Below are 72,089 nucleotides of genomic sequence, written 5' to 3' on the forward strand. Positions count from 1 at the left end.
AGAATCACAGACTATTCTGAGTTGGAAGGGACCCACAGTTGTACTGCAAAAGCAGCTATGGCAGGAATGTGACTTGTTTCCCTGAACATTTGGGTGAGCAATAATTAGGTTCAGGTGAGAAGCTGGACTCCACCCTTCTCCCAGTTGCTCATTGTGCTGTGATAGACCAGACACTCCAGGAACAGAAGTGGGTATGGTTGATTCACTTTGTTACACCTCTGCAGAAAGAAGCAAAGACCAGATGGGGATTTTGTGCCTAGATTACAGTAAGTGTTGTGAAAGCAGAGGGGTTAGAGATTCCCAAGGCTGATCTTCATTTAGCTATTTGGGACTGCAGAAACATTGATCCTGAGGCAGCCTGGGCTTGGGTGTGAGCAACAGAAGTCTTCCTGGAAGGTAAGATGTCTTGGTTTAAGCTGGCAAAATGTCAACTGCTCAATACCAAGTCAGAGCCTCTCTCTCTCCTCACTGAGAAAAGGGACAAAGGGAAAAAAACCTCTCAAACTACGTTTATGCTTAAACTAACTACATATATTTATACAGAAAAAACTACAATATAACATACACAAGCTAGGAATAACAAAAAATAACTTCCCCACTCCCCAGTGAAACCAGATTCTATCACTGTAGTTCTATAAGCACCCCAAAAGACACCCAGCAAAGAACAGAAAGAGTAACAACAAAATATTTCTACTTCCCTGAACTCAAACAAAAGTCAAGTAGCGGCAGCAGGAGCAGCAGGGCCTAGCACAGCAAAACAACTTTAGCACGTCCTGTCTGTACTTCAGCCATGATGGAACTGACTAAGCCACTCTCACACACCGGCTCGCTCTTCTTTTGAGATGATGTTGTAATATGGTATGGAATACAATGCTACTGGCTAGAAGAAGTCAGCTGTTAGCTAGCCCAGCACAGCTCAAGTCAGCTGACAATTCCAGGCCTAGTCTGCACTTTAAAACCCAAATTTTAGGCCTACCTGGCTAAACCCATAACACTGTTATTCCATGCTCTGCTGTGTGCTCACAATAATTAGATGTAAACTGGCTTTGCCTCTACATGTGGAAATCACATCCTTGATGGTAGTGGAGATCCCAGCAACACGCTGTAAGCTGTATGTTGCTCATGGCTTGTGGCAAAGTCATAAATAAGTGTTCAGAGATTTCTCGGGGTGAAGTGTCAATACTGGTGCGATGTTTATATTCCAAATTCTTTAATACATCTCTTCCGAGTTCCTGACATTATTTGGACCAACTTAATGACAAATGAGCAAGCATTTAAAAAAGCCTTCATATCTGCAAGAATAACCAAGGAGCTAGATGTCAAACTGCTCTCAGCTAAAGTCACAATTAAGTGCAACCCACAGATTCTATAGCAGGCACAATTAATTGCAGGCACAAAACAAGTGGTTATTAAACAAAGAAGATTGAGGCAAGACATTCTGCGCATTCATGCTATTATTTAAATTAACAACAAATAGTAATCTTTTGCTTTGCAGGATCTTTCACATTCAGTCTTTAAAATCCCTTACAAACCACATTTGCCTGGTGTCATAATATCCAGTGAAAAAGAAAATGCTAGGACTCATGGGAAAGTTTAAAATCAAATTAACTTGTTTTAGCCCTGCTATCACACATTCTTCTCAGGCCAGATCTTTTCTCAGTGAGGAGAGCAGTCTTCTGACAAAATTAGAAGACTGTTTTACTAATTCTTCACCACTAATGATATTCACATTTCCCAACTTTTACGATTTGGTTTCAAGGTACTGCTGTAAAAGTGATCCACAGTGCACAGGTTTTCTGGGTGTCCCTTTACTAGTGTGGCAGGTTTACAATGGTGCTGAGAAAGATCTGCAGGATCACATTTTCCTGAAGGAGTTGGGTCCTGGCTGGAACTTCCTTTCCAAAAGCAATTTTCTGTGTCCCCTGCAAACAGTGACCAGAAATTGCCTTTCTCAAAGGCAAAATGTTAAGGTCTGTGCACACAAGAAACAGATGGTCTTTGTTCAGCCAGAGATGGAGGGCTGAAAGTGATGCTTTTTTTCAGTGACTTATGAATACATTTCACCAGCCATGGCTCCACCTCTGCATGGAAAATATTAGACCCTGGTTTTTTGTCGGCCGGATTTCACTGCCTGTCAGGCTTCAGGATCAGAAGCACAGTGGCAGAAACCCAAGAAATGCTCACAGCACAGCATACCTGCCTTCTTCTGGTCTCTCTACAGGCTGTCTTCTCACCTCATGAATATCCTGCTAGGGGGGGTGGGGTTGGGGGGAAGGGTAGATGGAGAAGGTGAGGGAGCAGAAGATGCTGTGAATCAAACAAAGTGCAGGAGGGAGCGGGGAGATCTTGCCCGATCCATGACATGCAGATACAGGCAAGTGAGCTGCTTTAGCTACTGACAGCAACTGGGCTGCATCCTCTGCCTGAAACTGGCACACTTCCTCTGCAAAGCAATGGAGAATTATGGCTGTGTATTTTATTCCCATGCTCGATTTCTGTAGACTGAGGCACACGAGCTCTCTGCCAGTGCAAACTGGAGCCAATGCACCCAGGGCTGGAAGTTGAACTAGGAGAAGGGGTACCGTGACTGCTCTGTGCAGGTGAACCTCTGAGTCACTCCCACAGCACTGCCTGTGCTGCCGTTCAGCTTTATGCCTGCATCTGGTGACCAGTTTTCCCCCTCTTCAATCTGTTTCATTGTGGTGCTTAGGTAGGAAAGGCTTCTCAGAGTCCAAGTTCTCTGTGGTTAAAGTAGGACATCTGCCTAAGATGGGACGGTTTTCGAAAAATCTTAATTTAAAAAAATTAAACCCATACATTGTTCCTTATTTTGCATGACATCATCAGCCCCATCTGTTTTACTGTTTCATGGGATTGCACTGGAATTAATATCGTGTGGCAGAAACTGGTGATTAGTCCTCTTTACTAATGAATCAAAAGAAGGAAGGAGTAAACTGGAAGAGCCTTTTCTTTGTGTAGGACTGCTGCAAATTCTAGGCATGAGTGTTTGCACTGAGCACCTTCAGCTCCTGTCAAACACTGGCGTGGTGAAGGATACATACAACTGAAGCCTTATGACTCTTAATGTCAAAAAGCTTTAGATACTGCTATTAGGACCACACCTGAAAGAAGGTCTTGCTATGGCTCACATCCTATTACATTGCATTTCTTTCATATTGAGATGCAAAAATTACGTTGCCAAGTTATAAGCAGTTTACATAATCCCAGAATGCAACATGGGAAAGCTTTCAAAATAAAAATGAATAATAAGATCAGCATTTATTGGTTTTTTCCTTCTATATTGCCACTGAAAATTCTCATTGGTGTGGCTTTATATGAATAGTTCTCCAGAAGTAAATTATGAGCAAAATTCAAAGCCATCATAAATTAAATGTGCTTTTTTCCCTGCTTTGGTGTACAAGACTTTCCATTAAGCTAGCCCCATATAATATACCTTGGATGTGTTCAAGAAAGCCCAGTAAATTATAGTAAGTATTTAAAATGGTAAGTAGACATTGAAAAAGGCCACATTAGGATTAATGAATGAAAGGGTTGATACTGAAAATGCACTTGTAAATAAATAACACAAAAAGTAAAGATGACACACTGTTAGGTTAGAGTTACAAGTGGGACTATGATGATAAATCACACGACTGTTTGTCAGAGCTTCACATGTGGGTGCACGTACTCCTTAGATCCTTTCTTCCCTTCCCCCCAGGCAAAACCTCTCTCTTCCCTTGTCCCACTCACTATGCCTCCAGGAGAGTGGTGGGACTTGTCTGCTTTCAGCACTGACTTGCTGCTAGAGATCTGTTGAGATACTGAGTTCTCTACCTGTTATGAGCATGGTATGCTTCTCAGGGCTTTGGCTGGGCAAGGCCAGTGCTGCAGGCCTGCTCTATCTATTGTAGTAATAAAAACCATGTTGCTGACAGTGGGTGTCTGCCAGGTTGCAGCTGAGCCTGGATTCGCTGCTGCCATTCACAAGTGCATTGAGTTCTTGGGTGTTTCACTCCCCTAGCAGCTCTTGTTGGCAGTGAGCTGTCTTGGGATGGGAGCTGGTAGCAAGAGGCATTAAGGGGAGAGCTGAGGATGATGTGCAATCCAGTGCAGGGGATGCAGGACTTGTAGCAGGTGGAGGAGAAAGCATCTTCCCCTCTCCCACCCCTCTGCTAGTCCTGTATTTAATTTCCTCCTGATTGTGACATAGTGCAGCTGGGATTGAAGCAGCAGTGCCATGATCATAGTCTGAGGTCTGGTCACAGTGTAAAGTTTAATTGAAGCTCTCTGCCTTGGGATGATCAAATTCTCAGAATTTGCACCATAACCCCAAAACCCACATGGAAAAAAATAGGCAAAAATTTGTTGTGTTTTCATTGTGGCAGCTGTAAAGCCCATATATACTGATACAGATATGGGCGTCATCACATCTTGTATCTCATATCATGTCATCATCTGTGGGAGCAGTTCTGTGCAGCATGTTCTGGCTTACCACTGAAATAGCTCACAGACTGTGATTCAAAAGCATGGAGCAGAAATGAAGCAGGGGATGGGGAGGGCTGTGAGACCAGAAAACATGTGCGTCAGCACTTGCAGATCACCTGGGCGAAGGAAAGCATCTGCCCAATTACATTAGGGCTTGCATGTCTGAGAGAGCATGTGTAAGGTAAGTGGGCCTTATGCAGCTGGGATTGGAAAGTCCATGTTAAGGTTTTGTCTGCTTAGAAATGATATGTTGTGGCTACATGCAGTCAGGTTCTGCCTCCTAATGACATGGGGTGAGTCCAAAATGTAATGTCCTTAATGGAGTTATTCTGGATGCAGAGTGGCACAAGACAGGATCAGGCTGTGGCATGTGTGCTACATCAAGTGATGGGTGGGTACAATTTTATAACCTGATTTTACTTCCCTCCATAGTATTCAATTTTATCCACATAGGCCCATTGAGAAAACAAGGTTCTGCTCTCAGTGAAGTGTTTATGGGCCCGTACAGCCAAAGGAATACCTTTTATGTGCCTGTGGCACTTTGAATATCTTTGAATGGGAAGGAATCTTTGTGGGCAAGAATAAATCCACATACTTTTTGGTCTGCCATGTGAGGAAGGGCAGAGCAGCAGTCAGTGCCATCTAAATCTTTGCTGGACCCCAGGGAAGGATTTAAGTTCAGGTTCCCTATTTGAGTAAGCACTAGGAACAAATGGTAACATAAAGGTTAGTAGAAGATTATAAATAGGATAATAAATGGCAAAGGAAGGATTATACTACCACATTAGAAATCATTTGAAGGGAAGGTAGAAACTCTCATGCTTTGCAATAATTTTTGAGTGTCCAGATTGATGGTAATCTATCTGTGTTATTATAAAGATATATATTTTGAAATAATTTTTTAAAAGAGCTTTTTTAAATTCTTAGAGCTACAAATAGAGTGCAGCACCAAAACTCTAACAGGTTGAACTAGAATGTTAATGGTGTAGATATAAATATTTGATGTGGACATGTGTCTGAGTACACCCAATCAGCTGAGAGAGGAAAAGAACACATTTCTCATGTGGCCAATATTATCTAAGTAATTTAGCTTATATTTTTGAATAGTTTTGATTAACTGTTTAATGAAAAACGCTCTGTCAGATAAACTCTGATAACTGGTAAAAGGAAAGAAACCACAGTCCATCCATAGAATGATTGTTAACAGAAAGAGGTAAATTAGCCCATCTGCTTTGAACTCGTCATTCAGCTCAATGCAGTTCATAAAACTGAAATGCCAAATAGTGTGTAGTAAAAGGAGGGCTTGGAGTTAAGATGGTGGAAAGGGAGTAACAATCTCTGTTCTTTATTGATCTTTGTAACTAGAGTTTGCAAGTGCCTCTCAGCCTTCATTTCTGCACTCTGCAGCATAGATACAGTGGCATCTAACTAGCAGATGCAAGAGGAAAATTATCAGCCTCTGCCAAAGCTGAGTAGCATAGCTCAGCATTGGCCTGATTGGAGTCACTTCTCATGTGAAAAAAAAAAATCCAGTTTTCAAGTAGAGTTGTATTTTTTCAACCATGCCATGTTAACTCAGTTGCTCAAGGCCAGCTTAGCCATCTGCAGATGCCACTGCAGTTGAACTATGCAGAGGTGATCTGTCACAAGCTCAGCTCCACATCAATTTATAAACACGAATCTGAGGAACTACATGATTTCCACGTCTTTGTAAGTCAAACCTGTGGTGGAGCAAGGAACATCTCCTGCCCCTGCATCTCTACCGTTCCTCTTTAGATATATGTAGTTAGAAACTTGAAGGTGCACGTTCTCTGTGAGAGTACACACATACTATTGCCTTCTAGCTGATATATATGTCTACTACCAAGCAAAGTGTAACAACAGAGTGTCAAATGTGTTTTTCATAGACAAACTAATGGGAGGTTTGAACTGCAGCTTCTCTACCAGTGTCACTCATTTTCATCCGCCCAAGTGAGTGACCATAGGTGTGCTGTCATTGCAACCCTTCCTTCTGCTGTGCAGGTGTATGTGTGGTGAGCTTTCAAATGAGGTGTCAGTGAGTGTTGTGGCATTGGCAAAGTTGGCCTTGAGTGGCGAATTGACAGCAGCAAATGAGAGCAAGCAGAATAGAGATAATGAGAAAAATGGTCATGGGATAGTCCAGAAGGAGGGTGCAAACCATGATCATGATTCAGCCACTGTTCATAATCATGAACAGAATAGGAAAGGGTAGAAGTGCTAATGCCTATGCCACTGAAGGCAGAAGATGATGTGAACAACAGAAGCCCATGTTTTCATTAATGAACATGTCATAATGCTCCTGGGAAGGGATTGGAGCAGAAGGCAAATGAGAAGGAAAACAAGGGCAGCAATGGTGAGAGAGTAGAGAGGACACTGAAGATTTTCAAAGGATAATTTTCATTAGGCAAACTTCCATGCTCCTTACTCCCTTAGTCTGGTTGAGAAATTCTGCAAGGAATATTTCATTTCAACCTGTCACATGTTTAGGCTGGGCATCCAGACTACTCACTGCTTTGAAAACACACCTGAAATGCTGAGAAGCCTGGGGGAACTCCCAGGTTGTGCTCATGAGAAAGGAGTCTGAGAAGAAGGCTTGGCTCTTGGCTCTCGGCTCTCAGGGCATGGGTGCCTCACAGTGGTGAGGATGGCCACTTTCTGCTGCCTCATGCACTCTAGTGTTCTTGGCAGAGGATACTTCCAACCTTGGTTATGCTGGTAGCACTTCAGTGGTTTTGTATGTCCCTAAGCAATGTTCATGAAGCTGAGCTGAGCTCTGTATCTGTGCTTTAGAGAAGTTTCATTGTATTTTAAGGATCTGGTTTTGCTTTTTTTTTTCCCTTTTTTTGAGCCTGAAAGCTTTTTCGCTGTGTCTGCCACTCTCAGGTTTCAGACTATGAGATTAGTTTAACAATAAGAAAATTACTAGCATCATGCTAATTTCAGTATTGTTCATGCATTGCAAAGTGACTTGCTACACAAGAAAAAACAACACACCACATTTAAGCAATATTGGTGCAATATGTCAGACATGTAGCAATATTCTCTGTGATTATCACCCCATACAATTTTCAAAGCAGTGATGAATTGTGACAGATCGTCCTCTGAAATAACCCATCATAGTTTATGAAATCAGTGAAAGTGTATCAGCTTACATCAGCTGAAGATCTGGGCTACATTTCTAGATTTCTGCTAATACTTTTTTCTGATGGAAGCAAAACTTGAGACAAACTGAGGCTTAACCTCTCTAGCTGCATTTATTATTCTTCCTCTGAGAAACACTAGACCTGTTTCAAATTTACTTAAACAAAGATTCAGCCACTGAGTATTGAAAATTAATAACATCCCTGGCAAAGTCTGGCACAAATATGGTAGAAACTTCCTCTATTTGTAGCAGGGATTAGGGAATCTAGGCAAAGCTGTTGAATTTCTGAACCATGAAACAAAGAAACCTCTAGAAATTATGACAACAGAAAACAGACTGTACTTGCTAATTTTTTTCTTCTTTTAATATAGCAATTTAGTTTTACCTATGCACAAAACTGATTTAAAATAGATATTTATAATTTCAGTGAAATTGCACTAACATGAGATCTATTACAATGCCATCAGTGCAGTTTTAAGCTTTACCATGTGTGTGAGTAGTGGAGCATGGGGATTAGCAAAGTGTGACTTAGTACAGTTCTACTGACTGGCTAAAAGGACACATATCCCTTTTTTTTGTCATTTAGAGGTGAAGAGTAGTTAATTCTGAAAAGGCCAAGTTATTGAGACTTTTAGTAATAAAGTAACACTTCAGAACAGTGGCGTTAGACATACAATTTGTAATGATCAGTATAAAAATGTGAGAGAGACATGGCATGAGTTTCTCCCTTAGTTAACATGTCTGAGACTGTTCAGTACCTACCATCATTTAGGAGCTTTCCTAGTAACTTCTTTGTATTTATATATGTGTCTTTTTCTCCAAATCTGCCATAAATGCTATTTTAAAAGACCACACGAAGAAATGATCTACCTTATACAAATGTCTGGTGGGAAATAGTAATGTAAATTTTGATTTACTGAATGCACGAAGGGAGGCCATCACCGAAGAAATGGATGACAGCATCTGAAAGTGGTCCCAGCATTTTAAAAGCAATTATGGGGGTTAGATTTACGTATGAAACCTGCTCTGTACATTAACTAAATTTGTGGATTTAATCACTGGAAGGAGAAAACCAGCTATGAAATACTCAGAGTAACAGGTCATTGTAGATATTCCCCTGAGGAAATAGTTTGTGTTGGTGTGCGTAGACAGGACTATGCTTATGTGTTCCAGAAGTGACAAAGGAAAAAGTCAGTGAACATCTTCAAAAAGCAAGTACAGGAGAATGCTGGAATATATGGTTTCCTGAATAAAGAAAATAAAGCTGTGACTAGGTGAGGATTTCTTAGTATGGGAATGGCAAAGGAGTAATGCATTCTTCACTCCAATGGAAATTAATGGAGCATGCATTCCTCATTCTCAGTCTATTTGAGGCTGCAACAGGGGATATCACATCTGGCAAAACTACTTTGAGTCATGTTATACCACTTATAACATCATCTGGACTTTAGGAAGCAGCTTTCTGAAAATAAGGAATGCTGTACGGTACCTGACATTAGCCCTGTTGAAAGGTACTGATAAGTTGCAGAGGCCTAAGAAATTAAGGGCCACATTTGCATGGAATTTCCCTGCACTTTATTATAGGAAATTCCCTGGTTTTGCAATTTTAACTGCCCTTTTTCCTTAAGCATCTTCCCCAGGGTGAGTAGGGGGTACTTGTTTGTGAAAGGGAGACGAATCAGTCAGAAAGGAAAACCACTGGGACAACAGAACACTATGTACCCAGAAACATTACAAAATCTGGTATAAATTGAGAGCATTCATTATTAATAGAAATACTATTTTGCACTTTCGTCTTTCAGGATTTCACATGATATTGTCCTGATCTTGTGTTTATATTTCTAACTCCCACAGTTAGCTGGATCAGATTTGATAGAATTAATGGTACGAGGAGGATGCACACTTTATAAAGCTTTGCAGAACTTGGCCATAGATACAAACAACTTCATAAAAACTTTACTGCTGGGGTGGAGGCCACTGTCCTCTGCAATTACGTCACAGAAGCAGAGGCTGTTTTGGCAGTGGATGGTGGGGTTTTTTTGAAAGCACTTAGGACTCGGACAGCATTCACAAAGCAGAACAGAGCCATGGTCTGTTGTTACCTGCCAGTGAGAGAGGCCCACACACAGCACTGTGTTGCTTGTGCATGGTTTGCATTTACCCCTTTATTACTGCACTAGAGCAAGTGTGAAATGTCAACATTTTGATGTTCAGGAATATCTGAAATAAAAGGAACAGAGACTCATAGTCCAGCAGGTGGTCAGAGCTGGCTGGTGTTCATAAACCAAGCTGATAGGAGATTTAGAAATGCAAAAGGAAGAAGGAAAGTCTGAATGTGGAATGGAATACACTTCCAATGGAATACATTGACTATGGATAAGTTTAGTGTGTGCCTTCAAACCAGAAAGTGAGTCTGAATAGAAATACTGGATCTGTGCACCCCTGTGGATGGTGACCCTTAAAACCAGCATCTCCATCCAAATATGTTCACTTGGCATCGTCACCTGGCATCAGCTGTCTTAATCATCTCAGGGACGTGATCATAAACTAATGCAGAAACTTGTATTTTGGTGGGGAAGGTGGGTGAGACACAGGTGACTGTGTGTGAATGAGTAAAAGGTTACCAAGTGCTTTGTTCAGGTGTCAATAAATTAGAAGCTGAGATACTTATAAACAGTAGCAAGAGCTTCACCACGCAAAATAAGCTTACACCCCTATTACAAATGTACAGATGCTCATTTTTGCTATAGGATTGTAACATGCAGACTTTGTAATTATTTCCTTTTTTAAGGTTTATTTGTTTCCAACATTGGTTATAGAAAGTCCCCAGTGTCCTGTGCTGCACCCATGATTATTAAAATATTTAAAGTCACAGAATGGATATATGGCTAGGCAGACACATATTTTGATTTATGTTATACTATGGTTGAGGCACACATTTGAAGGCAAGGTTTTTGGCTGACAACAGCATCACAATAGCAGTCTTCCAGCCATATATCACAGTGATGACCCCTGGAAGTTATCAGGGTTTAATACAAGGCTATAATATAGGGTTTCTAAAAAGTCTACATAAGCAATAGACAGCATAAAAAGTCATATTACTATTTATGTGCCATCAAATCACATTAGGGGGGATTTGACCACATAAATAGTAAAATGACTTTTTGGGAATATGGAAATTAAAGAAAAATGTTTCAAATAGAAACCATAATTTACAGAAAAATCACAAATATACAACCATGTTTAGAAACCAGGAAAGTAAGAGGCAAAAAGAGAAAGGAAGACTTCTTAGAATCTTTTCCATATACTGTAAGATTTTACTTTTTTAACACACACACACACAATCAAAGATGCATCCTGTCATGTCATATCATTATTACCTATATTTTTTTGGTATTATATTGTTAGTTACATGGGATTTGACTGATATGTATGTTGTCAGCTGTTTGCCAGTTGTTTGCTCCTGGGATGAGCGGGGTGAATGTAAGCTTCTCAGAGCCATCAAAATAAACAACATCATTTCTCTTTGTTCTTTCTCTGCTGCACAAAAATGTTCTGTGGATAGAAAAAACTTCCCAGTCCCAAAATCTTACCCTGTTTTCTTGAATCAGTTATAAATACATATCAGTATTTATCTGGTTCTCATTGTTTAGCGATGCCAATAAAAACTGTAGAGTAAGCAAGAATAATATTTGTGGCGGCTATGGGATATCCAGAGTGTAATGAGTGCTGTAAAGACAAGCATGAAACTATGGGGCTACTCCAAGTAAGTCTGTTACCCAAAGAACAGTAGTTGAAGTTGATGAAATTTTTGCCATTGATGTCATTGCAAAGTGATATTGACCTTTGGCAGTGCAAATATGGTAGCAGACGAGCAGTGGCATTGCCTCAGGTTCTCTCTGTGGAAGAGCATGGCAGTGTGCAGCAGCAGGCCCAGCCCATGGTGCACAGCACCCATGTAACCCTTCATTCCTCCTCTATGGGAAGAACACAGGGTAGACTCACGTTTGCCTCCAATGACCATAATGCACAAAACAAACATATTCAGAATGCCAGCAATTATTGCCCCAGGTTTTTGGAATGTGTGTGTGAAGAAGGAGTTGTTATACTTCCTGTGACCTGGTTTCTCTGATGAAGATTTTCTCTTCTATGATTCTGCTCTGGTAAGTGGTTAACACATGCCTAGTGTCAAATGTAAGCAGTACTACTGTCAGAAAAGTGAATTTATCTTATGATATGTGAATATCATTTGCCTAACTTTACCATGTGCCTAAATGCTTTGCTGGAGAGATGGTCAATATTCTTGGATTATTTTTAAGAAAAAATGCTTTTATAAAAGCCTTTTGATATAGTAATAAATATTAAATTCCTGGAAGACTAAAGCATTGAGGAGACTTGTCCTAGTTCAGCTGGAGGGACCAGCTAACCCTGTGTGGTGGTGATCAAACCTGTGTATTCCACCCCCTCTATTCATTCCCCAAGGACAATGGGCCATTAGCAGCAGCTGCCCAGGGAGCCATTATCTCCTTCACACCCAGCCTGAGGGGGGCGGAGCTGCTAATGGGCCATCAACAGCTCAACACCCCCTGGCTCCCAGAGTTATCACCCATTGTGTGAGTCCCCGCCCAGGGGGAGGGACTGAGTGCTCCCTGAGGGTACATAAGTGGTGGGTAAGAAGACCTCGGGAGCCTTCTCGTCGGATCCAGAGCAGCAGCAGGACCTCGACAGCAGGAGATCACCGCTCTCGCCCAGACCACAGCCCTCGCCTGCACCAACAGGTTTTTCTTTTCCTTTTGCTCTAGACTTGGGGGAGCCACAGGGGTCTCAGCACAAGGGCAAACAAACCCCCTTGGGTTTGTGCCCCAGGACACTGGGCTATACAGCTGGGGTATTGTGAGTTGAAAGCAATTTCCCTTGTGTGTCAGTGTTGTTATAGTAATATTATTATTAAATTTTAGCTCTGACTTATAATCTCTCTCGTGGTGAGTTCATTTTCCCTTGCTGGTTCATCTTCAAACCAGCACATCTTTTGGCGCCCAACGTGGGGCTCGAGAGAGAAGTCAGAACTACAATTTCATTTTGTGTATTTGGGTACAGAAACTCCCTGACTACCATGTTGCTTGATGTATTCATGTGGATGGTGTATCTGGGCCTGTTCATATTTCGACACATGGGGAACCATGTACCTGTTTTGATGCTCTCTTTAATACCAGGGAGAAGGATCAAAATTGCTTTATTAATATACTATGTTTATGTTGTCATAACATCAGAAGCAATGAATTTCATTGTGAATGTATATTCAGTCTGGTGTGCCTGTCCTGGTTTGGGTTGTTACCTCTGGGGTCTCATTAAAAATAGCACCCAGACTGTGGGGAAAACAGGCGGAGATGGTTACTTCCACCTTTTCACCTCTGCTACAACAATCATTGAAAATATTGAGCTTCCTTTTGATGTTAGGGACAGCATAATCTTGCTGTTAGTGTTGCTTTGTCTCCTCTGTACTGTATACACCATGTTTAGGGTCAGAACTGGGCTCTCTAAGGAGACTTGCTGGAGGCCTGCCCTGGGAGCAGATGATGTTGAGTGGCACGGGAAGTGGGAAGATATGGGCCAGTATTTGGAGACCTTCTCTCCTCAAATGATCTGGAAATTCACCCCGGAACAACTGCAGGACCCTGCCAAAATGCTAAGCTATGTGAAAGGAAGATGCTCTGGTAGTCCCAGAGATGTGCAGCTCACAGCAACCTGCTGGGCCCTGGCCACTGCCTACCGCACACTGCTTGGTGTGGTACAACATCATCAGGAGGAGGAGAAAAGGAGCAAATCCACAGGCACCATGTCCACCCAGACCATGACTGAGCCAGAGAGGAAGAGAGATACATCAACTAGCGCCATGTCCACCCAAACCATGACTGAGCCAGAGAGGAAGAGAGATACATCAACTAGTGCCATGTCCACGCAGACCATGACTGAGCCAGAGAGGAAGAGAGATACATCAACCAGCACCATGTCCACACAAACCATGGAGGAGCCAGAAGGACAACAGAAACCGATAGCAGTTGCCCCTGTCCAGAAAAGAAAATCAAAGACCAAATCAGTTCGTATAGTACATGACGAGGAAGAGTCAGGACCTTCATCTCAAGCAGAAGAAATGGAGCCAGAAATAATCACCCGGTCCCTATCCCTGGGAGAGCTGCGTGAGCTCCGGAGAGAGTTCACACGACAGGCAAATGAGTCCATCTTGACCTGGCTACTTCGAATCTGGGATGCTGCAGCCAATGATACCATTCTAGATGGGAGTGAGGCAAGGCAGCTGGGATCCCTGTCTCGAGATGTTGTCATTGATCAGGGCATTGGAAAGAGACAGGAAACTCTCAGCCTCTGGCGGCGACTGTTGTCAAGTGTGAGGGAGAGATATCTTTGTAAGGAGGACCTCCACGTACAGCAAGGACAGTGGAACACGATGGAACAAGGTATCCGGTGCTTAAGGGAATTAGCCGTACTGGAGATAATCTTTTCAGAGGATGAGAGATTCCCTAAAAGTCCAGATGGTGTCCAGTGCACATCCCAGATGTGGTTAAAATTTGCACGACTTGGGCCAGAAATGTATTCTCGCTACCTTGCAACATTGCAGTGGAGAGAGGGAGAAGACAAGGTGGGTGCACTGGTCAGCAAACTCAGGATTTATGAAGACACTGTCACTGCTCCATTACGAGCCCATGTCTCAGCTGTGGAAACAAAACTGGCTGAACTGGAAGAGAAGATTAAGGAAGGACTCTTCCATATCTCTCCAGAACAAACAAGAGTCTCCGCCATCAGAAGCAGGCGTCTTCCAGCTAAGGAGAAAGGGTACACTCCACGCGGCAATCTGTGGTTTTACCTCCATGAGCATGGAGAAGATATGAGAAAGTGGGATGGGAAACCCACCTCTTCCTTAGCAGCTCGGGTACGTGAATTGCAAAGAGGCACAACTAACACAGGGAATTCTTCAAGGTTGAAGGCTGCTCCGGTCTCTCGTAGGCAAGGCTCCAGACAGTATAGGAATGATGATGTTATGCCCGATCCTCTTGAAGGAACCTCCCGGTCATATTCACAGGGAGAGCGCAGTGAATACCATGACCAGAACTAGGGGGGCCCTGCCTCTAGCCAGGTAGAGGAGAGGGACAATCGGGTTTATTGGACTGTGTGGATTCGGTGGCCTGGCTCATCAGACCCACAGAAATACAAAGCTTTAGTGGACACTGGCGCACAATGTACGTTGATGCCATCAGGATACGTCGGGGCAGAATCCATCTCTATTTCTGGGGTAACAGGGGGATCCCAACAGCTGACTGTACTGGAAGCTGAAGTCAGCTTGACTGGCAAGGAATGGCATAGACACCCCATTGTGACTGGTCCAGAAGCCCCGTGTATCCTTGGCATAGACTACCTGAGGAATGGATATTTCAAAGACCCAAAGGGACTGCGTTGGGCCTTTGGCATAGCTGCTGTGGAGACAGAGGAAATCAGACAGCTGAGCACCTTGCCTGGCCTCTCAGAGGACCCTTCTGCTGTAGGACTGCTGAAAGTTGAAGAACAATTGGTACCGCTGGCCACAGCCACAGTGCACCGTCGGCAATACCGCACTGACCGAGACTCTGTGACCCCCATACACAAGATGATTCGTGAGCTGGAGAGCCAAGGGGTGGTCAGCAAGACTCACTCACCCTTTAATAGCCCCATATGGCCAGTACGAAAGTCCAGTGGAGAGTGGAGGCTGACGGTGGATTACCGTGGTCTCAATGAGGTCACACCCCCCCTGAGTGCCGCTGTGCCGGACATGCTGGAGCTTCAGTATGAGCTGGAGTCCAAGGCAGCCAAGTGGTATGCCACCATCGACATTGCCAATGCCTTTTTCTCCATTCCGTTGGCAGCAGAGTGCAGGCCGCAGTTCGCTTTCACCTGGAAGGGGGTGCAGTACACCTGGAATCGACTGCCCCAGGGGTGGAAACACAGTCCCACCATTTGCCATGGACTGATCCAGACTGCATTGGAAAAGGGTGAGGCTCCAGAACATCTACAGTACATCGATGACATCATTGTATGGGGGAACACAGCAGGGGAGGTTTTTGAGAAAGGAAAGAAGATAATCCAGATTCTCCTAAGAGCTGGTTTTGCCATTAAACGAAGTAAGGTCAAGGGACCTGCTCAGGAAATTCAGTTCCTAGGAGTGAAGTGGCAAGACGGGCGTCGTCAGATTCCAACAGAGGTGATCAACAAAATAGCAGCTATGTCCCCACCGACCAGCAAGAAGGAAACTCAGGCTTTCCTAGGCGCCGTGGGCTTTTGGAGGATGCATATCCCTGAGTACAGTCAGATTGTAAGCCCTCTCTACCTTGTGACACGGAAGAAAAATGATTTCCAGTGGGGCCCTGAACAACAACAAGCCTTTGAGCAGATTAAACAGGAGATTACCCATGCAGTAGCCCTTGGGCCAGTCAGGACAGGACAGGATGTGAAGAATGTGCTCTACACTGCAGCCGGGGAGAATGGCCCATCCTGGAGCCTCTGGCAGAAAGTACCTGGGGAGACTCGAGGACGACCGCTGGGATTCTGGAGTCGGGGATACAAGGGATCTGAGGCCAGCTACACCTCAACTGAGAAAGAGATCCTGGCAGCTTATGAAGGAGTTCGAGCTGCCTCAGAAGTGATTGGCACTGAGGCACAGCTCATCCTGGCACCCCGACTACCAGTGTTGGGCTGGATGTTCAAAGGAAAAGCTCCTTCTACCCATCACGCCACTGATGCCACGTGGAGTAAGTGGATCGCTCTGATCACGCAGCGAACCCGGATAGGGAATCCTAATCGCCCTGGGATTTTGGAAATCATCACCAACTGGCCGGAAGGTGAGAGTTTCGGATTGTCCTCTGAAGAAGAAGAGGAGCAGGTGACACGAGCTGAGGAGGCCCCACCATATAACCAGCTACCAGAAGAGGAGAAGCGATATGCTCTCTTCACAGATGGCTCTTGCCGCATTGTAGGGACAAGCCGGAAATGGAAAGCAGCTGTATGGAGTCCTACACGTCGAGTTGCAGAAGCGACTGAAGGACAAGGTGGATCAAGTCAGGTCGCAGAGCTGAAAGCTGTTCAGCTGGCTTTGGATATCGCTGAACGAGAGAAGTGGCCAAGACTCTACCTTTACACTGACTCGTGGATGGTGGCCAATGCTCTGTGGGGATGGCTGGAGCGTTGGAGAAAGGCCGGCTGGCAGCGCAAAGGGAAACCCATCTGGGCGGCTGAGATGTGGCAGGACATCGCTGCCCGGGTAGAGAAGCTGAGTGTGAAGGTCCGTCACGTAGATGCTCATGTACCCAAGAGCCGGGCTAATGAGGAGCATCGTAACAACGAGCAGGTGGATCGAGCTGCCAAGATTGAAGTCTCTCAGGTAGATCTGGATTGGCAGCATAAAGGTGAATTGTTTCTAGCCCGATGGGCCCATGATGCCTCTGGTCATCAAGGCAGAGATGCAACATACAGATGGGCTCGTGACCGAGGGGTGGATCTAACCATGGACAGTGTCTCACAGGTTATCCATGACTGTGACACATGTGCCGCCATCAAGCAGGCCAAGCGGGTGAAGCCTCTATGGTATGGTGGACGGTGGTCGAAATACAGGTATGGGGAAGCCTGGCAAGTTGACTACATCACACTTCCCCAAACACGCCAAGGCAAGCGCTACGTGCTGACCATGGTAGAGGCAACCACTGGATGGCTGGAGACATACCCCGTATCTCACGCCACTGCCCGGAATACCATCCTGGGCCTTGAGAAACAAGTCCTGTGGAGACACGGCACCCCAGAGAGAATAGAGTCTGACAACGGCACCCACTTCAAGAACAGCCTCATAGACACCTGGGCCAGAGAGCACGGCATTGAGTGGGTGTATCATATCCCCTACCATGCTCCAGCTGCCGGGAAAGTTGAGCGATGTAATGGACTGCTGAAAACAACCTTGAAGGCATTGGGTGGGGGAACTTTCAAACACTGGGAGATGCATTTGGCAAAGGCCACCTGGTTGGTCAACACCCGGGGCTCCATCAATCGAGCTGGCCCTGCCCAATCAGAACTCTTGAATACTGTAGATGGAGATAAAGTCCCTGTGGTCCATATGAGAGGTATGTTAGGAAAGACTGTTTGGGTTAGTCCCACCTCAAACAAAGGCAAACCCATCCGAGGGATTGTCTTTGCTCAAGGACCTGGCTGCACTTGGTGGGTAATGCAAAAAGATGGAGAAACACGTTGTGTACCACAAGGGGACCTAATTTTGAGCGAGAAGAGTTTGTAATGTTTCATTGTATATATGTGTATATATATATGTATAGGTAAAAAGGGGATTAATTTGGGAATGACTAGATGGAGTGGAATAAGGGGTGGATAATGTCCTAGTTCAGCTGGAGGGACCAGCTAACCCTGTGTGGTGGTGATCAAACCTGTGTATTCCACCCCCTCTATTCATTCCCCAAGGACAATGGGCCATTAGCAGCAGCTGCCCAGGGAGCCATTATCTCCTTCACACCCAGCCTGAGGGGGGCGGAGCTGCTAATGGGCCATCAACAGCTCAACACCCCCTGGCTCCCAGAGTTATCACCCATTGTGTGAGTCCCCGCCCAGGGGGAGGGACTGAGTGCTCCCTGAGGGTACATAAGTGGTGGGTAAGAAGACCTCGGGAGCCTTCTCGTCGGATCCAGAGCAGCAGCAGGACCTCGACAGCAGGAGATCACCGCTCTCGCCCAGACCACAGCCCTCGCCTGCACCAACAGGTTTTTCTTTTCCTTTTGCTCTAGACTTGGGGGAGCCACAGGGGTCTCAGCACAAGGGCAAACAAACCCCCTTGGGTTTGTGCCCCAGGACACTGGGCTATACAGCTGGGGTATTGTGAGTTGAAAGCAATTTCCCTTGTGTGTCAGTGTTGTTATAGTAATATTATTATTAAATTTTAGCTCTGACTTATAATCTCTCTCGTGGTGAGTTCATTTTCCCTTGCTGGTTCATCTTCAAACCAGCACAAGACTTTACTTGTCCCTGTTGTGCAGGTATATATCCCTCCAAAGTCAATGGAACCTGTGTGTGCCAAAGGGTAGAAATATAGGATGGCAGAATTTCACAATATTGTGACTTAGGAGCCAAAAACATCAGGGGATATTGGGAATATAAACTTTTAAATGGTTTTGTACTCTGAAGTGCTCTTTCTTCTTTCTTTTTCTTGTTTTATTTTTTGGGGGATTGTTTTCTTTTTGTTGGGGGGTTGTTTTGTTTTTAGTTTTTTGGGGGCTTTTTTGAGGGAAACAACCTGGAACTTTCTATTTTACCTAGGATGTAACAGTTAACATCTACTTGAAGGCAAATTTGTGGTTCAGGCTGCTTCCCTGATAGTAAAATAGAACAGCAGAGGTTGTTTAGAAAAGCTGATGAGAACCTTGTGCATATACAAAAGAGATGGGGAGCAGTCTAGAGGCAGGAGGAGATGTTGCTGGAAATAGGAAGGTGAGCTCTTGAGCATAAAACAGAGATATCCAGGAAGCAGCATGATTGTAAACCAAGGGAAGGTGTATAAACAGTACAGAAAAACAGCACATCAGAATCTACCTCTGGGAAATCTGTTGAATCAGGGAGGCTGTGACTGTTTTGCACCTTGGATTATTTGTGTGTGCTCAAGCAAGAAAACTATATAGCTATTTACTTGCTTGCTGAAAGAAAACAATTAGATGGTGTTCTTACTGATGCTCTTAAATGAGAATATTAGTTTTGTTTTACAAAACATTGCTCTTATTTATTGACTTTATTTTGGAAGCCTGCAAATGTTGGATTTCTCCTTACGTTAGGGGAAGGCTTAGAGTTCTTCATGATTCTTTGTTGCTGCATGAGCTCTATCTAGGAAAGTGCTGAGGAATGAATGAAGGGTGCTTTGCACTCTCCTGCACTGCCTAACATAGTTATAAAACTGTACCTTTCAAGAGCTGGGATAGAGACTGTGAGGCTGAATTGTTCAACTGCTGGTAACAATAGCATAATATTAATCACTTATTAACAGTCTTGGTCATTTGGCTTAATTCCTCATTTTCTACCGACCTTTTGAAAATCCTGTTTTGCTTTTGCTGGTCTCTCTCTTACAAATGGCATCAGCAGCTGTATCTTGGTTTGAAAGGATGTGTGTGTGTAAAGGAAAAGGAAGAGGGATGACAGGCTCTAGCCAACATACTTTTGCAAAACGACTGCTAGCTTACCACATTGCACTCTTCTTTTTTCCTGCTAATTACAGGAAAAGTGATTTATTAGTATTTGTGCAATGGTAACTTCTCAGCTCACCCACAGCCTTTTCTAATCCAGCCAATTATTTTTAGTATTACTTTTAAGCTCTGACTTTAATTAATGGGCTGCAGAAGTTTAAAGCATATGGGGTTGCTTTTCTTAAGACTGAGAACAAGCAGAGTTTAAAAACCCTGCAGATACACTTCTCAATATTGCACTTAAACTCTGCTTCTGAAAATACTACATGTAAGTTGTCAAATTTTCTTCAGCTTGACAAAAAGTGCTGTGACGTGTCACATCAAATAGCAACAATCATGAAATTTTTAGGGATGTGTCAGTTTTGAGACACACACTTTCTTTCTTTGATCCACCATGGTTCAATTGGAAGATAAAATAATCACTTCCATTCCTTACTACTTCTTTATGAAAACATATAATAAAATATATATATTTAAAAATTTTCAAAGTATTTGTTCTGAAGCCCCTTTAAACACAAAACTCTTGTTGCTGCTAAAATCTGCTGCAAAACCAGCATTTGAGTTTCAGTGATGTTTTTTGCCTGCTCCAAAGGAAAGCTTGAAAGGTACCATCATTTATGGGATCCCATGGTCATGGATAGGCAGTCCAGTCTTCCCACATCTGGAGCATGTCCCCAGACCCATGAAGTCAGGAGTGGTGGGAGATACTCGTACTTTGTGATCCAGGTCTGTCTGAATAAAACTTCAGCTGCCTTTTTAAATGACCAGAGAGATAACACTCCATAAAATCCTTTGTTGCACACTGTGCTTTGTTCAACAATAGGTGGAATCAGGAGTGTGCAAACTTTGCTGGGATTTCACAAGGAAGCCACATTAACTACAACATCGCCTCTTCCTACTGGGTGAGCTTTGTTGAATGAAGCAGCAAACAAACCCAGTTTCCCTGGGTTCCCCCCATGCCATCCTCCTGATTCCTCTCGAGGGGTCATTTGTCTTGGGCACCTGTCATGGCCATAGTGGGTGGCAGCACACATCTGTCAGGGGGCTGGAGCACAGCTGCGTGAGAGGAGAGCACACTGACCAGCAGCCCCATCCATGGGGTGATTCATCAGCAGGATGGCTACTGCTGGGAAGAATTCCTCCCCGGCAGGATGAACCTCCAGTGACTCTTCTCAAGACCTGAGTACTCCCCCTCCTATGCAGGCAGGGCCATCGCTCAGCTCAGGATTGAACTCTCCCTCACCTCCTGACCACCTCTTCAACTCTTACACTTGCACCAAGGCGTGGGGCCCAGAGGCCTCCTAACCCACCTCAGCTTCATTTCCAGTCTCACATAGAACACTGGGGGCTGGGCAATGGCTGTCCTCAGCCCTATCTCTGTCTCCCCTCACATACTGCACCAAGCCAAAGAGACTTGCCTGCTGAATCCTGACGGGAATGCTGTCCCATGCTGAAGAGTGCAGACATCTTTTAACAATCTAGTCTTAATCCCCTTATTGCCTGGACCCTCTGGACCTTCCCAGAGGCTCTGTCCTGCAGACCCCATTGACACTGATTTTCTCTGGATGTACAAACCAAAGGAAATCTCTGGAGTCCCTTCGGGGCCTTGGCTGGTGTCAGATGGGGATGTCCCTTCCATTTTGAAGGAGTGAGTGGTGGCTTTTGCTTGATGGCTCTGAAAGCCATTGTCAGGCTGGGGAATTGTGCTGACATCCCAGGGATGTATGACAAAGGGTGCAGAGGGTGCCAGTTCCTGTTTCTAAATCATCTGGTCTGACTATATTGTGCTGGGGGAAGCAATAAGGAAACAGAAGCACAAGGATAGCAGCTGAACCTTTGTGCTTTTCTGTACCTTTTTTATTTTTTTACATTTTTTTTTCTCCCGAGGAAGCTTTCAATGTGCTCACCTGCTGGGTCCTCAGGGAATAACATGCTCCGGCAATTTATTACACTGTCTCAAGGCAGAGCCTACCACTTCTATATCAGGGAATTACTTAAGGAGTTGCTCAGGTCCAGGTGGCTGTTTCAGAACATATCAAGAACTTACATCACCTGCTTTCTCTTGTAGTTAAATTTAGGTTCCTTCTCTTTGGCTCATTTCTCCTTTTATCAGAGCATAATTTAACCACTGGTCACTGGAGACAAAGAGAAGGCTAAATAAGCCTCAGAGTATACCAGAACTCCACTGTTTTCTTCCAAAAATCAGTGTCCTTTCTCAGTGACTCTTGTAGCTTCTGCCCTCCATGTTGGATGAGGGAAGTAGCAGACAGGAGAAAAGAAGGAAAAAATAGCATGACAAGAGATATCAGGAAGATCAAGGGAAAGGTGGAGTAAAGGTATTTGCTCACATCAGAGAAGGCAAAACTTAACATTTCTTTACATTTAAATTCCCTGGCTAAGTTCACTACCACATTCATATACAGGTACAGGAACTAAAGAGAGAGTGGCATGAGTGACAGCATCCTGTGTCCCAGACTAGCAAGATGAGTGCTTGGGTGCTACGACACTGTCATTGTAGGCCAGGGGAGCTGATTAGGGTCCAGAAAGGAAGATGTGCAGGGACAGAGTTTTTCTTAGGATGGCAGAATGTTCAATTCCAGAGTCTGAATCCAGAAACTCTATGAAAAAGCAGCTTGAGCATGCTTCATGTTTGTATTGTAATGAAATGCATGTTTGAGGGCCTTGGACATTTTTGTAAAAGCACAATGGTGAATATAAATGTACATTTAAGTACATTTGGACTCTAACTACTGGAGACTGCCTGTATGGGGACAGGTGGCAGAGATACCTCTTTCTATTCTGTGTCATTCTCCATAGAAATCAGCTAGCAATTATAGTGAAGCCTTTTAAGGCAAACCAACACCAGTGACTACTGCAGCGCAAAGTTTGCCCTGTAAACTGCAGTCATTTTGAAGCTGATTGACAAGCAGCTTAGACATCTGGACATCAGGAGCAGGGTAGACAGCTGGAGCTGCCAACCTTTTCAGCTTGTCCCCAGGTAACACTGTCCCAGCTCATCAGTCAGCATCCTTACATTTCTTAGGCCTTCAGATTTTAAAGAGGCCATACTGACCCATAAAACTAGTAAGATGAATGGTTGTGATTTTTGATTCTTTTCTGAATAATAATAACTCAATGGTTTGAAATGTTTGGAGTTTTCTTTGCTCACACCTTCCAGTGTGTAGAATGGGATGTTTCATAGCATTTTTTCTTTTTCCTTTCATTCTGGTGAAATAAAAAACAATGAGTGTTGCAATTTTTGCCTGGAAGTAATTTAATTATGCTTTTTTATTTTTTTAATAAAGGAACCTGTAATCATTGTTTAAACTTGACAGCTATGGCTGTGTGATGCTGTATGCCAGTAGTCTTTCAACTCAGAAAATCTATGGTCACATTTAGTTATGAGATGTTCATAACACTGTACTAGATGTGCTTCTCCTTAAGAATCTTTGTGTCCAGTACAAAATGCATTACACATTTTGTGCAAACTGCAGTGTCTTCTCAACAGAAGAGAGAGGAAATATTACAAGTGTACCTGGACAGATTGAGAAGTAATGAAAGTCTTACCAAGAATTCAATGTGTCAAAGACTTCATAACCTATTTCTGAAATTTATCCAAGCTAGCAGCATAGGCTGTGTGATATACCCAAAAACTCAAAGTAAAGACTGCGTCATGACAGTCCCTTCCTGGTGCAAAACACCAGTCACACCCCTCCATGCCTGGGTAAAGTAGTTTCATCATTAGGCAGAGTTTTTGCTCCTGAGCAGAAGTAATTCCTTTCAGTGATCACCTGCTTCATTATAGATGATTAAAAAAGAAGGATCATGAACAGAGAATAGACTGCAAGGTTGCCTCTATAACTGAGAGATAAACTACAACTTTCTTTCTCAGACATAAGGTAAAAGTGGTGGCTACATACCATGTCCATCATCCTAGCCCTAATCACTCTCTGATCAGCAATTTCTGCTTAGTTGCCTGTGTGCAATAGTCTTTCCTTCTGTGTCTCCTGAGCCAACCTGATGCAAGCATAACCTAGAGCATCTCTAGTCTTGCTTACATTTATAGACATCCATGTATTGATTTGACTCGAGATGTACCAGAGCTCATTCTCATCAATCTGTTTTGAAAGCTGTCTTCCATTTCATTTATTTAGTCATGAGATTCAATAAATGGTTATTGGTGATCCTGACCAACGTCAGTTAGATTAGTCTCATTTTCATGGTGGACATTTGCAAAGACACCTTCATGTATCATGACCACAGCATTTCATCAGTGTGATACTGAGATGTGAGATGTCTGCAGTAAAGTGGGCACCAATTCCAGAAATGTCTGGGGTGACATGGGACTGATCATGAGGTGCTGCCTCAGAAATATATTAATAATATACCATAAGCGTTGGTCATTTGTCAATCCAGTGTCCTGAAAAATACTGTACCTAAACTACCTTACATTAATCCTTTGGAGATAGAGCTTGAAAAAATGATGTATAATTCTGTTGACCAACACTGCTTAAATTCCTTTCCATTTCTGGGCCCTCTTGGAGAAGTTAGATTAAAAGAGCCAAAATATTTTGTTTTGTAATGATTATCATGGAGTAACGAATTGAAAGATAGTGCACAAGTTATGGTGTATCGATCACATCAGTGAAATAACATTTGACAGATTTAATAAAACTTACCTTCCTTGCTCCTCTTTTTCCTGGAAATATCTCTCTGTTTCCATACGTAACTCTGCAGCTCCTTTATGATCTTCTGTAACCAATGCTTCCTTATTATCAGGTAAAGAGCAAACCAAGTGATACTGCCTTTTTCCTTCTTCAGCTACTATCAAAACAGTGCAACAACCCCAGTCACAAACTCAAGAGTCTTTTGACAGCAGCAATTAAGCAACTTAATTAATGAGTGAATAAAAATGATAATATTTACTGAATGGGAGCATCCTGTTTTGCATTTTTATTCAAACTGTGCACCTGAAGAATACCACTGAGTATACTACCTCCTCCCCTTCTGCTTGCAAGCTGTCTTCATTTTTTTCCTCACACTATTTTGACTTTGCAAACACTCAGAAACTATTGCATGCCTAAACACAGGCATGATGGTGAGGCTTCAAAAGACTCCTTCAGGCAGATGAGTGGAAAATGCTGCTGTCTTTTCTGTGGTTCTGCTGACCCTTAAAACTTGGCTTATATTTAAGGGACAATTTCCGTGGTGTATTTGTAAGCTTGAACTTATATCAAAGAAGGTGATTAATTACTGATAAATGGCTAATAAAACTAATGCATTTTGTAATTAACAAACCTCTGAATGACAGTTCTCTCCACCTGCCTTCTAGACATGTTTCACATGCATGTATACAGACTTCTGCTCCCCCATATTCTTTATTTGACTGTTAATCTAAGCAACCTTCATATACTACATGCATACATATAAATATATAATTTGGTCTACATTGGTTTTCTCAATGAAATATATAACCCATCTCAAGTGCAAGTAAAGCCCCATACATAATTATTTTGGAATGACAGACAGTGAATTCCTTAGCTATTATTTTTGACGACCCTGTCATGGATGCCAAGCATATATTGTGGTAAGAGCCTGAGAAACTTGGGAAAACCCACCTGGGGAGCAAACTCCTTTTTTCTTTATGGAAAGGTTCCCCAAGTGACAGGCCTGCAATTCTGGGTGAGCTTAATTAAAGTCAATAGAGAAAACTAAAGCGTTCAAAATTGCTGCCTTTGGGGCTTCCCCACTCTTCTTTTTCTTCATTTGCTGACACTTTTAAGGGGAAGGTGCATTTTAAATTCCTTATTTGGGGCTTGGGGCTCAGTACATCACATTCCCCTTCTATTCTGTATCCCACATTAAATCTCTCTGACACTTCAAAGTGTTGTTTCCCATGATTTATGGCTAACTAATGCAGGTGCACTGGGCCTCCTGTGAAGTGCTGAATGTCCTCTTTGACATCAGTATTAATGAATGAAGTTTTGGCATACAAAGCCAGGTAAGGCATGTTACCTAAAAGTACAGAAAGGTAAACTGAGGCACTCAACAAGACAGCAACAAAGCCAAAAGGAATTTAACCTTACTGGCTCCCAGAGTTCTGCAGTATTTACTAAGCCTCTTGTAGTGTGAGGCCTGCTAAGATTATCTCCTTGAGTTTTTTCCAAAATCTGCCTAACCAGACTTTGTGTCTCCAGTCCTACCTCATTCTTTTTCTTCTGCCACAGTTGCCCATCACAGGCCAGAGACACGCAGAAGATGCAGAGATGGGGGTTCATCGATTGAAAAAATGTGCCTTTGTGTAATAGGACCTTGACCATCTGCTGCACCTGTCATTTCAATCCCTTGTCTGTTTTCAATCATATATTGTCAAATGTTACAGTCATGAGCAGGCCTGAAGCTTGGGTTAGTTCTTTAGCTTGCAATCCTTACTTTTGAAATGAATGACAAAATGCATAGTGACTTCAGCACAAGAAGGGCTCATCAAACAGCAACTACAATCATCTTAGTTTGGACCTCACTGGCAGAACTCGATGAAAGTTTTGTCAGTAACTGTAGTGAGACTTGGATTGGGGCATTTGTGACAAACTGCCTTTGAGATTTGCTTTTGGAATAAAATTCTTCTTTACCAGCCACTCATAATGAGGTGGCCACACCATTTAAGAATGAAGGCATTTTTATTAGTGCCTAATGATAGATATCCTAAATGAGGTTTGTGGATTAGGAAAACACTTTAAACATTCAAGCAATCAAAATCCCTGATCATAAAAAGGGGTGTTAGAAATTTCCCAGTTCCAGTTGTTAGTCCTATAGCACTTATATTATTCACTACATGTTAATCTAGGCTATTTTATTGTAGAGGTAGGATGTAGTAATTATTTATTGTGCCCTCCACAGCACTCAGAAATGTGAGAGATATACTATGTCAAGATCAGGGGTAAGTCAAAGTCTAGTAAGTATACTTCTCTGCATTTAAAAACAGAGCTGCTTGTCTTGCTCAAGAGGCTGAGGTGAGATCCACTCAGATTCATAGCAATAAGAATTCTGTGCAAAATGCTATCTGGAATCACAATTCTGAAATAACCCCTTTCCATTCTGTTATGGCCTTGTGGGATATCTAAATCCAGTAGATCCAGTTGTGATCTGTTTGTATTTTAAAGTGTGGTAGACCAAGTATCTTTTCCTTTCCTTATTCCTCCTTACCATGCTCCCTTGGCATACAGTTCACTTCTTTACTTCCCTGCTGGAGGAAGGTTATCAATGATGAAAAGGTTAAGTGTGCTGCTTTATGAGTTGGGATGTTGTGAAATTTACACTCATTAGCTTCTCTGGGTGGCCATCAGGAATTTAATTAATATCCTTGACATGGGTAACTGATATTGTGGCTTCCAGATGCCCATTGCAGAGAGAGACAGAGATTGCACTTGTGAAGAGTGACAGCTTTCAGGAGTACACAGAGGCTTTGTACTCTGTCTTGCAAGAAGAAAGACAGCTCTGGTTGCCACCTTCTTCCTGTGGGAAAAAAGAGAAAAAAAAACTGGCAGCCTTTTTGCAGGTAGCCTCACTCATGACAGTAACATCACGTCTGTTTCTGCCCTTGTCAACACATCTCACTGTCCACAATCACTCATCATCTCCAGACAGACAGGACTGGAGGAGATCATCAATTGCCAATGCAATTCAGCAGATACACTTCATAAATTTTAATTACATTCCCACTGAAAATGAATGGTCAGAAAATATAAAACATCTGCCATCCAGATCATTTACATTTTTCATGCAATAAATCATTGGCAACATCCAAAACAATGGATTAAATCATGTGGAGTGTGATAGGTCAAGAAAGAAGAAATGGCACCCATTGTGTGATTACTGTTTGGACCAAAGCCATTACATGGTGTACAGTATCAAGGAAAATAAAACCATTAAAAAATAGTAACCGTTTGGACTTGTCCTCATAAATAAAAGATCCCTGGTCTCAGATAGACCCTGCTAATAGATCTATTACTGCGCCTATGGAAAAATGAGGGACTGTTTAAGTAAAAGAATATTTAGTTAATTATGATGGAGGGAAATGAGGTTTTATCAATTGAGTGTCTGGGCTATTTAGCTTGTAAATAGAAGAAAGAAGTGATGTCAGTGGAAAATAATCTGTTAATCAGGTTTAACTAACAAGTGTGTGTGGCTCGGCTTCGCGAACGAAGATTTGGGAAGGGCTTTCCCCATGTGGGTGTGCCCTTCCAGCCTGCGCAGTGGATTTTAGGTGAGGCACAGCGTGCGCAGAACTGGCCCCACCTTTTAAGTCCTGAGGTTCATCTGCCACGGCCGAGCGAGCTTGGATCTTCACTGTTAAAATAATTCCATCAACCTTTTCTTCGATAGAGTGGTGTGAAATTCTACTGTGAGATTAACAAACAGTGTGTGCAATTGTGTATTTTACCTGGAAAAGCATCAGAATATAGGCTTAGCAAGCCAGGTATGGCATTCAGAGAGGATCTAGTACATCTGTTTGGCTGTCTTTGGTAAGGGAGCCAGCCTGATGGTGCAGTGATGCTTGATGAGCCCTGCCCAAGGAGGTGAGAGAGCTGTGCTCAGCTTCTGTTCTCTTTCAGCTACTGAACTGCTGGAGAAACATTCAAGACAGCAGGATCATGTTTCCCTCCACAGAGGGTTCAAGGCAATGCAGCTGGAACCACAAATGAGAAACACTTTCTGGTCTAGGTACCACAGATTTCCTCAGAACTGATGAGATTTAGGTGCCTCAGACTCTTGGATGTCTTTAGCTCTGAACCATATGTGCTTTGTATAATTCAATATCATATGTAATTTTTTATCCTGAGCAATGATATGTCACTTTGTGTCATATTTTTATGACTTTGTGTCACCTTGTGTTGCATTTTCATCCAAATGATGCTTTCTTCAGCAATCCTCATCACTGTGTGTGCTGTTACCTAACCTGGAATATTGTCTTCTCTTCCTTGAGCCATTCTTATTTTATAAAAACTGAAAGTAATTTTGGCTGGATCCAACTCAAGCCTTGTTTTTTTCTCTTTTAAATAGTACCAATGAAAGGCATGAACAAGCATGGAAACAGAAAACTACGAACACCCACAGTCACAAGTTGGTGGATGCAGCACATCTTCATTCCTATAGCAGATGAGAGATTGGTGTGTTTGTTAACCTCAGTATCTTTCCTGTTGAATGAAATGGGTGAAAATCAGGTATACATGGAGCAAATGTTTATTTTGACTGGAAGCCCTGTCACTTTGTATATTTATATGAAATAGAGAGATATATGCTTAGCCTGAGGAGATAACTGCACTCTTCAAAAAAGGCCATTGATGAATGGCTGTAAAAGCTATACTTTTATCTATTTTATGTTCTTCTAATGCTGCTAAATTATTGTATATTAGGTTAAAAAATAGTTCATTCTGATGTTACAACATGAGCACGTCTTGCAATGGTATGTGCAATATAAGCCTCTTTCATTTGACGATTTACTGCTGTTAAAAGGAAATAAAAATCCTCATAACATATGAGATAACAATGTAGCTGAGAGATTTTTTAAGTTGTTCAGCTTGAATTCCTTGAACTAGGAATAATGTTTTTGACTCGATGTATCTGCATATTTTTAATTCAGTTACACAAATATCAGAGGGAAAGAGGTAGCAATTTTTTCCCTCATAGAGATGTTTTACTTCATACTAAACTCCTTTACAACAACAGTAATTATTGAAAAATATCACAGAAGTGCTACAGCACATGTTGTTATTATTAGTTACTATTTATACAGTGACACATATTGCTCTACAGACAAATAAAAACAATGTGGCTTTTCCTCTCTTACAATGATTGTTTATGGGCTTTTTATTACAAATTTGGACAGCTGGTTTAGATATAACAAGCAATTCTCCCCAAATCTATTCCTTTTGCCCTAAGTCCCACCTGAAGCGGAAGAGTTCTCTAAATTCACAAAGTGTTTGTGCCATTCAATGTCTGCTCTTCCTACCTTGTGCCCCATCCCCACGCTTGTCCCATCTCCTAGCCTCTCCTGATTTTTTTGCCTTACTGTCATTTGCACCTCTGCTCAATCCAAGTCTGGAAGCAAACACACCAAGCCATAGTGCAAAGTTTCTGCTGTCTCTCCCCAGCCTGAAAATAAAAGGTATCAGTAGGACAGTTTTCCTACTACTTCCAGTCCTTGGCCTCAACAGTGATCATCTGCATATGGGAGGATATAGGATAGTCCATTGGACAACTGCTTCCTTATAGCTTTACCCTACACTAAAGCATAGTCCCCACATTATCCACTGTCCATTGCTTCCTCCTAGACTTTCACAGGAGTGCCTAGGGAAGCCAAATTATGCTCCCAATGCACTGGCTGGGCCAGCATGTAGAAGAGGATATATGCTATGTATTCTTAAAGGAAATAACAACTATACTTATGCTGTTCAGGGAGTGCTATGGTCTGCTAAGTGTAATTCTATTAAGCCTTCCTTACACCACAGATTTACAGATTTCAGAGGGCCAGTTGAAGGCATACATTCGCAAGAACTCATTCAACAAAACACAAACAAGAAGTTTAGGAAGTTTGTCCAATCCTTTACATGCCTTCAGCATTCCTTTTGCAGTGTACCTTCACCATTACACAATTCCTGCAAAAATTACAGAGTTTGAGGAGAACAAAAAGGCATGTAGGCACCCAACATGCTACTCGGGCAGAACTCCATTGCCTAAATTGAAGTCATCCATCTAACTTCTTATGCACCTGAAGAGTAGCTCAGGTAGTGTAGCTAGAAGTTTCTAATACAGCTTTAGCCTTGGTGACTTATTTTGGATCAAGTGCATGCTGTTGATGTGTGCCTCCAGACCATGCCCACCAGCTGAGCTTTGATATGCATCCAGGAGCAAGGTCAGAATGCACCAGGTGGGTTCCTCTTAGGTAAAATCCATCTGGAAAAAGCACTCCAGGAGCTTCCTGAGCATGCCTAAGGCACAAATGGGTGTTTCAGCCGATGGGCCCAGGCTGCAGCTAATCCAGGAAGAGTGCCCTGAAGAATGGATGCTGTGGACATGTAGTGCTTACTCCCAGCTCTTTCGCTGAACACATCTGCTCCTATTGGTCTGCATGACTAGTGCAGGCACAGCCACTGTAGCTGTGCAGCTTGTCTCAGGACTGACTGCATGTGTACATACGTATGTGGGTCCATGCCACCTAAATGCGTGTGCGTGTGTGTGCATGCACATGTGTGCACACATGTAATTTATCATTTTTTTGTGTGTAATTCACCAAAAATAATGTATGAGCTCCCTCTGCTGCTTTATACAAAGAAATTAATCAAGAAAATTGCTTGCAAAGCTGAGAGCATTTTATTCATATCTTGCTGATAATGCTGCAAGCACCAGTAGTACTAAAATGCATATTATTCACTGTCCAAACATTAAATAATTAAATTGAACAAAAAAGAACTGTATTGGCTTCCTTGTCTCATAAAATATTTCAAATCTATCTGGTTTTATTGAATGAAACATGACAACATTTTGGGCAAGAGAGTACTTTCTGACTTCCAAGAAGTTATAATTAAAAACAGTGAAAGCTTTTTTGAGAGGTAAGATACATTAAATATAGCTAGGCCTTTTTCTCTTCTCAAAGAGAATAAATAATTTTTAAATGTTGAACAGTGATATACTATTGTGTTAGTAGTTTTTGGATGCCTTTTGCATTTAGTTAAACAAGCTATATAAACAACATGATAGAAGCTATTTCTTGAAGTTTATCTGAACTTTTAAGACCCATAGAAATAAGTATTTGATTACTTTAGTGAAGAAAATAGAACCATGCTGAAGAATGTTGTTCTAAAGGCTTAAAAAACCTCTAAAATACATTTTTATCTTTTCTTTCTTTTCTCCGCTCCCTAATTCTTCTGCTTTAAAAGTGCTGTAAGAGCAGTATCTGAAATATATTATTATTTTATGTATTTGAAAGGTAATTTTGATATAGACTTGCAAACAGATTATTTCCTGAAGGGGCAAAATCAAAAGTCCTATGAATATTTTCAGGGAAAAACTTAGATCTGGATGAAAATTTTGAGTCAATTTTTCACCCTGAAAAGTGCAGATATAGTTAAGCAGGAAAAATGGTTGTGTTTCTGTCAATTTCTGTATCAGTTCACAGGATCAGTTTGAATGACTTTTAAAAGATTTTTTTTGACATTTAGAATTGCAGAATAATGGACTGAAGGTACTCTTGCTGTCATGTGATCTCTACCCACATTAAAGTGTCTCAATATTCCTTAAGTTGATGATTTTTTCTGAAAATGTACTTTTGAAAAAAAAAAAAGCAGAAAAAACTCACAAAGTAGATGAACATTTTGAGGTATACTAGACAACGAATGTAACATAAAGCAGTGCTTGACTTTGCCTTTCACCTTACTGAGGATTCAACAATATTTTACCAAAAAAACCCCAAAACAAATGTATTATCAGAACTGTCCATGAACAGTCATATGTATGTACAGAGATACTTAAAAGTCTTGACCTGAACTGAAAATGAGAGACAGTGAGAACCAATTAGAAGAAGCCTTTCACTGGGATTGCACCAGCCAGGTAGGCTAAGGCAAACACTCAGTGGAGTTTGCTGCGTATTAGGGAATCACAAATTCATTAAGGTTGGAAAAGACCTTCAAGATTGTCAAGTCCAGGCTTTGACTGATCACCACCTTGTCAACTAGACCACGGCACCAAATACCTTATCCAGGCATTTTTTGAACACTTCCAGAGATGCTGACTACACCACTCCCAATAGCAGTCTGTTCCAATGCTTAAAAACCTTTTCTGTGAAGAAATTCTTCCTGATGGCCAGCCAGAATCTCCCTTGGCACAGCTTGAGACTATGTCCTCTTGTCCTATTACTAGTTGCCTGGGACAAGAGGCTGACCCCCACCTTCCTACACCCGTCTTTCAGGAAGTTGTAGAGAGTGATAAGGTCTTCCCTGAGCCTCCTTTCCTCCAGGTTAAACAGCCCCAGCTCCCTCAGTTGCTCTTCAATATGGCTTAATCTCTAGGCCTTTCACCAGAAGGGCAACAAAGCTAGTGGAGGGTCTAGAGAGTAAGTCATGTCAGGAGCAGCTCAGGGATCAGGAATTTTCAAGAACTGCAAAAGAGGATAAACACCGGTAGTTTCAACTTTTCAGAAAAATTTCATTATTATGACTACTTCTGCATTTGGATTTACAGACTGAGCATTTCCTTGTCTTTTGAATAGTTTTGTATTTAGGATTCTTTAGGATTTATTCAATACCTTTGCTTAACAATTATTTGCTGCATGGTCCCCATATAAGTTAAGTGTGACTATTACCCTCTCCTTAACTTTCCTCCATATAATTCAACTGTTGCACCAAAGACCTGTAACTGAAAGGTAATTCATTGCAGCCACTTCTAGTTTTGGCCTATTATCTCATAGGTCATAACTTTTTAAACATCTGTAACTTGTTTCTCTATGTGTACACAAAAACATTAACATACACAGACAGTTGATAGCAAACTAGACTAATCATGTAGATATCTGTATTTTCTTCACCTGTAATGACTTAGGGAGGATAAGATGCATTTTAGATCCTCCTTTTCTTGTCCAGCCTTGCTTCAGTGAAGCTCCTAGAAAACAGTATTTCTATCGGATTACGCGTTGAGCTGGGGTTTTGACCTTTGCTAAGTAACAAGTATAGGAGTCCTTAATTGCTATGTGTATTAAAAGACCATATTGCACAGTAACTATTGGGTAGCTGCATTGAAAATGGGTGCACTTCTCACAAAAACTTAGCTTTAATAAGTTATCCCTATTTGTCCACATTTTCCAGCCCTTTGTATCATGGGAATCACTCTGTAAATACTTCTGATAACGTTAGTGTTATGGGTTCACCTAGGTGGGCCTAGATTTGGGCCCTGAAGTGTGGACTAGGCCGAAGCTGTCAGCTGACTTGAGCTGGGCTGAGCCAACAGCTGACCTCTTCTAGCCAGTAATTTTGTATTCCATACCACATTATGACATCATCTCCAGGGAAGGAGGAACCAGTGTGGGAGTGGTTAAGTCAGTCGCTTCTCAGCCCTCCTCTGGAGAGGACGCACGATGCTGTCCCAGGGGGGATGGAGAGGACCAGGCCCACCACTGGCTCACAGGGTACCTCAGGAAAGTAAAATGTGTTGTTCTGGGTCTCTCCTTTCTGCTTGGGTTTGTCTCCCTGGGGAATAAGCTTCTTCTTAAGTAATGTGTAGTTAGGACAGTAGAATTTGTGTGTTTGTTAAGAAGTTGACGTGGGGAACTTGTTGTTGTAGACTTGTGTGAGTGTATATTTGTACTCTCTTCTAATTGTCTCTTTCTTTCTGTGAAAAATATAAGTAGATTTAGTATAAATGCAGTTTGAAGTGTTTTTTTTTCTTTCCCCTCTCTTTTCCTCCCTTTCCCTGGTGTTAGGAGGGAGGCTTTTCTCTCTGTGCTTGGGGGGGTTGGCAGTTGCTTATCTCAAACCAAGACAAATCTCTATTCTGGTTCCATTACTGCATCAGATTTGGGTCTAATAAATACACTATTCACTGATGGACCTATAATTGTCCAATCTGCAGGCTTTGCACATATAGGAGTTGTTGAATCAGGTATTCTAACACAGGACCTGTTGTCTCTTCTGGCAACTCCACCACCCCAGTAGTTTGTGTTTTTCAGTTTTAAATTGGTAACATTAAATGTCTTTAATAGCTTATTACAAGAATCCTTTACAAGACAAAGAAGGCATGAATACAAATAGCGTACTTGACAAATCACAGACTGTAATGGTTGGCATATCCCATTGGCAATCCAGTAATGTGCTCAGATCACAGATATTAGAGTTGGAAAATACACATTAGGTGAAATCCTGGGTTGACTGAAGAAAATGGCAGAATTTCTGTTGAGTTCAATGGAGCCAGTTGCATTAATAGTGTTGCATTATATCACCTTCCAGTATTGATCATAGCAATCCAGTCTGTGTGCAGTTCTACAGGGAGCTCCTGGAATCCAAGCAGTGAGACTTGATGGGAAAGTATGTAGCTATCAGCTTTATTGATTGTTGTATTCATTTAGCATTGGACAAATTCCCAAGACCCTACCTCTGGATGTATTCAAAATTTACTAAGTTTCGTCTTGTTTTATAATCCTGGTCAGGAAGCCAAGAGGATGTTCCTATAACATTACACAGGACAGCATGAAGTGACACAAAACTCTCACAAGAACCAGAATGACTTCTGCTGAGCTTTCCAGATGTTTCCCACAAGCATAGTGGGCTTATTTAATGTTGTATGTTGGAGCCATGGGCTTCTTCTTAAACCTTGAGTCTCAATATTTTCCATTGTCATCAGAAATATAAGAGGCAGCTGAGAATGCCTTCTAAAACAAGGTCCCCTCAGATGGCAAAGAAGCAAGAGGCTACCAAGGAAATGAAGCAGTTTGACCTTGTGGAGACAGATTAAAAAAGCAGTGAAGGGAACTCCAGTAGTCTATAGCAGAAAGCATAATGTAGAACACTCTAAACTTCATTTGCCCTCAGGTTGTCCCAAATACTCCTCGAGTCCATTGCAAAAGTTGAGGTTCAAGATTAATGAAATGGAAATGTTATTTGGAGGCACTTTTCTACTTGTGGTCATAATGAATGTAAACTAAGAATTGAATACCTGGAGTGGCTGCAAAAAGTTTCACAATCATTTCAAGGCTCAAGCTTCTGTCCTGCTGAATAGAAATTAGAGGCCAGTCTCCAGATATGAACCCTTGAGAAGAAAAGCTACTAACAGCTGCAAGACTTTACCTGGCATGTAACTGGTGCACTAATATATTCTGCTGATAAAATCCCACGGTCATGTATCATTTCAAATCCTTCCATTGACTTTCAGGCAATAACTGAAAAGCAAAAATGCAAGGTGATCTTTGCCTCAATAAAAACCTTTCAGAGTCAAGTGTAAATGAATGCTGTAAATTGCACATTTTTTCCCCATGTGTCCAACAGATCTGAACCCTGAGGATCAATCAGTTGCACACAGGAGTCACGACCTTGCTCTCATTGCTCTAAGGAACTGTTGTCTCATTGCAAGCTATGATCCTTGGCATGAACCTGGTAATATTACTACTTGTGGGTCTATCAACAACAAGCCCTCTGTGGTCCCAATGTGCTTAAGAAAACTTAATTCCTCTTGTTCCAAAGGTAGGGATCTCTTTTGTGCCAATTACCCTTTGACACTGCTATTCAAGCTTACTTTTCCAAACACTGGTCCCATAAACACTGCTCCCTTCACAGGGAGATAGGCTAGCATTGGCAAGGAAAGCTAGTGCAAAAATGTTTTCTTTTGTTGTTCTGATTTTGGGATGGTTACTAAATGTATGCTGCTCAATTTTAGAAAGCTTTGTGTAATGGCTGAATAGCTGACTTCCTTATGACTTAATTTTCATTTTTCTTGTAAGCTTAGCAGAGAGTTTGTAAAAGCTTTATAGTCCTCATGGTAGTGTTAGATCTTGGTGTGAATCTATGGGTGAAATCAGATTCTTACAAACCACTATCAAATATACCTTAGCATTGCCTGGCTGGGTGGTCAGTCACAGTCTCAAAGAGACCTTTCTGGTTATCTGGTTTTAGAAATACATATTTCAGTTATTTCCACATATTTGCAGGAACAGAAATCACTTCCTGAAACAAGGAGCTGAGTCCTGATCAAGGCAGTTCAGGTGCTGCAGCAGCAGCAGCAGCAGCAGCAGCAGCATTACTGCCCACAGTTAATCTGCTTGCTGAGTCTGTAGTAGGAGCATGAGGGTGGATGTACGTACATCTTTTAGAACTATTTACATGTGAACAATCCTACAGGGGCTTGGAAATGAAAACTTGATACAGAACACAGCAGAGCACAAGGGAATGCTTGGCCTTCCCTGCTAACTTCCACTGATAGCTTTTGTCTACCACTCTACTTGTTTAGTGAACAAATAAATAAATTAGTCATTGCTTTCATGTTAAGGTCCTGATGCCTTTTCCATTTAAGTGTGAGGTTGACCCACCAGTGGGCAGCTGGGCAGGATGGTTTAGGCTGTCCATTTGCCAAGTGGGCAGGTTGATGGTGCTGGGATGCAGTTGCACTGTAAGAGACCTGAAGGAGAGGAAGCACAACTGATGGCAATGGATGGTTTGACAGCCTGGAGGCCTCTCACGTGCACATCCAAAGCACATATGCCACTTTGGGGTCTTGAGAAGGGCAGAACCGGCTTAAAAAGGATGAAGACTGACATTGTAAGGAGTGTTGTTGAGGGAGACTGGGCTCTCTTCCTGGTCACTGATCTGCCATGGGGCTTTCAGAAATGTGCTACCTTGTACTTTGCCATGATTTCTTCACTTTGCTGTAACTCACGGAGCTTGCTGCTTGCTCCTCAGGGCAAGGCTTCTGCTGCCTGCCCAGTTTCTCAGCAGGACTCCTTAGGTTGCACTCAGCCCAGCTCCTGCCACATCACCCTGGCTACCCCTCACCCCGCAGGGGAGTAGGAGAGCTCCTGTTCATCTGTGAGGGGAGCCCACAGACAGGTCTCAGCTACCACAGCATGTGAAGCAAGCTCGGTGTTTGTCTCACTTTGGGAGCAGCCAATGTGCAACCAACTGCTCACCTCACTTCTTCAGCAGCTAAAATGGTAATAGGGTACATTCTTGGACAGATGACAGCAAATGGAGGAGTGAGCTGCAGTAGTTAACAGCATGCAGGATCTGTTTCTCTAGTGTCTGACATTCCCTTGCCCAAAGATTACAAAGATAGCCTGTCACACAGTTCATCTGGCCTGAAGATTTCTGATTTTGGAAAAAAAAAAAAAATGCTCTTTGTTTTTCTGTTCTTCTGGTCATTCTGTGAAAATTTATGTTTCCTTGCTCTTGTTTAACAGAAAGCAGGTTGGGAACTGGTGGGCTGCCAAAGCACTCACCATGCACCGCAAGGTAGGGGCTGCCTGCATGACTATGGGCTGGACAGGCTGTGAAAGGGAGCGGGGAAGAATGAATGGAAGTGGGTTGTATCATCAGATTCCCTTTTTGGGGTTATGCTGGATGGTCTTTATTAGTGTGATATTATCTGCTTCCTTCATCCCAGGATGTTTCAGTTATGTCCGTTGGGGGTGCTCAAAACAGTAACAGTAAATTTGTTTCCCTTAACAAGTGGCGCTGGTGAAACCATGCTCCTGTTACTGGCTGATTTAGTGAAGAAGCTGCTGTCCTGGTCTTAGTTTACTGCCAAGTCCTGCTGTGGGCACACAACAAAAAGGGAAGGTTTTTATACATACAGTCACTGCATTGTAGATGGCATTATTTTTTTCTCAGACAACGCTTTGCCCAAGCTGAAACAAAGAATGGGGCTACCCTGAATCCTGAGGAAAAGAGCTTTGGAAAGTTATGTGTGAAAGAAAAACACATACAGCTTATCCACTGAATTTGTATGGACTGGGTTTTTCCTGACATGCTAATTAATGGCACTGAAGTTTTAGTGGCCTTTGATCTTTGACACCGATTATAAGAATTCAAATTTCAAAGGAATTACTTAGGTTGTCTATTATTATTATAGTAGGTTCGGTGGTTTTTTTGAGCAGTTCAATTAATTCTAGGTGGAAAAGGCCTTATTCTCCTGTGGTTAGCACTTTATGTAGTCACTTCCTGAAGAACTTCGTCTCTAATGGCTCCTTTTGGGTACTTACTTAAAATGAGTTAAGGTGGGCTTTTGGATCAGAGCTTAGAGAGCTGTGAGTCAGGAGAGAATCAAGGATGATGTATGTTTCTCACTCTCTCTATCTCTGTACTCCTTTATTTCTGGAAAATCAAATATAACAGTTTAATCAAAAAGGAAGTGGGAAACAATGTAAAAATACTGCCTAGCTCTTGCACAAATAAAGAATAAATGAAATAGAAGCATATTCATCAAAATCCAAGTCAATACTGAAATAAAGGTGGCCTCTGTTGGTATATACAACATAAAAGAAAAAGAAACAATTGGGGAGCAAAGCACTTATGAAAAAGGTTTTGTGTTTTGTTGTTTTGGTTTGGTTTTTTTGTGAAATAACTGTTTTTCAGAATATAAAACAGTAACACACTCTATGCATAATGTTATGAGGGGAAAACTTTGGGTTTAAATTAGATGTTTTTCTTTCTATGCAAAAAACAATTAGCAGAGAATAGCTTTAGATACATGTTGGGACCAGGAACTACAACCTGGGTAATTTGGAGGGGCTGAATTATAAATATCCAATGTGATTGATGGTAACAGGGCAGATGGGCCCTTTAAAGTCCTGCCAAGGCAGGAGGTCACACTTGTAATACCTCGATGCACAGGGACCGGGAATCCACCCAGGGGACTGGAAGCCCTCCTAGGGGCTCCCAGCCAACAGTCTGAAATAAAGCTCCAGGGCAGAAGTAGTATTGGAAATGCTAAAAAAACCCAACCAACCAACCAACCAAAAAAAATGGCAGAACAAAATAGGGTGAAAAGGGACTATCAGGCAAAGTATTTGTCTTATAGTGTGTATTGTCTGAGGGAAACCACTGTCTGGTATTTGTTGCTATTTCTCTTACTCTCAGTTTGGGGATAAACTGCTCAGGAGTTTTCCCTGGTCTGGCTATACTGCTTGGCCTTGTTATCTGGTGGAAAATGAGTTGGGGCTTCCCCTATCAGCTACACAGTTATCTCTAAGACATGACCTGATTCCCACTCAGATCAGCAAGCACTCATTCAGAATCAGAACCAATTATAAGGAATAAAAATTCCTAAAGCCTTTCTTAACATCACTTTAGTACTCCATGAGAAAACTTGTCATACCCATTGATCACCTGATGGAACAGGTCACCATTTAGTTTTCCCCATCACTTTCTAAGCTACTATTTTGACATGGCAAAGAGTCACTGTCTCCTATGATGGTCAATGGATGCCTTCTGGCATTGTGGTGATATAAGGTATTAGAGCTCTGAGGTTAGAGACTGATCCTCTCACATGCAAGGACTTACTTGAGAGCAGACCATCATTTTGGGAGATTTTGAGATTAGGGCATACGTATTTTTGTATAAAAACTTGGGTTCACTACGCCAATATAATTCTGCCATTCTTCATGTGATCTAAGTGAGCTCTCCTGATGCCAAATGAATGATTTCTGGAAAATGAAGTTGTACAGGTTAAGGGAAACTTGCGTTGTATTTTGTCTAAAACCATAACTCTAAGAGAAATACAACCAAAGTGAAAGGCAGGAAAGAGCAGAAGCTCCTCAACTTTTCTCCTTCCCTTTCCACTGATGTCTTTATGATAACCAGATTTCATGAAAAAATAAAGTCTGGAAAAAATCAGAGACCCAGCTTCCTCTTGACCTTGAGGGGAGAACTGAAAAAATTCATAGAGCATTTCACAGACATTTGAGTCTTATATGGTCAGTGGGGTTAGAGAAACTCCAGTTTACTGCAGTTGGGAGGAGGCCTATTCCCAAATGGTTGTGGTACTGGTAAAATTTCTGTAAAGAGATTCCAGTTTAAGCACACTTCACATCTGATGAAAGCATTGCTTTTTTAATCATTTACAATGTGACTCTTGTTGGATGCAACCTAACTTCTGATGCCAGAGATATGTGGTCTGTTCAGTACAGGATGCAAAGTGACCTTTCTCCATAGTGACCTCTTCACTCAGAAAAGGAGAGCGAGAGACAGCATCCTCTTCTGAGGATGTTGGTCAGGTAAAAGTATGGATAGAGAGGTCCAGAGTGTCAAGGGAAGCAGAAAAAGACACCAAAGCCATGATACTCTTATGTAGTGATTTGCTTCATCTAAGTGCCCACTACCCTACCCATGAGAGGCTGTGTTGTAACTAGTGCCTGTGATGACTTCTCTTACCCTTACTGTCTTTGAATGTGTTTTGGCAGGCCTACATTTCCTCACTGATTTTTTGCCATGAGTATTGGAAAGGCAGATGTGTGGTTTGCCTCCCGGGTAGAAGAGCAACTGCCTGCAGAATGCTGTTAGCTGGGAGATTTAACTGCATAAACTGAAGTGCTGTGAGTGATGATTTTAGAATTGGCATGTTCTCCTTTCAACTTATAAACCTATTTTGGTATTTATATAGAGCCATAAAATATAACAGATATGTTTTAATATATTTACTTTCACAGGACAGCTACATATATCCTGAAACCAAAGCTGTTATTTTTGTTTTCTCTACTTGTTATCCAGCAATATTTAAATTATTGATCACATCCACTCAGGTTTAGTAAATCTTTCATTCACATGTACCTTTTTAATGACTGAAATAGTGATTATTTTTGAGTCTGTGGATAGTAACATTAATGGGCATACAGTGCTGAAGAACTCCTTTAACTCACCTACCAAACAAATATGTCTGCTGTGATGCTGTCATGGTTACCTTTGATGTGAAATCAGCATCTTATTGCACAAGAAAGAGGGGCAATATTATCTGGAAAGAAGAGTTCCAACGATAATGACATTGATTTCTAAGATGAAATTCTGCTGTTATGGATGCTACTTTGACTTTCCTGGAGCTGCTAAGATACAGATGAGGGCAGAAATGGAAAAAAAATGTGGCTTATAAAGGAGTTAAGAGTGTTCCTCATTTATCTAGCAAAGAAAGAAAGGAAAGGGGAAGATCCTCTGAGATTGCAATGTATTTTCTCAGAAAAGGACAGACAAAGGTAGAGTGAATGGAAAGTTTTGATGAAGTTGGAAGGACTGAATAAAGGAAGTTCCATTCATAGTGGTAAGTATGTCTTCAACCTCACCACCAGTTTGGCTCCAACTCAAATTAAATAATAGATGTTTTCCTTGACCTTGTGATACTTTTGCAGTGTGATACATGATCAAAAAATTAAACTGGCTCTTAATAATACTCCTTACTTTGGTGTTATTGTTGGAGTACCACATATAGACTAATCCTTTGGGCTTCACTTGGAAAAAACTGTCAGTGTTTTCAGAGCAGGCTTCACCAAAATGTCCAAAGAAAGCTTGTGAATACAGTCTCATTTCAGAACACTACTACACATTCCCAATGCTTACTGACATGGTAGTAGAAACAAGGCTGGAAATATCACAGCATCAATGTATCGAGATGCATCGGCATTCCTTGTTTTCAGCTGTCTGGAAATACTGAGAGGTTGGCCGGAAACAACAAGAGAGGAGTGACTCTGTTCAATGGAAAATAACGGACTTCGGGTTAAGGTGGACTATGAAAATGGACTTACCTTGGAATCAGCTTGTTCATCCCTGGCTCCTAGAAAACATGCAGTACTGGGCCAACACTATCAAGGCCCTATAAGGGTGAGCTCAGAACTCTTTCAGGTCAGCATAAAAGGGATCTGTCTGTGCTTGTAAGGATGCCTAGTCTGCATTTTTATAGGTGCATAAATAACTTGGCAGACTAAATTAATGCACAAGCCAGGTTAAGACCTTTATAAAAGAAAAAGATTGTTGCATTATTGACATTAATGTGATTGAAAGGGTGAGTGCAAAGATTTAATGCCATATAGTGGCAAGCAAGGCCTAAGGTAAGCTTTCTGCTTACTGAGTGCTGGTAAACAGGGTGTCCACTTAGGGAGGTGGAGTAAAGAGTGAGTAGAGTACCACTTATGAGGATCTTCCTCAGGTTTTCCATGTCATCATTTCTAGTAAAGGAATGCAAGACTATGCCTATCCTCACGTGCTGTAGAGTCTAGAGAATTTGTAGACTTTTTCTTTAGGACAGGAGAAGAATTGCTGGTGTGCACTGCATGGTGCTTTTCCTTTATTTGGACTTTGCCAGGCATCTCCAAATGTGCTCACCATCTTAACTGCAAAGAGATTTCCTGTTCAGAAAATGCTGCCTAAAGCAAAGAATTTGGAAGAGCTCTTGAACATACACTTGGCTGTGATTAAACATTCAGGTTTGAAATGGGTAATATTCAGAGTGTGCACAGAGCACTAGGGGGAAGGACAGAGAATGAGGAAGAAGCAAAACTCAGTGTTGTCAGAAAGCCACAAGATCTTTGAATTATTACCCTGAAATTGAAACTGCTCTATCAAAATAGATGGAAGTGCCATGGAAGGTTGTTCGCCCCTGTACCTTATTTCCAAAGTTTGCACTTTGAAATGTGTTTATCTGTAATTCAAACCTAGAGGTCTGACTCTGAGTGACCTTAAGTTATTTTTTTAAGCTGTCTCTATTTATGTGACTGTGCATGATGACCCTTTGGACATAGACATGCTGATGTGTTTTAAAATTAAAATTAATACAAACAGAGCCCTCCCTCCTCACCCCCACTTTCTTTCCCCCCTTCCCATGTGGCAGCTCCTAGAAATTTGTCTTTTCTCTAAGTCTAAGAAAAGATCACAGAAAAGCTGGAACTAAGTTCAGCTTTAAGCTAGGTTCAAACGGGGAAGGGGTTGAAACTGGACTCTCCAGAGATGAGCCTAAGGGTGGAAAGCCTGAGTCAAGAGTGAAATCAATGGCCCAGCTGAAGTGCATGTACACTAATGCATGCAGTATGGGCAACAAACAAGAGGAGCTGGAAGCCATAGTGCAGCAGGAAAGCTATGACATAGTCACCATCACAGAAATATGGTGGGCTGAGTCACATGACTGAAGTGCTGCCATGGATGGCTACAGGTTCTTGAGAAGGTTAGGAGAGGTGGAGGGGCTCTACATGTTACAGAGTCTCTTGACTGTAGAGCTCAAGGTCAGTAACAATAAGGTTGAGTGCCTGTGGAGCAGAATTGGAGAGAAGGCCAACAAGGCTGACACCCTGATGGGAGTCTTTTATAGACCACCCAACCAGGATGATGAGGATGATGAATTATTCAAGCCGATCTCCATAATTTACCAAAAGTTCTGGCTCACTGGGGTGGTTCCAAATGATTGGAAATTGGCAAAAGTCATGCTGATCCACAGAAAGGGCGAGAAGGAGGACCCAGGAAACTACCGGCCCATCAGCCTGACCTTAGTGCCTGGCAAGGTTATGGAGCAGATCACCCTGAGTGCAATCACACAGCACCTACAGGATGGACAAGAGATCAGATCCAGCCAGTATGGATTTAGGAAGGATAGGTCCTGTCTGATCAACCTGATCTCGTTCTATGATCAAGTGACCTGTCTGGTGGATGAGGGGAAGGCTGTGGATGTGGTCTATCTGGACTTCAGCAAGACCTTTGACACTGTCTCCCATAACATGCTCCTGGAAAAGCTGGCAGCCCACAGCTTGGACAGGGGCACTCTCTGCTGGGTTAGGAGCTGGTTGGATGGCAGGGCCCAGAGAGTGCTGGTGAATGGTGGTGTGTCCAGTTGGTGGCCAGTCACTAGTGGTGTTCCCCAGGCGTCAGTGTTGGACGTAGTTCTGTTTAACATCTTTACTGATTATTTGGATGAGGGGATTAAGCCCATCATCAGCAAATTTGCAGATGACACTAAGTTAGGGGTAGTGTCAATCAGCTGGAAGGCAGGAGGGCTTTGCAGAGGGACCTGGACAGGCTGGAGAGATTGGCTGATTCCAATGGAATGAGGTTTTTAAGACGAGATTGGGTGTGGCACTTAGTGCCATGGACTAGTAACCACAGTGGTAGTGGATCAAGCGTTGGACTTGATGATCTTAGAGATCTTTTCCAACCCAGCTGATTAGATGATTCTATGATTCTATGTTATTATTGTTAGAAGAATGCATGAAACCATAGTTACCGTATTAGGCATATTCTTAAAATGCACAGGTGTGGACAGTCTCACATGCCCATACTGTGCAAACATACGATGCCCTGTGAGAGTACTCCAGGAAAATCATTACTATTTATCATATATTGTGACCCCACACCACCACCTGAGGATGAAAGTTCTCAATACTAATGCTGCAAAGTATGTATTATGTTGATTTATGATAATTGATTCTATAGATGCTGTCATGAAATATTGGTATGTGATGACATTGGTGAAGTACTGTTTCTTCCAGTGTTAACAGCCCACCAGTGCTAGTTTGAAAACAGCAGGAGAGCTACAGACTCCATGGTCTGTTAGATGCAGCTGTGAGCTGGGGACTTCTCCAGTTATTCTTTTTCCTATGACTTTATTGGCAAAGCATGCTATAAGGAGGTTTAAAGGGTGTTAAGAATGAGATTTTCTCAAACACCTTCCAGGTTATCACTGTTTGGCTGCAAAAGGGCCCATTATATTGAATTGAAGACCTTCCTTGGGCACCCACCCTAACCTAGGAGCTACAAATATCTGTCTGTATGTCTCATGGAAGAGTAAGTTCCCTAGGAGCCAAAAATTTCTGTGCCTTAAGTGCAAGACGTTAAGTGTGCCCATAAGCAAGGTTGTCTAGCTTCTCTTCAGATAGAGAGGGGGATAGATGCTGCTCAAGACCTCCCTGCTATCTGTAGTAGAGGGGCTACTTGAAACGACTGAAGAGAGAGGGGTGGGGGCCAGGAAGAGCAATGATTGCCTGCTCTTCCTTGGCAGCATGGACATGCTGACTCTGCCCTCTTCTGCAATGGCAGCACAGACCTTTGTATACTGACTGCCTTGTTTGTTTCCCTTGTCAGTGCTGAAGGGTACAGAGAAAAATACAGAAACAGTAGCAGAAAAAGATTGTTGCTTATTTGTCTCCTTGGTTTGGAGTATACTCTCAATTATAGATATAGCACTTTGATAGGTGCAGCATATGTACAGCCAGTGACTGCTTCAGCTAAGAGGTAAGGAAGGACTGCTGTTAGCATTCAAGTCTGAAGGAAGTGTTTTAATGAAATGGAAATAAGTCAAATTTCTTGACACTCACTTTTTGTGTGATTTTGTGTTTGCCATGTCCTGTGCTCAGGTACTCAGTTGCAAGACCTTCAAACAGCAAGTTCAGACAGTCATCTGTGATGGCTATCACTGTCCAAAGTGGGATATGGTAATGTTTTGTTTACATTTGGCATTTTATGTTAAATAGCAGAACATGGAGAACATAGTGGCCTCTGGTAAGTGTGTAATACAGCTGATGTTGAACAATGCAGTAATAAAACATTGCATTATTTTAAAATAATTACTTTCTTCATGCTATATTGTGGCTAAAATGACATGACCTTCACTTACCTACCTGTTGTAAAACTTCACCTCAAAGGATGCATTGCAGCTGTGTAATTTATCTTCCAAGGAACTCTATAGTTACTAACCCAGTCTGAACTCCGTTCTCTGCTTTTGATCAGTATATTAATTTAACTGAAGAGTCTCTAAAACAAAAAGAACATTGATAGAATGAAAGCAGAGGATAGAGAGAACACAGCAATACAAGCCTTTGTTGCAAAAGGAAGTTGCCCTGAAGAAGTAGCAATAGATCAAACACTCTTCATCACCAGGCATGTCTATGGTAATTGAAGTTAACACTAGGACATTCTTCTTATTGACACATCGTTTGTTTAAAAAGCAAACTCGGTTTGACTCATAGGCTGTAATGATTAGTTTGTAACATATGGTGGAAAAATTTTTAAAGGCTGGCTTGTAAGTTTTTTTAGCATTGTCTCGGTGCAAGGAAAGGTTGCAAGAGGGTGGGGCAGGGAAAAGTTGCAGCTATTGAGGCACAGAAGACAAAACATTTAGCAATCCCTGGGAGAGATTGTAAGAGAAAAGTTTCTTGCTTTACACACAATTTTGTTTCTGAAACTCGTTGTAGCAAGCAGCTCTCAAAAACATCACAGTGCTTCTGGCTGCTGGTGACCACGCTGGGGGTTATGCCCTCAAGTACATGGTTTAATGATGTGGGGGAAGAGAGCCCCATATCACTGAACATTCCTGTATAGCCCTGCAGGAACATGATAAATCTCTGCATTTCTTACATGTAGGACAGAGGCAGACATGCCCTCATGCAGGGCCATGGGACTAACTGCCTCTCCCTACAGACACATTTCTCCTCTTCACCCTGATAATTCTGATGTATGGATATCAGCACTTCCTCAGAGCTTGGTTGCATCCGGTTTTTCCGTTAATTACTGAATTTCTTCATTGAAAGGATCAGTGATACAGTGAAGACTGGCAGTAAATAATACTATAATAATCCTTAGTTATCATGTGAGAAATTGTCTCCACATCTCTTTTTGCCTGAGGCATTTAGTACCTCTGCCTACGCCCATTTGTGTATGCCTATTTGAGAATGCATGTGCTTGAACGTGTATGTCTGTGTATGTGTATAGGCAGGAATGAGTGTCCAGAATTTGCTGTGCCCATTTGCTTGCACTAAAGAGGCATAACAATTTGCCTTGCCATCAATAAAAAGAGCAGCAGCAGTGATCATCTGAAAACACACTCCTCACCAGTGAAACATTTGTGCTGATTGCTGTTATTGAAGCAGTTTATTAAGTATACAAGAAAGTCCAATACAACAAATTCAGAGGAAAAGACAGGTTGTAAAGGCCAAGACAACAGTTTTTCTATGAATCTAGTCATTATGAAATCACTTGGGTTGGTCACTATTTTACAAGGAATATAATATTTTTGGGAGGTGGAGGTGGGAGTGGGGGTGGAAAGAATTTACAAAATTCAAAGTGCTTGATCTTATTTTCCTCCTTTCCCTCAGCTCAATTTTCTGATAATCTCTGGTATTCACTGAATCAAATGGTGACTGCTGATTGTTTTGATGATAAATTGCCTGCAGTGCATGTGGGACTAATTACGAGATGGCACATTTCATTCTGCCACCTGTATAAACTAAATTTTAGACAGGCACAATAAGGGAAGTATTCCCAACAACACAACATTTGGAAAAGCTGCAGACCTTCTTCTTGTTCCCTCCCTCACTCTAACTAATGGAAAAATTCATAATAGAGAATTGGGTCTTGAGTCTACAACATGGGGAAAACCTAAGGGAATAGAAGGATAAGGGAGAAATCAACCTGGAGGATCTACAGGAAGGGAGAAATGGGGATCTGGGAGAAAAGAAAGAGAAGGGCAATATGTTCAATGAGAAGGAGAGATCAAAGGGAGAAAAAGACCTGAAAGCAATAAGATTGCTTTGGCACATGAGAGGGAGATGATGAGACTCAGAAAGTTGGCCTGGGGAAGTAGATGTTCGAAAGGTACAGGCAAAGAGCTAAGAAGAAAGGGAGGAAATCTGGGTCAGGCTCTCCTTGGTGACTGAGGGCTGCTTGATATGGTTTGGAAAAGTGAAACAGAGAGTGAATTTCAATCTTTACTGAATCACTGGCATGGCAAGGACACAAGCATTGAGGCCACAAGGGAAACCACAGACACTTTTTGCCTAACCTCTCTCTCGCTTCTTCTTGCTTCTCACTTCTGGAGGTGAGGTGGTGTACAATTTTGATTAGTATCCTTCAGAATGAAGAACAATATTTTTTTTGCAGGAGAAAACTATAAATAAATATAAACCATATTATAACCACCACTTGATATTTCTCTCACTTAATGGAAATAAAACAATGGGCTGGAATATTCAACTTTTTCTTGGTTTTGGAAAAAACAGTCCTTATTTTCTAAAGCCTGATTTTCCCTTTGCTCTCTGCAGGTGTTGAAAGTGAAAGTGTGCATGAAGATCCTTCAGCATGAGAGAGAACAAGAGCATGGGATTTTTTCATCCCGTGTTTTACAGTGATGTTGTTACAGGCCCTTACAATAACAAATAAATAATCTTCCTCCTGTCTTCTCTGCTCCAATATTGTTGCTTGTAGCTCCCATCTTTTCCAAGGGTCCCAGTTCAATAGCTGACACATAATTGTACATCACTGCTGCTCATCCGTGCATGTTTACATGTATATGTATTTACACATTATCATCACATTGACTGGCTGGAGCCAGCTTTTGGTTAGATAGTCTTCAAACATTTTCAGTCCCTTAATGCCATTGTGTTTTGTACATTGAATTCCATCCTGCAAGGATATCACTAGGACACCAGCAATATCGCTTTGTATATGCATTTAATCTTTCAGAACAAGTAGGTGTGACCCAATCTGTGTGTCACTCTTCCTAACCACTTGCCCTTCTAGCAAAAAGACATTAGTTCAAAGAGATTTTTCTACATGTATATTTTTACTTCCTCTTGCAAGAGACTGGAAAAAGTCAGAGTAGTTCTATGTGCTTTCCCATAGCACCAAAGCATATATGTACGGAACAGCATTTCCAGTGAAGTAGACTTGCCTTTTTCCTGGTGCTCCTGAGAAGAGACTAGGTTCACTGTGAGTGAGTTGAGGGTTTATGAGACCTGCCCTAAAAACTCCTGAATGCTTTGCCAATCTTCAATCAAAGTGAGATTGAGGTTTTGGGAGAATTACAGTCCCATGCAGTTTATGCACATATGTCCTGGATAGAAGAAAGGGACACAAGTTAGTTTTCCCACCAAAGATTGCTTAAAGAGTGAATGCATTACAGTGAATGTCAGACTTCAGAGAATAGATTCAGGAAAAAAAGTGGGAGAAGAATGCAGTGCTGGGAACGTAGAGTTATGATGAAGTATCCTTCTAGGGATAACCTTCTGCTGTGTCTTGCCCCTCAACAAATACAGGTAAACCTGAACCTGAGACTTCAAGACACAGAAACAGAGTCTGTCTAAACTTCACTGGCAATGACACCATGCAGAGCTTTGCTTTTGTCATCCATCCATCTAGCTAGTCAGCCAGACACATGGTTATACTTTGGAAAATCATAGCCATTTGCAAAGGTTTTTTATACTGCAACACGTTGTAATTCTGCCTTTAACTTTCCTTTTGCATAAGGTTGGTTTATGAAATACCTTTAGAGATGAACTATTAGGAGTGACAAGGTAAAAAAAAAGACAAACCTGCAAAAGCAGCAGGTTGGTAGACAGGTATTAGTATAAAGTTCTGACAATAAATTATTTTATGGTAATACTGTAATCCAGGATTTGATGGACTTCCTTTGCCTTCAGATCTAAGTCTATGTGAGACAACTTCGAGTAGACACCAGTGTATACATCTTGTGGCAGACACCTGTGCAGCACAAATGTTGCCTCTCATTGAAGGGTTGAGTTAGTTGATGTGAGGTAGGGCAGTCTTGTCCTTAGACACACAGAGAGGAGAGATGGAGAGGTAGGGACCTGAAAACTGGAAAGTGAGAGAAAGTCCTAGGGTCCTCCTGGACCTCAAATCTCCTCTTCCTGTATTTTTGATCCTTGAAACCAACCTCCTCTCCAGTTTCTGCATTTCCATTCTAGCTCTGTATCAAATGAGAACAGGGATAGCACTGAAGTTGAATAAGCCACATTTTTACAGTTAGGACCAGTAAATCTGTTTAAAGATGCATTATTACTTTTCTTGAAGGATAATGTAGGCTATGTATCAAAAGGAAATCAATATTTTTTTCAATTTCAAATAATTACCTGTTTGACTCCTTTCCACTTTTCCATTTTTATTTATTTTGTGTTCAAAATATTCCTACTGAAACTGTCTTCTGTCTCTACTATAAAACACTGACACTTTCAACATAGAAGTAGCAAAATCATCAGAGGAAGCCTTACCAGTGGTAGTTTCAAAAGCTGTTCATGCTGTGGAGAAAGTAGCCACAGATTCAGGAGATGGGCGCAGGTTCACTACTCTATAGCATGCAGAGGTTGAAACTCATGTGCTGTCAGGAGTCTGGGGAGATGGCTCCCCAGAGCTGGGCTTCTTGCTGGCTGGGAAAACTTTAATTTGGATCAGGGGAGATTTCCTAAGTAGATATTTAGTTTTCTAGGCAGGAAAAAAAAAAAAAAAAAAACAAACAAAAAAAGTTTAAGACCATCTGAGACAGATTAAAAATTAGAGGAGGGGAAATAGGAAACTATTGGAATAGCATCACCCTTTGATGACTTCTTCTTGGCTGATATCTATGAGAAAAAATATTATGCTTATTAATAATTTTAATTTGGTAAAGATATGTTTTCTTTCCATTTTATTGATGAAACAGCAAATAGCCCTGAAGTTCCAGAGAGAAACAATAACAAAATAAACAAGTATTTTCTCACAAAAGATAATTCCTTGAAGAAACGTTCTACAAAGTCAAAGCTGGAAGTAGCTGAAAACCTGAGGGAAACTGTGTGGTTTCCTGTCTTTCCCAGTCTCTTGTTCTTGTGCATCTTGTCTTCATATATTCAGCTATCCATAGCTCTCTGTTTTTTCTTTTGTTTGTTGGTTCATTTGTTTTGGTTTTGTTTGGTTTGATTAATTTTTTTTTTTTAGATTTTAGGTTTGATGCAACTTAAACTGTTTTATTATTGGTGTCATTAGAGTAGCATGACTGTGTTGAGGTGTTTCAAGTTTGCCTCTTTCTGCAATCCAAATCTGTATCTGTATTTGGGGTAATTATATCAAAGCCAGCTTCTAAATGTTAGCTGAACTGCTGCTGGGAGCATAATGGGTACTCACCTTGCACTATACCAGCATGTTTCCCCAGGATGTTCAGCAAGCTGGAGCTCTAACTCCATCAGGCTGCACAGCTATTACAGCTAGCCTGGATATGTCAACAGGAATTGTAACCTGAATTTTAAGGTTGTTTAACATAATTCTTATGTTATTTGCAGCTGAAAGTGCTGAAGACTGTTTAGAACTGTTTAAATATACTCAGTGTTCACTTCATGGGAGCTCAGAGACAAACTCATCTGTGAATTGATTGTTCGTTCTTCTGAAACTCCACAGGATTTCAGTCAGAGATTTTGTGAGCAGGGGAACATGACCAATCCCATTTCCAAGGGGAAGCTTTCTCTTTGCAAGCTCCACTTGCAAAAAAACATGAGCTTGTTGAGCCTTGGACTCACTGGTGCTTTGTGTAGCTCCTGTGTGTCCATGTATTTGCCTAAGTACAATGGTGTTCATCTCATCTGGTAAAGGCAAAAAAGAAGCAAACTTTTAAGCATCAGCATCTTGCATTTCCCAACTGTCTGTTTAAAATGATCTTTCACTCTCATGAAGAACAAATAGTTGGCAGAGGCACACTCTCCTCCCTTTCATGGGAAAAGGTGTATGGGAGTGGGGAGCTAAGAAAATCTTAATGAAAATTCACACAATTAGAGAAGACATTTATTTGAGCATTCTTGCTTCTTCTTCACTCTCTGAAGTGATAACAGGGAGACCACTAAAAGTGGATGGTGAATAGGAGGCAGAAGTTGTTACATGCTAAAAAGGACATTTCATATTGGAGAACTATTGTGGGATCTAAGACTCTCTTGCATGTGCACGTTAGTAACACCTAAACAAGTGCCAAACTGAAACTGCCGAGAAGGGGTAGAAAAATATTCCTTCACCTCCTATTAAGATAGGGTTAAATTCTTCTCTTCAAAAATAGATCACAGTGTATATAAACTTTCTTATGAACAAACAGGAGGCAAATCTGCCCATTCAAAGCTGGATATATTTTTACTGAAAAGTAACAGTAACTTCTAGTGCTTTTATTTTTTTTCCATAAAAATAAAAAATGTAACTAGCAGCAGAGGTTGTTGTAGTGCCAGTTCTGCAAAGCATTTAAGAATGTGCTGAAGTGCTTCCCTATGCAACAAAGCCCACAGCACATGCTTTATTTTAAACATGTGCTCAAGTCCCATTGAAAGCATCAATGTTTAAACACGTGTCTAAATGCTTTGCTGTACCAGAGCTCCAGGCACAATTCGTTGTCCTTTGAAGCCAATGGGAATCTTTCCAGTCCTTTCAATAGGTATCCCATCAAGCAATAAATCTCAAATGTTAAACAATCAAACCAGAGAACAAAAAGAAATCTGTTAAAGGTAGTTGATGACTACATTCAAATAAGAAATAAATATAAAAAACTCAGGATGTGGTCACAGTTATTCCAAAAGCAGACACAGAGAGATGAGATTCACTCAATAAATTCTTTGCTCAGTTATGCACCAAACATGTTCATTCTGCTAAGCTATAAACCTGTATTTACATATTTTTTGATGTATCAGTTCACTGTGGTGCTGATTCAGCAGATGACTTAAACAGGTGTTTCACTTTCTTGCATCTCTAAGTCCAAAAGTCAAAGTGGATCCACATGTACTTGGGATTTATCAATAAAATGGATAGAAGGCTTTGCTGCACATCAGATTGCAAAAACCTTCCTCCACAAAGAAACTACTATACACTGAAGGATTCAATAGGCAATAATTTTACAATGTCTATCTTCTCACAGTCTGATATTCCAAGAAATATTTTGTAAAACAGAAAAGTGATAGACAGCAAACAAAAAGAAGGCAAGATAAACCAAAGCATTGCACTCATTTGACTAGGGTTACTTTATTTTTTTCAGTCTGGAAACAGTTTGAAACATGGTAACAAAGCTAGTTTGTTCATTATAGTCTTTTTGGAAATGATACAACCACTCCATCAATGACGAGAGACCAGTTAGGGAGCATCAAATTATTTTCTGGATGGCAACAAATATAATACCGGAGGATATAAGATTAAAATAAATTTTGCAAACTGGATGAAACCAAAGCTCAATTTTTTTTTGGTTTGATACACACTGCTCAACTGCAATATGCTTTTTTATTGTTATATAGAAAGCGTTAATATGGCAGAAAATTTGTTTCTTAGTAATACTAATACCTTCATTGTTGTGTTACTTAACATTTATATCACATTAGAAACTTACATATTTCCTTTATAAAATAAATTGACATGTTACATTAGCCTTAAATACGACATTTTTACATTCTTGACACAGAAGGCATGACAATGACCCAGTTTGTCATAAAGCTGAAGTAGAGAGAGGCATGCTAACCTCTATTTTGTGTAGATTCAGTTCTTGGTATTGGATCACTTTTGGCACTTGGGCTGAGTAAACCTTAGCACTGTTCTACCTCCTGCTGACAGCCCACCTTCTTCCATCTTCCTATCAAAGAAGGAACACGAATTGCTCAGGCGGCTTGGCTATGGTGACAGGTGGCAGTGCATGAGAGGTAAAATTGACTCATGACATCAGGACAAGTTCAGGCTTCTGACCACTCAATGACTAGCTGGTACCGTCAACTTACCTAGAATATTGATTGCACATTATAAGCAAATTCTGGATAAAATCCAAAGTGCACTGAGTCATTGTTTGTGCATCAGAAGCATTTTCTACCTTTTAAGATGGTTACAAAGCAGAACAATGATTCTGCAAACATTCCCTCCCATGTACCCTGTTTGAGACCAGAACGCTTCCCTTTAACATTTCATAGGATTTCTCTCTTGATTTCTTTAGCTGTATGATTTACTGAATGCACCCAGGAAAAGAAATTGCTTTATATGAGGTGAGAGGCTTTGGAAACCTCACATTTGTTGTGTTTGTGGTGCTACTGGTCTGAGGCTGGGCAAGCTCACTAGTGTATTGCTTCAGTGTTGGACGACACTTCAGCTTCTTTTGTCTGTAAAACAGGGGTGGAGATGTGTAATGCATGGAAAACTGATGATGCATGAAGCACTACAAAAATGAAATGCAACGTAAAGGCCAAGTCATTTTATAATTGTTTTCTGACTAAAACTGAATTAGATTCTCAATGACAGAGCGCTGAAGAATAGACTCAAATAGATTATAATGCGGCATTCTAACATAGTCAGGTGTTGGTAAAAGCAAACTGATATTCCTAATCAGTCAACTTTATTAACCTCATATAAGAGAACACAGCAAGTAGATATTGCCTTTCCCTTGTATTTTGTTAGCAACCTGCTATTGCTGTCATAACATATTATGAATAAAACTGCACTGCAGATAAAACATCTGTTTTGAATAAGCAGGTGTATGGCAATTTCAGAACCGAACCCCAAATCCTAATTAAAGGTTGCTATTACCATTTAAGAAAAAAGTGTTAGTGAAAGTTAACCACAGTATAACAGTAGCATATGGATGCACACACTCTTCTGATTATCAGTAGTCACCTAATAAACAAGTACATCCACAGCTTCCACAAGTCATCCAGTAGTTTTCTTTTTCCATTTTATGTGATCTATTATAACACGAGAAAAAACATCATATTTTTAATAATTAGAAAGAGAGTGTTGGACACCTTTGTATCTGGAAAACTGATACTTTTAAGCCAAATGCTGACCATTTCATTGCTACTAGTGACATTTCCCATTTACACCGTGGGAACTCTTTCTTGAATTAATGACTCTATTGCTGATCCTAGCTTATTAACAGCTGTTCTAAGATCAATGAAGGATTCTGCTGCCGCTATAAAGCTTTTGTTTGCTCTTGTCCAACTTGAAAGGTGGAGAGTGCTTTGCTCTATTTGTACCTCTTAGTAATTAAATCTGTTTCAGAAGAATTACTGACTGGATTAGAAACATGATTAATAATTCTGTTTCCTAAAAAGTAATTAGGAGAACTAGAGAATTCGACTAGCCAAATACTTTCCTCTGGGTACCATCTGGATCTAGAAGGTTAAGAAAATACTGACACAACCTGAAAAGTGTAGATCATAAAGCAGGAGCCCTTTAGTGCTTTTGAAGGAGAGGGAAACTTGAGAGCTGGGCTGAAGTAGTATTCCATCAACCTTCTAGATCAACTTCACTGCAAAGTCTGTGAGACCTTGGAAATAAAGCTATTTAACAGAGGGATGAAGAGACTATGAAGGTAGTTTAAATCTGATGCTATGATAGACAGTAAGTCTGGAAGTTATAAATGATCCTTCCCCGACTTCCATAAAAACTTGAGACATTTTGCACAAAGGACCCAAATGCACTAAATCTAACTATATGCTTCTGGAAAAAAGGAAGAGAGAGTAGATGATGGTACATTGACTGCTTGTACTGTAGCCAGATAACATTAAGATCTGAACCTATCCTAGATAGTTTTAGAGGAATCCAAAACTAAGTAAACGTAAAGTGGGAAAGTCAAGCTTTGAATTAATGCCTAGAAAAAGCTACTTCTCAGCCCTTAAAAATGATGCAATGGAAGACTCACATTCTGTAATTAAATGTGAGTGGTGTACAAGTACTCCATGCATCCTGGAAGCACTCCTGTCCTCTCATAAAGTTCATCAAGCTCCACCTTTGAACAAGGTAATTCCTCCCAAACATACATGCATATATTTTGAGTACTGGTTTAAAACTTTGTTACTTTCACGGCCAATGTTTATTTTTGCTTGCGGATTAACTAGTACTAATATAGTACCTTATACTCCTTAAAATGTCTCATATGTTTAAATAATAACAAATGAAACCAAGTTCTTTCAATCTTCTGTTGTAATCTTCCAATTCTCTGTCTAGCAGCTCATGGAAGAAATACTGTGAAAAGAGTAGGGTATTTATGCTTAGGATTTAAGGGCACAGTGCCCCACAAATAAATGCATTTTAGCAAATTCCAGTAGATATGATATGGAGCTTATTGCTTAAGAGTTCCTACATCTTTCTTACTTGGAGTAAAATCTCCTTTACATGTGTGCGATATGAAGACATACCATTCTAATCCTTGCTTAATACAATGTGTTTGAGGTGTGATTCTTGTTGTGCTCAGTGCTGTATAAATGCAGAAGACAAATCTTGTCTTTCTTTGAACTTCTTATAAACCATCATAATTTCTTTAAAAAGTTAAGCATTTTTTTAATGACTTTACAGAAAACATATATATTCAATGCAGTGGGATGTATAGCTTGAAAAGTCAGGACTGATAGAATAAGGGAAAAGGATGAATGTTTTTCTTAAATACTTTACCATGTTCAAGTGAACAAAGTAGAATGGAAATTAGTTATCCATAATGGTGTAGGGTGTGCCAGATTTTATGGCAAGACATAAGATTCATGGCTGTTATAATGTTATTCCATTTTTATTTTGCTTGATGCCAAACAAATGAAGGGCATGGAATATTTTACTGTTGCTTTACTTGTAGGTGATTCAGCCCAAAATACCATGGACCCTTTATTTCTTTTTTCTTTTTTTTTTTTTTTCTTTTCTACTAATCATTGGATTGGCTTTAGAAAAATTACTGTTCAACACCAAGCATTGGTGGCAGTATTCAATGTTATTAGCATAGAGTGAGCAGGGATTGAAACTGTGTAAGAGTTTTTGAAAAACATTGTGATAGGCTTAACAACTTGCTGCTTTTTGGGCTTTTGGGAAGCACCTGGTTCATATTTGCAAGCTTTTCTTCATGGTCAAGAGGGTGAGAAACTTACATTTCAGAGGCAAAAGCTGAGATATGTCTACTCCTAGCATGGATCCTTTCTATAAAAAGAATATATACATGGATATTATCTCTATATATTTATAAAATAAATATATTTGCTTACAATATGACACAAATGGCTGAGGAGAGGAATTAGCATATTTTTGAGAGTTCCTGAGAATTAAATATGGAGCAGCTTTTGTCAGGACATGAACTCCAGAAAGTTTTTTATTGGATTTTTTGCTACAAAGAGGTCAATACTGCAAAGGCAGGGCCAACCAGAACTGAGTACATCTGTTGACAATCACCAAAAAGAAATTAGCTAACTTTTTTCAGGAGGAATTTTCAGTCATACTGAATTTTGTCCTGCAGTCTATTTGTATTTCTATCATAATCTAGCACTGCTAAAAATCTCAGCTATGCTGAAGACTGCTATTGTTATAATACATAAACAGTATGGGTTATTTTAATGGACATATTGCCTTAAACTGAATTTTCACCATCTGTTCTGCCTCTAATTTTGAATGCAAAAGAACATATTTCACAATTACATCTGTAAGTAATGATATAAGTAATTTAAATGCATGTATATGTTCACACAATGCAGCAGACAGCTGGGATATTTTTTCTTTCAGGCAGAAACCAAGGGAAGAAATCTACTAACTCCTCAAACAGCACTTCCCCCCTTCCCTTCTTGTTCCCCCATCTAGTGAAGCTCTTCTATTGCAGGGATAGTCTTTTCAGTAAGCCAATTGCTGTACCTAGGAGTTAAAAGCTTGTTCAGTAAACTAATGTGCAAACCTGTTTTTACAATGCTTCCCCTGTCTTCATCCAAATCCCCTCTGGCTTGAATGACAGTTTGGCAGATGCAAGGCATTAAATCAATCAGTTTCAATAGATGTTCAGGAGGAGACAGGTCAGGCTGTGCGGGCCAGTCTGTCTCTGCTTCTAGCTTTGCTTTCATGCCATCCTTTTACAGGGGATTTGGCAAAAGTATTCTTCTGCAGGTGACTCTTGGACTGACTGGGATGCAAACTGCCTGGCCAGACAGTGGGACTCACTACAGCAGAAGTGGAGCACAAACTTATTGCAATATGATAACCACAGCTATGTGGAAGGCTACCATGAGACAATACAGTAAGGAGATAATTTTGGCTCCTATTTGCAAAATGCTCATTTTTGGTGAAGACCTTTGACTGGAATGTCATTCCTCTGCCAGCATTTGCAGGGTCATTCACTACAGATAAATATTGACCAAATTCCTCAATACTTTGCAAAAAGATTTATTAAGTAAGAATTTGAGAGGTATAAAAAAATACTTCTTGAGGGTACTGCTTAGGTAAAAGTTGATTTTACAGACTTTATTCAAAATAAATCACGAAATCTGTAAAAGTTGAATGGATTTTCCATCATACTTATGTCCTTCATATGGGCCATATAGATTTAGTTACCAGTAAGTGCTTGCAGACACGTCGTGTCCAGCAGCAAATTGAACCGAGATACCAAAAAACCTCACACTAACAGCAAGAGAAGAAGAGGCTATTGTAAATTCCAACAGAACAAAATTTTAACAGGGAGTTTATTTCCATTGTTTAGTGCAAATTGCTAATAAGGATTAGAGAGGCTTTTATTTTCTGTATTATCACTGTCTTTTTATGCTGCTGTATATTTACTACTGCTAGCTTTTTGCAATCTATGAAAGATAACAGCAGTGGATTTGCATGGACCTTATATTGTTGTTTGATGGCATTCTCTGCAACTGTGCCCTTCAGACCATACTGCATTTCTTACTTTTTAACTGATAACATCTTTTTTATTGTAAAGAGGTGATAGCCAGAAACAATGAAATGCTGATTTACGATGACCGTCCCTAAAAGCTTACAGAGTTGAGAATGATGGAGGAAAATTATCAGTGAATATTTAGGTAAGGTGAGAGGAGTCATGCATTAGGAAAATTGGAACTGTGTTGGAGATATTAGACATTCAGATTTTCTAATAGTATCTTTTGGAATTTATTTCATTTTAGCAACTGGCTCTTTTCTCTCTGGGGTTTGGGTGTTTCAGCATGTAATGACATATAAGATGTAGTCAGACAATAGCTGTCTGGCTACTGATATACCAAGGAATGAAGTGTGCTGAGTCCAGCCCCTGATATGGGTCACATTTGGTGCTGCAGCCCAATCACTCCAAAGGCAATGTAAAGAATATATTCACAGTGTTCTCTCCATCCCTCCATTGGTTTCATACAACAGAAATACACCTCTAGATTACTATTTGTCTGCAGGGTGGAGCATGTGCTATCAATAGAGATGTTCCCTGAAATTATGTGAGGGCCATAGAAACTGATTTTTCAAAAGGATTGAACAGACAAAACTCCAGATTATCAGTGGATCTGGCACAGTGTAAAGAAGTTTTTTGAACTTGTCCTACAAAGGGAAAAGAAGAAACTGTTTTTTATTGAGACCTGAAAATAGGAATTTAAACACCTGAAACCCATAAAATTATTAAGACTGGAGTGAAAAATCTAGCTGAAGTAATGAGTGCCAGGGGGTTGCCTTCTACTAGTAACACTAGATGATTTTTCTATGCAGGGAAGTTCTGTTAACAAATAAAATCCATAGCTTTTAGTTTCTAAACAATTAAGACAGTCTGTTTCAAGGACCTGATCAATTAGTTTTCCTGGGGGAGTTGAACAGCCATACTCCTCATAGAACACCTTTCTGTCTTATTCCTTGTAACTTTTCAGATCCGTGCATATGAACAAATTTTTAAAGCAAATCGTTTTGGAAGTAAGTGGTATAACAAGAGCATCCTTTGGGAAAGAGAGGGAGTGAAAAAATAGAAGCCAAATGAATTAATAAGAAAATAAAATAGAAAAATTTGACAGAAAGAAAGAGAAAAAATAAGTACAGTAGAAACCTGCCAAATAAGGAGGGTGTGGTACATAAGATTCTCTGATATACTTTGGTGCTGGTTTGAGATACAGAGTCAAGGCTATAAGAATCAAACACAATTGCATTAATTTGCTAATTAAATAGCCAGTGCACCTAATATGAACAAGTGTAAAAGTTAAACAAAACAATGAGAGGAACACAACCTCTTAAAATAGAAGGATATTGTAATAGGAATTGACTATCTGAAAGTGTTCAGCCTTCTGAAGTAAAGGGGATATTTCTAGCTGGGGTCATTTAACAAACTATGTCCTGAGCTCACTCATTTAAATGAATCATTTAAAAATTGTGACTCAAACATTTCTGATGTTCTGACATAGAAATGCAACCTTGATATAAAACTGTGGTTCAGACCCTTGTTCAGTGAAATCTTCATTCCCTAGCTTTATCAGTGACTTTGATGTATTTTAATATTCTTAAGCATATAACCTCTAAACAGAGAGATATATTGAAGGAGAAGGAGGAGGAGATTTTGTTTAAAAAATAGAGAACTGGGAATATAAAAGACTAAAACCTAGATTCTTTTTTAGTATTAATTATCTATAGAATGAATCCTCTATGGCAGATATGCCAGACAACTCTGTCATCATCAGTTTCAAGACTTCAATCAGTGGATGACTCACAGTCAGTGAAAGAAAAATTGTTCCAGCTACAAAATGAGAGCATAAATATTATGTTTCACTTGGTATCATAATTAACTGTATGCTTCAGATATTTCTTTCATGTCTGCTTTCACAATAGGTAATGTAATTTACTATTAATAGGATTAAAATGTCTTAAAAAAGTAAATACTTCAATGGTTTAAGAACATTTTCTGTTTGTTTTGTGCAGATACATATTTGGCTACAGGCACAGTATTTATACCTCAGTGTAAAAAACAATAATAATGAAAAAAGATGTGTATATTCCAGAAGAAATGCATTTTTCTGTCTTGCTTGGCAAAATAATAAACATTGATTTTTCTCTGAATTCTTGAAAATGAATCCTGAAGTCCCAAATCATGCTCACTTTAAAAATATTTCAACCTAAGGAAAAAAACTCCAAAATATTGCAATGCCACGACACAAATGTTTGTTTTGGGGACTTAGCAGTAGTAATACTGGAACTCCCAAATTCAGAAGTGCCTGTTTGGTATAACTTTCTGAATTGATAATCAGGGAAAACCACTAAGTCTTCAAGGAAAAGGAATTCTGCTATATGGAATATGTTACTTCCCATTACAACATCAAGACACATGCCATTTAAGAAAACTGAACAGGGTAAATGCAGGCAGGTAAACAAAGAAAATTATGGAAGGGTGAAAACAGTATTAAAATTATTATTAGCAGCATAAGTTTTAGATTTAAAAACTCAGCTAATAACCGTCACTTAATTATTGCTGAGTTCCTGTTCAAAAACATTTTTCTAGGGTATTTCTGATATTTTTTGTTTGACTTATCCTCTCATTTTGACAGATTTTTAAGTAGTTTTTATTTTGGTTGTTTCAAGTGGAATTCCTCTGATTGACATCAGAGTAAGCAAAAAGAAAAAAAACGTATCTCTAATACCAGTATCCTATATGACATATGCAGGTTTTTATAGGTAAAGAGAATCTTTATTATATAGATGGCATAATGCATCTGCTGCTTGGTTCGTATAGAATCTGCTTGGAAGAGATTTTGGTCTCCCTGTTCACTGCAGCAAACAGAACTTGGCATAAACATTTGAATGTACTCACTTAACTGCTGATCCATCTATTGAAGTTTCATTAGGGAGCCATGTGCATTTGCAAGGGATGAATGGTTTCATTAGCACTGAGACTAATAAACTTATAAAAGTTAATAATGTGAATATGTTTGATTTGGAATTATGCACATAGACATTAAGAATCACAAAAAGGCAGGTTTAATAATGCCCAGTTTTTTTCTATTCTTACACAGCTGGGGTATTTTTCACTTTGCTAAGATCTTTTAACAAAAAAACCACATTGATTTCTTTCACATGTGGTTGTATGATGTTATCAACAGATTATAATGTTACATTGAGACTTCAATCTAAAAGCACAGATTTTACCTTCTCTAAATATTTTTTCCAGTGTGGTTTTCTGTAGGTTTTTTGATTCTTAATTAAAGCAATTTTTGTCATTAATAAATCAGGATAAGTACATCCAAATTATGTTATACTCAAAGCACATTCATTTTGAAGTGCCTCTAAAGGCACGGAGGTCATATGTAGTCTTAATATATGCCTTTCCTTGAAGGCTCCCAGAAAACTTTCTCTTATAAGACAACCTCCGTGTTCAAACCCCTCAACTTTTAGCACAACATGGTTCTTGCCTTAATTCCTGGACTGGTTCTGTTGCTAGAATCTAAACGATATAGCACTTTGGGGCCGTTTATCTTCATTATCATCATCATTATCACAAAAAGAAAATGTATGTAGTTTTTCTCCCTCCTCAGCTTATTTTTCTGATGCCCATGTTACCTGATCACTCCTTCCACTGCAGTGTCTGTGTTCTGATTTCCATCTCTGAATATTCATTATGAGGTCCAAGTAATCAGCTCTTATCGTAGGACCCTGACTCAGCAGTTGATCCCATTATGGTTACCTCACAAACCTGCAGACATGTACCATTCTGTTTGTTTTCAATGCTGAAAATAAATTCACAGTTATTAAAATCAATCCATTACAGAGTGAAAATAATGAAATATGGTGCAGTAAACTCTATGTTAGGGCTGCAGCTGGCAGCAGTACAAAGGCTTCTGTACAGGGTGATTCTCAGATGGCTACAGTGTTTCTAGGACCTTAGCTCACTGCTGAATTTAATTCATGGGCCCCTGAATTATCTCTGATTGTAATGGGAAGAGCCTAAGTCTTTTATCTGTCTCAAAAATTTTTAAACAGATACATACACAACAAGAAGAACCCTTCACAGCCTGGTCAGCATGTTTTACTCCAGATCTACAACACTATGACTGCTTGAGTCTATCTCACTGCCTATACATCTTTCCTCTGCTTGGAGAGACTGTCAGTAATTACATCTGTTAGAGATGTCTGTCCTCTCTTACTGGGACCTGGAGTGAGACCACATCAGGTTCTACCACAAAGGACACTGAGTGGTTTGGGGAGGAACAAATGCCAGGCGCATGCATCTGTCCATCTCTGAATTGAAGATGTATAGTTAAAGATTCACTATTGGCAATAACTTGAGTCACCATCTATTTTGTTTCATTGTTTTCTTTCTATTAGAACGAGAATTCATCTCTGACAAATCTATCAGTGGCTCCATTCTTAGACTTAACTAATAGCAGGGCTGCAGCTGCAGGAATTATAAATACATCTGGCTTTGTGCTGCCTGGTACAACATTGTATCCATTATTATGATCTGACATACATCCTAACATCTCCTTCAGGTGCTGGCACATCATTTACAATAATCTCAGGTAACTGATGTTGTGACACCTCTCCTGCATGTGTGCTAGGTTCCTGTTAAATGACCATAAAGTGAACTACTAAATGAAAACAGAATTGGAAAAGAGCAAGACTAAATTCAGACCTTCTGTAAGTGGGTGCAACTTCACAGAAATGACATATTGCAGCTTGCAGGACAAGATGGGGATTTGACCTGCCATGGTATTTGTTCCTTTAATATGATTTTTACCAGCTAGAAGAACACTAGTACTCTCACCTTGTTGCAATTAGTAGAAGGTGTGCTGGGTGGAATAGCTGTGGCCTAAATTATCCTCCCAACTCTTAATTAGTTGCCACCATGAAACAGTAGTGATATAGGACATTGTATGAAACAAGACATACAATGAGAAATTTTGGGATCAGAAATTAAGCCAAAAAATGACCAAATTAGTGTTTCACTTTGGACTGAACAGAATGTGAAAGGTTTCCCTTAAAACTAAAACTAGGAAAAAAGGTTATTGTATTCACTCACTGACTTGACCCACAGCTACAGGCTGTATTTCAGATAAGAAAGGCCTGATCTAGCCAAGACTGGAAAAGGAATTAGGGTGAGTTCCTTTTTTCAAGAGGTCTTGAAAGTTGAAAGATATATGAAAGATTATGAACCAGCAGATCCAAGATAAATTCCTCCTCTGTCTAAGAGCAATCCCCCAGCTCCCACCTCCACTTGGGTATGTGCACTCCCACACTGTCCCCTTGACATTGTCCCATTTCATATGGATAAACAGACCCGTGAGTCTCATTTTAAAAATAAACAATTTTTTGTCATGCAAGGTTTTTCTTTAAGACTTGAAGAAGGGCTTGTGTGTCTGAATGCATCTGGGATTTTTTCCATCCTGACACCTGTGGGATATCCTTCTTTTGGCATCTGAGGGAAGAGGGAGTTCCCCATGTCTCCCACAGCAGGGGAGTGCTGCAGCTTGTAGGGGCTTCTGGGTGAAAGACATGGGATTGTCCCTAGCTCTGAATTCACTGCTGCTTTGCCCTGTAGCTATAAATTAATCCTTCTCTTCTCTCTCGAGAAAAGGAGGAAAAGGCCTCCAGACCTAAGTACTTGGTCAGTGTAAAACTTGCCGTGTTGCATAGGGATAGGTAAGGGACTGCTTTTTAAGAATTTTCTACTTGCCAAAAATAATATAACAACAATAGCAATAGTAACAGTAATAATAGTAACAACAACAAAAATAATCCTACACAACTTCCAAGGTTAAGTAAAACCTCTGAGAGCTACCTTGCTGTGAAATTTGTGTTCACAGGAGCTGGTGAGGCTACTTAAGTATGAGTGATACAAACCGGCATAGTCAGAAACTCAAGACAACTTCTGAAAGCCCCATTCCCCCTCCACTCTTCCCACTGCTCCCCATCCCTTTAGAAACAGTACCTGTGGGGTTTTTTTTGAGGGGAAAAAGGCAGCAGTGTGGAGCAGCATGTGGTGCTGGAGGCAAGGTAAAGTAGTGGAGGTGAAGGTCAGGGCCAAGGAGAGACACAATCGTCCAGCTGCATACAGGTGTCATACAGGTGTCATGGATCCTGGCAAGGAATAGGTAACAATGTTTGGAGTGTGGCATGGTAGGGACAACTTCTAACTGTGGATCTGGAAAGTTGTGGGTTTAGTAACCAATGTGTCAAACCAGTCTCTGGAAAGACCTCTTTAAACCATTTCAGGAATTCTTTGTGTCAATGAACCTGAGATTTTCTCAAGGCTCACAACTCAATGGAATAAAGGCAGATTTTCCCAGTGTCTGCCTACAAAAGCTCCATCCCTGTCTAAAGGCAGCTTCTCTGTCAAATTGCAAATCCAAGGTTAAACATTTAGCTCTCCATAAAACAGTTGTGAATTCACTTCTGATTTGGTAAACTGCATTTTTCCTTTACCATATTCTCAGAAATCTGTGGAAAAAAAATAGATGACTTATTAGAAAGACAACTGCCTGAAAGTCTCCCAGAAACATTCTCCCCTGGAACAGCAGCTGATGTAGCTCATTTCAGCAGAGCTAAAACCAGGGCAAAATTCTAAGTAGTGGAGCTGGAGTTCTATAATGAGAAGGACTGTGCATATTTTGCTGTAGGCAACCTTATCAGATCTATCAATATTACAGTTAAACACAAATTGACAGATGAAACTTTCAGGATGGCCTTATTAACAAGCGAATTAGACAAGGTGAAATCATACTGAAAAACTCTCCTTTAGCATGTTTTTCAAACATCTGTATTTTTGTTTACTATCCTCCAAATTCAACACGTTACCACTTTTGTATACCTCAGAAAGCCTCAGACAGATTTATACGACATTGCACATGAACTGTGAGGAAGGTGCTATCAGTGATTATGGGCAAAATCCTGCCCATACATATGTGCTTGATTCCTGTCGGGTTTAGTGGAGTTTCACATGTATAAATGAGATCGGGATCTGGTCCTTAATCTGATGACATTTTTTCTGCACAGCACAGCAGGTTAATAATAAAATGGCATCTCTTAATTTCTGCATGCAATTTTTTTTTGAAAGAAATAACTGCTATGTCTTTGGATCAGGTGTTAATTATTCCCGGTAAGGTTTGGTGGGTAACTAGTGATGCAGATATCAAACCACCCACTCTCTTTGTAGATGAAGGGAAAGTATCAGGAGGATTTCTGCTGAAGTATTCATCACATCTCAAGTCTCAAATTGTCCAAACCATTCAATTATAACACTTCACTCAATGCATGTCAGCATGTCTGGCACTGTGTTTCAAGAACAAGTTGAGCTGGATTTCTCAAAGAGGCAGACGTTTGCTTGTCCCCTTGAGGGACAACAGAAATAGAGTCTATTGGCTCAAAGTTGAGACCAGTTCTTGGATCAGCACATGGGAACTATGGGAACTATTACAGCTTTCTAACTTTGTAGCCTCCAGACTCAGTTAGCACATACATATGTAAGAGGCTGAGATTTCCTGTGGTAACAGCAAAAGCATGCTATTTGCCACTGCATAAATAGGTAAAACACTGAACTGATGATGACATGATAAACAGGTCTGGCAATGTGAGTCCTATTAGTACAGACTGAACTCTCTCCTCACCACCTCTTTAATGGTAAATGGAAGCTATGCTCGAAAGAGAAGAAGAAGTCCTTTGAGTCCTTCAAGGGTTATATGACTTTGTGTTGTTAACTACAGAGATAGAATACATCACTGTCAGAAAACAGTAACCCTGGATTATGGTCACTGATGATAAAAAAGTTTTCAGAAGGAGATGATGGACACTATGTCTATTATGAGATAGAAACAAAAAAAAAGGGTGGCTGGAGAACTTCTAAGCAAATGGGGACATCACGGGAGCAGACTGCTCCTTAAGCTCTTTGTATTTGCTTTCTGTGCTGGCCTGAGTTGTACATGTTCCTGGAGCAACGACAAGACTGCTCACTGGGTTTTTTGTGTTAATGTTCAATTTAATGTATCAATATAGTTCTGCTTGCACAGGCTATAATGAGCTCAAGATCATAAAGCTCTTATCAGCAACCCTGTTTAAATGTAGCTCCAATGATTTAGGCTCCTCTTTACTCTCACTTCAGTCAGTTTTGACCTGAAGCTGTGGAATGACATTGGTGAAAATCAGCAAGGTCAGGAAATATTATTCAGGACAATATTGCTAACATCTTCAGCCAAATTTAGCTAATACCAGAGTCTGTCTTTGTGAGCTCCATCCACAGCGTGGGTCAGGTTTGTGTCTTCTCCCTTATTTTTAGTAGGAATTCTATCTGGGAAAGTATCTTGGCTGTTAAAAATAAAAGGCAAAAAATTGTTTTCAGAAAGCCTTGCGTCTGTGCGCAATTCAGTCAGCGTGCAGGAAGGTAATGCTAACATAGGGCTCTTTCCTCTAGCAGCCACTTACTAACCTAGCCCATAAAAATGAGGTACCTTCATGGATTCCAGAATAACAAAGTGCATTTGCATCTCACCTCTTGTGTATGCAGATGAATTCAGATCTGCCTATCTGTACCTGCAGATATGAGTCCTAAGTGATTCAGGAGCATATTCCCACTAAGACAAATTCCCACCCAATCAGCTCAACTACATTAAAACCTATTCACAGACTATATAGAATTGGTTGCCAGCCTTACCTGGTTGTCAAAATGGTGTCTCCCACTAAGGCTGTGTTTGTTATCACACATTTGTACTACCAGGGAAATCGGTGTACCTGGTTCATTAGCACAATCAGCTAAAATGGTATGTTTTTAATTAGGAGAAAAAAATAACAAGGCAACAGACATCTAAGGGCAGTTTTGTTGAAAGCTAAGTTGATGATGAAAAGCCTTTTACTTTTTGAAGCCACTCAATATCCAGGTGTTTTCTAGTGGTTCTTCAGTGCATTTCACTGCTACATGTCAGTATTACTTAGCACTACCGCATTTACATCAAGTCAAATTCTGTAATGCAGAGAGTATCACCACAAGGAATGAAATGTGTCAGCCTGTGTACAGGGATTCTTGGGAAATATTTGCCTTTCAAAAATCCTGCAGTTTTTATACAAATTCTTCTCACATGTTTGCTACCCTAAAATTCACAGGTAATTACAATGGGACGAATAATCCACATTAATCAGGTAAGCAGGTATTCGAGATCCAGCACTTCTCCTGCCAGACAATGCACGTGAAAATACAGTAATTGAAGCTGCTGAGAGAATTCCCAGCTGACAATGTCTATGTAAATCCACTGTAAAGAATAATTCTACGATTATGTAAAATTTGAACAAGTCCTTTTATCTTTAAAAGAATGCTGCACCTTATTTCGCTTAGCACACCAATCTGAAGGCACACAGAGTAAGAAGCAAATTGTCACAGGGTCCAATCCTATGGGATTCACACAGAGCCAAAGCCATTGCTGGTGTAACGTTGGTGACTACTCTTTAGTCCAGTTGTCATCTTCCTGCAGAAAACTCCTCTGAAATAATGTAGCGTATTTGTTCTGGGTTTCACAGTCCCCTAAAGCTCTTTGTCTCCCTCTATGCCTCTGCCACTTCACATCTCAGTATTTCTTACTGTAATCTTTCTTTTACTCTATATCTTCATTAGAGCAACTTTCTCTCTGTGTTTTGGGGTTTTTTTTTGTATGGCTGTATTTTCATATTTACTCACTGTGACTCAGTTGTTAGATGATATGGAAGGGTCGGTATGTTGTAACCCTATTCTAGTAGGCATCCTGGCCTCAGCAGAGTCCTCCTGATATAGGAAATTACCAGCAGGGAGTTCATAAACACATTGAAATGGGATCACAAATGATAAACGTTTAATATAGGAGATGCAGTAGCACTCAAAGTTTTCTGTGTGTCTAAAGCCTTTTCCCAGAAGCAGTATGCCACACAGGAGTGAGGGAGTGTGATGTAACTGGAGTCATATGTCAAGTCCAAAAATTTTCTGTTCCTGCCTGGCAGCCAGCTTCCCGAAGCTGAGTTCAGATCACAGAATCACAGAAAGGGTAAGGCTGGAAAGGACTGCAGGGGGTCATCTGGTTCAATATCCCTGCATGAGCCGAGTCATCCTAGAACACATTGCACAGGACAAGTTTGTATCATTAAGATTACTCAACTCTCTTGCCATTACTACTGCAAGTCCTGGCCAAGGAAACAGAGAAGCAGCATGGTTTGGCATGAGTTTTCTAAGTGAGCTGTCTGCAGGAGAAGCATGCTTAAAAGACATGAGCTGAAGTTGCATAATCCGGCCAGAGACATGGGTACCTGGAATCAGTGGGTTTATTCAGGTACATAAGGGCACAATCGGGGCCCAAATTTTTGCACTGATATTCTGTATGCTGCAGCTCATTGGTAGCTGAAGTATGAAAACAAACAAAGCCCTGAAAAAAGCTGAGGTTTGTAACAGAACAATCTCATCTACCCTTCACCAGGGACTGGCTGCGGGGATGTTGTCCTACAGCAGCAGCAGCAGCACTGATGACTTCTCCAGCTTCACATTTTTGGATTAAGTATATGTAATGACATATCACTGCAGCAAGCCTTGAATGACATGAGGAATGTGATAACCCACTGCCCAATGCCTATGCTATCCAGGCAATGCAGATTGTGCTTCATGCATGCTGCAATGCCATCCGTGTGCTCTCAGAAACAATAATCAAGTCTGTTACAGCCAGAAAGCCTGCCAAGGCCAGCGGTGACAAAATCACAGCAACACAAAACAGATTAAGCATATTTTTAACCTATTTTTGAAAATTTTCATTTTTCTTTCTTTTTTTTTCCCCTTTCCCATTCCTGACTCATCTGTAGCCTGAGCCTTTTCATCTTCCAGCCAGCTACAGAGATCCTCTGGGAAAGGGAATAGTTCCATACACACAGAAAGAAGTTCCTGCTTCTCTCTTCTCTGCCACAAATAAATACCCTCAAGCCCTTCAATTTACTCCAGAATCAGTGAGCAGAGTTTAAAATTTATCTTGATAACATATTTTTAAAGGAGTATCTTAGGTAAAGTTTGTGCATGTATGGACATGAGTGTTTGTGTGCATGCAAGTATTTCTGCCTGCTGTCCCAGACAAAGCTATCTCTGCATAATTTGGTTAGCAGCTTCCCTGAAATTATTGTAATGCCCCTGAAGTGTTCAGGCATCATAAAATCCTCATATCACGGACGGACTGAATGCAGAGGCAATGCAAGATCTTTGAGTGTGTGAAATTCTTTCTGGGTCTAATTCACATGGGCAATCAAAGCAAGTAGGTTTATCAATAATATTGGATTGTTAAAAAACACTTAGCTGCTATAATGACAGACAGATAACCCCTCTACATTGCTTCCTGTTACGAGGTGTTGCAGAGTGAAAGCATTCATAGTTTTGTCCATGTTTTCTAGCCTACTTTTTGATTTTAATTTCACCTTATCATTCTCTTGTCCTGTCACTGAATTCTTCCACAGTCCTTTTGCAGGGACTCATGCATGAGGATACTTACTTGCTGCTTTTAAAAGCTGCTTCACTGCTTTTAAATTTCAGCTTTCCCTTTTTCTCTGCTCTATTTCCATAAGTCATTTTCCTTTTCTGCCTGTCTGGGAGTTGCTGTACCTAACTCTGTAAAGCATTATCTCTCCATCTCTCTAAAGTGTTTTGTGGTACTTTGTGTGAAGGATGGCATATAAAAATAAATTGTATTGCACTGTATTTTTGGACTGGCATCTAATCTTTACCGAGCTCATTCAGCCTATTTCTGAAAAACATTGGATCTTAAAGACTCTTCTGATCCAATGAATCTTGATGACTTTTCTGATCCTAGAAAAAGACTCTCTAATTTTCAAGTCATGTCCTCACACTGACACAGAGATAGGCGACAGGACAGTAGCTTGAAAAATACGGTTTGGCAGAAAAATATTCCTGGAACTCCTCCTTGTCTATCCTGTGTCTTAACCTCACCTCTGCCCTCCACCCCACATTTTACTTGCAAATGTCCACCATTATGAGTGCTGTGGTGGTGGGTAGTGGGAAGCAGGCTGATGGTGTACAGCACTCATAGCGAAACAATCCAACAGCTTGCTTATGCGTCTATTTGGCTTAGGATGGAAAATTAGAACAGCTTTAATCTGCTAGCAGCATCAAGCAGGGAAGCACTCCCTGGAGTGAAAGCGTTAGGAGTATCACAGCAGGGGCTGATGAGAGACAGCCTGCCATGGTGTCACTGCAAGGCAGTTATACTCAATGCACAAAGGTCTGGGGTGCTAAAAAGGACACAGGTACCTTACTGGGAATTGTAGGGGGAGAAATAATAAGCCTTTCTATTGGGCTCTTCAATAGGAAAATGCTTTCAAAGACATGTTTCCACATTACTGTCTTTGCTTGCTCTTCCTCACCTTTTACATCTTGCCACATGAAAGATTTGGTCCCTACCTTATCAACCATGTTACGCACATGCCCTCCAACTCTGCCATGGGAATCCATTTGATTCAGAGAACTTCTTCATAGGTATAGCCAAGACCATAGATGAAGCGGTCAGGATTTGACTTCAGACTGGAAAATGTAGGGAGCAGCAGCCATACCTTTGCATTTGTTATGCAAATTCCAGATATGCTTGCTTTCTACTAAGTAACTCTATTCAGAATAATGAGAGGGCAACATCTGAGCCACTTAGGAAAAATGTAGGTTGTAGAGATCTTCCTTGCTTGCACAGAGACTCACTGAACTTTGAAGGACTGTTCAAATGCCTGGATATTTGAGGCAAATATTTAGCTTGTGACTTTCTGTGAAAGCATCAGATTTGAAGATTGTGACATCCTGGAAAGTGCTCCTGCATAATCTACTTGTTGCATTTGTTCTTTGTTATGCACAGAACAATTATGTATGGCTCTGAACTGCCCCTGGAAAATAACCCTCCCCTCACTTGAAAATGTGCTTAGCTTTACTACGGCTTGACTGCATTCTGTTGATACACATGTGAATGTAAAAGTAGGTATAGCACATACATTTACAAGGTGAGAGCTGAGACCTGTGAAGACAGCAAGACATACTAAGATCTTCTTATCAAAACAAGGAATGCTGAAGTTGCAATATAAGATATGCACTAGCTGAACACTGGAGCTAAGACCCAATGCCAAGAAGTGCCTATTTGTGTGGGGTTTGTTTTCATAAGTGTATTTTGGACAACCAACACATGTACAACAGTAAAGCTTAGGTGTGAAACTTGGCCAAAGTTTGCTATTAACCACCTGATGTGT

The sequence above is a fragment of the Pithys albifrons genome, chromosome 4, assembly GCF_047495875.1.
Source record: "Pithys albifrons albifrons isolate INPA30051 chromosome 4, PitAlb_v1, whole genome shotgun sequence".
Lineage (NCBI taxonomy): Eukaryota > Metazoa > Chordata > Aves > Passeriformes > Thamnophilidae > Pithys > Pithys albifrons.